At 33.6% G+C, this 72,089-nt stretch overlaps 2 non-coding genes and 2 pseudogenes across 2 annotated transcripts; 3 read left to right on the top strand and 1 right to left on the bottom strand.

The window, feature by feature from the left end:
• The first annotated feature begins 14,968 nt into the window (after positions 1 to 14,968).
• Positions 14,969 to 15,075, top strand: LOC123203786. Its single transcript, XR_006499367.1, has one exon. It is a non-coding gene; the product is annotated as a small nucleolar RNA R71 (small nucleolar RNA).
• A 10,165-nt stretch (positions 15,076 to 25,240) lies between these two features.
• LOC123203785 lies at positions 25,241 to 25,347 on the top strand. Its single transcript, XR_006499366.1, has one exon. It is a non-coding gene; the product is annotated as a small nucleolar RNA R71 (small nucleolar RNA).
• Positions 25,348 to 35,801: 10,454 nt separating this feature from the next.
• LOC123203422 lies at positions 35,802 to 51,602 on the bottom strand (annotated as a pseudogene).
• A 178-nt stretch (positions 51,603 to 51,780) lies between these two features.
• Positions 51,781 to 52,767, top strand: LOC123203421 (annotated as a pseudogene).
• Positions 52,768 to 72,089: the final 19,322 nt, after the last annotated feature.

Here is a 72,089-nt window from a genome sequence, read left to right as displayed (position 1 = left end):
TCATATAAGACAACCAATAATTGACACATGCTAACTTTCTAGCTTAGGGCTACATGAAGACATTCGACAAACTAGGAATCTATTAAGAATCCTCTACAAATATCTCCAATTTTGCATCTATAACTGTTTGAAATTAAACATGTCAAATTCTATAAATCAAAATACTATAAATTGACATACCTCGATGTTGTTTTGTGTATATAGAGATGAATATGATTTGAAGTTTGATAATTAATTTTTTCAACAACACAATTTATATTGTATTGTCTTTTTGGATTTTGTGTGCTTTTTTAAGTGTTTTGGGGTGGAAAGGTAGGAAAATTGTGTAATACTCTTGTTTTAAGAAGTGACAGTTTTGGGACATTTATATGTGCCCAACCACTAAGCTTACTGCCACTAAGGCAATTCGTTTTTAGGGACGAAACTTGACTTTTGCCACAAAATATTAATTTTAGGGATGAAATTTTAATTTCGCCCCCTAAAACTTATGATTCATCTTTAGAGACAATTTAATTTTCATCCTAGATTATAATTTTAGGGATGAAATTTTAATTTCATCCTAGAATGGTTTTTTTAGTAGACAAATTTTAGGGATGAAATGTGACTTTTTTCCCAAAATGTTACTTTTAAGGACAAATTTTTAATTTTGTCCTTTAAAGTTGAGGATTCATTTTTCAAAGTAATTTTAGTTTTGTCCCAGAATAATAATTTTAAGAACAAAGATTCAATTTTTTCCATCAAAGCTTAGCATTTAATTTTAAGAACATTTTTAATTTTGTCTCAAAATATTTGGCGATAATTTCAACTTCGTCCCAAAACAAATTAAATTAAAAATAGAGTTTGTCTCTCGACAACTCCGTGTAGGCTACCCGTTGCCTGTCTCTTTTATTCCTTCTCTATCTTTTTTTTAGTTCATAGTATAGGTGTCAAAGGAGTCAAATTGACCTAAGCTCTTTTATTTTAGCTTGGTCTAGGCAAACAGGACCTGTTATTGTTGCAAACCGTGTTAGGCCTGTAGGCTAGTCGACTTGTGCTACGAGCTTGACCTTTAGGCCCAATATTGTGCCACAAATAGTAAAAAATTAATAAATAAATAAAATAATAATTATAATATAAAAATTATAAATTTTTATAAGAAATGCAAATTTTAGACTTAAAAGAAAAAAAAATTGAGTTGTTTGGATCAATCTCACACATGTGAGACAACCAAAATTTAAGTTTCGTTGAAATATGATATTAAACATTTATTTATAGCACGTGAAAGAAGTGAATGATTGTACTCTTTTAGATTTAGGACACTTTGCAAGAGTGCAAAGTGTAAAAGTGTAAGCGCAAAAGTGTTCCAAATCTAAAATTACACAATCACCCACTTTCTTCATCCACTATAAATAAAGATTAAACAAAGTGTAAGTTTTAACCAAACTCAAGTTTTGAATCTCACATTGGTGAGATTGATCATGAGAACTCAACTCACCTATTATAAATAAGTTTGTATTTTTTCTAGTCACAATTCAATTTCCTAACATATTTTCTTTAATTAGAAAACATAATTTAAAAAAAATTATTTTTTACTAAAATTAATAGGCCAACTTGGTGAAGGCTTACGGGTTGACCCATTAACCGCCCAGCCTGACACAACCTTATATATATAGGGACATGTCCTGGGCCTTGTGATTTTTGCAAACTAGCCCAATATGAAGGGTTGTTATTATGTAGGCCTTGAGTCCAATAGGGCCTGTAAGCTCGGTAAGCCACGTTGAAGGCATCCCAACCTAACATAACCCATTGCCTTTTTTGTTATTTTTAAAGGTCAATCCCCTTTAAGTAACCCTTATTTCCAATCCTTACAGAAATAAAAAAATTTAAATCAATAACAATAACAAATCTTTTCTTACTAACCAAAAAAATAAAGATTACAAAATCTTTATCAAATTCTTTTAATATTATTGTCGTTCTTCTCAATGACCGACTTCGCCAATAAAACTTAAGCAGTCACTGAACTCAGCTTTGGTGGCATCCGCGACATAGGATGTGTGTCTTCTAATGCATGAGATGATGTATAGCAAAAAGAATCTAGTGACGTTGAGTGCATTGATTAGCTAATATCACCTAACATGCAACTTAAAACCTGATTAGACTAAATAATAAAATCCTCAACTTAAATATTAAGTCTAAGATTTAATTAGTGTCTTCTAATATGATGCCCTAATTAAGCTTCTATTTGTTAGAACCTTGTTCATCAAAGCAAAGTACATTTTTACCGGGTGAAAAACTAAGTGATGGTTATGTTGAGTCTAACTTAACTAATATACTTTGCTTGTTTGCTAAAGTGAAGACGAAGTATATTAGAGGCATGAGTAGGGAATGCATTTGTCGAAGTAGAGAGATATGTAGTATCCACCCTACTGATACTAAGAGTTATATTTGAGGTTGCATTATTTGTTAGGGTTACACCTGACTTGAGATCATGAGCTTTTAGTGATTAATTTAAAATTGACCTATTCAATTAATTTAAACTTATTCGCCAAAGTGAACGGGAGAATTAATGTGATGGGATCTCAGTCTACTAGGAAGTTCACTGGAACTTCTCAAGTTCAATAGTGGGAGCTACTGGCTTGAGGAAAATAGTGGAAACATTTTAATTATTAAATTCGTAATTAAACTGAATGTTAATTAATCAAGTAGAATTATTAATTCTTTGTTTGTAAATTGTAGAGCATTTAATCACCATGTTGAACTCTATGTATTGATCAATTCTTGAAAAAAAGAAATAGGCTCACTGGAAGTAACTTTACTAATTGGTATAAAAATCTGCAGATTATTCTATATCAAGACAAAAGATTATATATCCTTGAAGGTCATTGCCTTTTAGCTTGGTCTTGATACCACCAAAGAGCAAATGGATACTTTTAATAAATGTCTTGATGACTCTATAGAAGTTTAGTGCCTTATGCTAATTTTCATGTCACTTGAGCTTAAAGAAAACATAAGGAAATGGATATGCAATCCATACTTCCACACCTTCGAGAGCTATATGACACTCGTGCAAAGGCTGAATAATATGAGATGTCAAGTGCACTAATTGATTGTAAACTCTTTGAGGGAGAACAAGTTAGCCCTCATGTGGTTAAGATGATTGGCTACATTGAACATTGGCAAGCTTGGGCTTTAGCATAGGCAATAAGCTTACCATTAACCTAGTGTTGAAATCTCTCCCTAAATCATAGGCTTATTCCATTATGAATTTTAATTTAAATGAAAATGAGAAAACCTTTAGCATAGGCAAGTTGAACAAGAAGTACGAAAGATGGCTTCGACTAATTTACTTGTGGTTGAAACCGAAACATCAAAAGTCAAGGCTAAAGGCAAAGGCAAGACTAAGGTTAAGCTTAAGCCCAAAGCGAAGAAGCAACTTGATACTGCTACTTACCTTATAGGTTATATAGGGAAGGGAAAGGTTGTTTGCTTCTATTATATTAAGATAAGTTACTAAGGGAGATACTATAAGGCTTTTCTAGAAAACAAGAAGAAGAAGACAACCAAAACCTATACTTCAAGTATGTTTGTCATTGAGATAAACTATTATTCTTATTCATCCTAGGTTGTAGACACATGATGTGGTTCTCATATTTGTTTTGATATGTAAGGGTTGCAACAGAGTAGATTGCCTGACAAAGAAGAGGTTAACCTACGTGTTGGACATAGAGCACGTGTTGGTATATTAGTCACAAGTGTTTATTATCTTAGGTTGCTTATTGGGCTAGTTTTAGAATTAAAACATTGTTATTATATTCTTTCTACTTCTAAAAACTTAGTTTCTGTGTTTGTTCTAAACAAAGAGGTATATTCATTTTTTATTGTTGATAACATTATAACTATTAGCTTAAATAATATTCTCTATGAAACAACTAAATTGCATAATGGTTTATATATTCTAAAACTGGATAATGAAATTCTTAATATACAAAATAGTAAACAATTGAAATCGAATGATTTGAATGCCATATATCTATGACATTCTAGGCTAAGCCACATATGAATGAAACTTATATTAAGATTTCTTGAACAAAGAGTCTTACATTCATTTGACTTCTAGACATATGATGAATGTGAATCATGCTTATTGGGTAGGACGACCAAAACACTTTTCACTAGACATAGTGAAAAAATGATTGAATTGTTAAAGATTATTCACAATGATATATATGGGCTTATGATAATGCATAATAGATATGGGGAAGCCTACTTTGTCATATTTACTAATGACTTCAATAGATATAACTATGTTTTTTTGATAAAACACAAGTCTGAATGCTTTAATAATTCAAATATTTCAAGAATGAAGTAGAAAAGTAACTTGAGAAATAAATTAAAATCATTTAAAGTGATTGAGGGGGTAAATACCTAAATGCTGAATTCGGACAATACTTAAAAGAATATGGGATAGTATCTCAACTCACTCTTTTTGATATTTCATAATATAATGGTGTATCTAAATAGAGGAATAGAACTTTGATATAAATGGTTAGGTTCATAATGAGTTTCATTAATTTTCCTATATCTTTCTAGGGTCATGCCTTAGAAACTGTTGCCTTTACATTGAACTATGTCCTATCTAAATTTGTAAATAAAACTTCATACGAGTTGTAGACTAGGCAAATACCTAATCTAGAATACTTGAAGATTTGGTGTTATGAAGCTTATGTCAAAAAATTGACTTCAAATAAGCAAAGTGCTAAGCCCAAAAAATGTGTCTTTGTGGGATACTCGAAGGTTATTAAGGGATCCTACTTCTACTACACGGGGGAGCAAAAGGTTTTTGCTACTCATACCAGTGTGTTCCTTGAGAAAGAATTTATTCTTAAGAGAACTAGTGGAAGGAAGGTGAAACTCAATGAAGTGTTTGTACCACAAGATACCACAATTGTTATATAGGATGATATGCCATCATAGATGGTTGATCATGAAGAGAAAGTTACTTTACTTCAGGTGGAACAACCTCAATGCATACAAGAGCTACGTAGGTCTACATGAGTGTATCATGAGCCATAAAGATTTGGTTTACTCTTAACTCAATGCAGTCATGTAATGGTCATAAATGATGACAAACTTAAAACCTATGATAAGGCTTTTTTAAGTTCAGATTTTAATAAATGGTTAGATACCATGAAATCTAAAATAGACTACATATATTAAAACCAAGTATGGACTCTGGTGGATGCATCTTAAGAGGTAAAACCTATAGGGTGCAAATGGTTTTCAAAAAAAAAATTGACATAGAAAGTAATGTGCATACCTATAAAGCACGATTAACTGCCAAACGTTTTGCTTAGAAATATTGCATTGACTATTGGTACGTGCTGTCGTTGACACCCAAATTAAATCCTAAATTCCTGTAACAAAAATGTAGTAAAGGAAAGTAGGGATCGATCCCTCGAAGAGCCTTGATTAGTACGTCGTTACAAATAATCGAAACAAAGAAATAAAAGGGGGGTTTTGAACTGAATGCAAATTATAATGGAAAACAATAAATAAAAATTCAGAAAAGTAATCTAAAAGGAATAAATTGATTTAACAAACCTTGGTCTTCGGTCACATCCACCAATGGAACTACGATTGATCATCGAAACCAAAAATATCAAATTAATTAATTGAATATTCGTTGTGGTATTGAATTAACCTGTCATTCCTTACGATTAGTTAACCAAAAACATGTATTCCAATTAACCCTTATTGATTAATAATTCGGATACGATCTCGAATTTAATTAAACAATAGCATTACGAATTAGAAAGACCAACGAAGCAAGACAACACAAGCGTACGACGTTGCATTTAATCCAGTTGATTATTTTCCTAGGATTTAAAGTTTCTGACGCAGCAAACGATAAACCTAGTTGCCACTTCGATTAGGTGGATTGAACAATTACGGATTCAGCACCTAAACTAGCAATAGATTATATTAATTGATAAACTAATTGCGCATCTTAGAAATCAACCAACACAATCATGAAATATAATTCAGAAAGATAACCAATACTCAAATAATTAAAAGATGCTTTAAAGAACAAAAATAAATCTCACAATCATTGTAGTTCCATGGTTTCAGATCCCTTCAACCAAGATAAATTATTCAGCCACTGTAAACCATATTTTGCTCTCTAATTCTCCAAGTACAATGGTTGATAATTCTCAAATAAAAATAAGAGTATATATATTATCTTCCTACTAAAAATCTGGAAACTGAAATCAATCCTAATCTTCTAATCTAATCCAATCAAGCAAAGTGATACATAACTTCCCAAAAAGAAAGGAAAAGATATGTATCTTTAATATAAATCCTTCTTCCAAAAATATCATTCCTTATTTAGCTCAATTAATCCTCTTTTCCAGTTGGTGATTATCCTTTTCCTAGGAAGCAAATCTTAATATTTTCTGGACTCTTGCAGCTGATCTGGGCGTTTAGATCTGTTTTTCGGATTCTGCTCTCATCTTTCACGTGCCCACGCCTAGTCTGCATTACGAAATTTCCAGTTTAATATATCTGCTCCAGTTTTTCCTCTTTTTGGCCCTATTTATTCCAAAATTGCTCAAAGCTTCCTAAAAGCAAAAAGATAAGTAATCCTATTAGATTGCATCAAATTTCCACATAACACAAGGGAATTATAAATTAAAATAGTAACAATTAATGGCCTTATCAAATTCCCCCACACTTATCTTTTGCTCGTCCTCGAGTAAAACAAAAACAAAACAAAACAAACACAAAAAGGTTCCATCAATCTCTTTTCTCACGATACCAAAAAGCGTGCATACCTTAAAATTCAAACCATCTAAGATTCAAGCATCAACACACATCATTATGAAACTTTACAAGGAAATATGCACAAAGACAAATCAAGATAATCACATTCTAAAGCATGTATAAAGTTTTGGTGAATCTCCTCACGGTTATCACTCATATCACTCATGTGTTTAATGGTTCGGTGTTTCGCTCAAATTCTTCTAATGCAAACATTCAACCATAAGCTTGCTTATACACCAAATCTCCACCACTTAGATTATATACTTGCATAAATCAAAAGGACTTTATTTTAGGTTGTAATGGGGTTTTGGGTAAAGGTGAGGATTAATGGATACAAAAGGTTAAAACCATGAATATTGACAAAACATTTAAACACCTAAGGGGAACAAAAATGTAAAGCTAAAGCCACCACATTCACCATATTTCTTTGCTAATTGCTATTATCTTTCTCTTCTCTCTTTTTCAACTTCCTTTTTTTTTCTTTTTCTTTTCTGTCTTTTTTTTTTTTCTTTTTTTTTTTTCTTGAATAACTAAGAGAATTGGGTAGCAAAGATAACAACATAAGGCAATTTCAATAGCACTCTCCATGCCAACTTCTTTTCATCATCTCTTCTTATACAATTAAGTTCCCTTTTCCCCCACATTTAAATTTCTCAAGACAACAAATTCACCAAGCAACAAATTTTTGTTTAAATGCCTTGCTTATTTTCATGGTTGGGTGAGGATTTTTACTTGAAGGCTTGGGTTTGTAATATGGTTTTAGCACAAAGAATCAAGGGTTTTGTAAGGCTCAAGGGGCTAACTAAGGAAATTAAAATAGGTTGGCTTTTTAAGCTAAACGGTTCGAACAAGAATGCCTTTATCATTTCCATGCATGCATATTTCAATGTGATCTCGAAATGGTTCAAAGCAAGTTCTAGAGATATATTCACGTGGAAGAATATCACTCATCAAAGAAAACATAGATTGATATGAATGTTTCAATCTCTTTCGGCTCAAAACTCACGAGTTAAATAAATTCACCTCAACTTCAAACAAACTCGAGCACTCAATTATCAAAATTTGTCTAAATGCATACCCCTAATTAATCTAACAAATCAGTGTACAATGCTCTCCTATTGAATCGGCTAAATTCCAAGGCATGCATACAAATTAATTCATTCAAAGTGAGATTAATGGACTGTTTAGCTGACTAAAAACAGGGAGGGATACACTAGCTGCCATGAAAATCAAACTTTATCCAGCAAGGAGCAGCAACATAGACAAAACAAAGTAAAAAAAATTGAGGCATAACAGAATAAGCATATCGCACAAGAGGGCAGAAAAAAAAAACTGACAGAATACAAGAACAGAGCAGAAAAAAAAAATAGAATTGAAAGACAGAGAACTGAAAGACAGAGCAGTAAACAACAGAAAATAAAACACAAATACACCCTCCCCCACACTTAAACCAAACATTGTCCTCAATGTTGAAGCAAAATAGAATAATAATAAAACTGAAATTTAAAAGAAAAAGGAAGAAGAAACTTCTCTGGTTTTGTGGAGAAGGAAGAACAATTTGAATTATGGAGATGGTGGAGATGGCGGCGTGAATCCTTGCGAATTGAAAAAGGCGAGCAGATTACGCTCCATCCGGTCTAATTTTCGTTCACATCTCTGCAGTTGGGTCCCTATACTGTCGAATGAATGAGCATAGGAAGATGATGGAAGATCTCCTTGTGGTTGGGTACTGTTGGGAGCTGCTTCTGCTTGCGTTTTGGGCTGCCTATATGGCCTGGAATGAGGCGGTGCTGCTGGTCCAGGTGGCAGGAAGCTGAAACTACCATCTGCTTGTTGTCTTACAATCCCCATCCTGTCTAAACAAGTTATATCCAATGGTTCTACCTCACAAGCAGTATGCATGTTATGATTAGAAATATCTAATAAACCCAAGTTAACGGCTAATTGAGTAATATATGAACCAAGGATTAAGGGTTTATTCTTTTTCTGGACCACTGACTGGAATTGGGTGAGTAACCAAAAGCCTAAATTAACCTAAATGTTATGCTCCAGACACCATAAAAAATAAAACTCAACTTTGGAAATGGTACCTGCACTATCCCTCCTTCCAGAAAAATTAAAAGCTAAGAATCGTTGTAAATATTTGAACACGGGGCTTTTTAAATATGAACTCTTAGAAGCACTAGGATTATAAGGAGCAACATCAACTGACCATTCATGCCATAATTCAGTAGGATTAAAATCAGGATTGTAATCACAGTGGGATCGTACGTAGCGCTCACTCTTTTCATCCTCTTTTTTCAAAAACCCCAAAGCAATGTTAAAATCAGAAATTGAACATGAACATTCTTTCCCCATTATCCTAAACTCAACTATCCCCTTGGTAAACAAATGAAATTCCTCAGCAACATTAAACTGAAATGTTGTATAAAATTCACGGGTGAGCTCAATAAACGTAGGGCAGTCCACATATACATAATTTTGCCAATTCAATCTATTCACTAGCTCATCAATTTCATTACGAATTCCTAATTGCTCAAGAGTGTGAGTGTGAATATACTTACATGGGTAGATTTTGCGCTCACACATAGACCCATACCGTTGTTGGTCTTGTGCATCAATGAATGTATTGAAGCTGCCTAATTTGAGTTGTAGGCTGCTGGAGATTTCCAATTGCTTCCCTTTTTGAGTGCGCGAACGTGGACCCGAGCGGACGGAAGCCGTGGTGGTCGGTGGTGGCTGAGGTGACGGTGAAGGGAATGATGGTGGAGGCGTTTCATTCGTCGGAGACGGTGTGGACTGTGGCGGGCTATTGCTCGGTGAATCGTTGGAATCGGACAACAGCTCTGGTGTGGATGGTCTCCGATGGCCAGATTTTGCTGCTCGATGACGCTGAGAACGAGTTCGGACCATGGTGTTCGGAATGGAGGAAAGGGGGCTGCTAGGGTTACGTTTTAGGTGGAGAGGAATTTTGGAGGCATGTGTTTATTGATTATGTCTCTGGAAGCAATTAACCCAGCCCTTTTAATCACACAAATTCATATGGCCCCCTTGGTTTCAAGCAAATATCAAAGCCAAAAGTTGGACTTTTGACAGAAATACATAACCCAGCTCCAGATTACCAAACTGCAGATTCCTCCCCTCGTGAACATTTACAGAAGGCTAATTGAGACTGGCAGGAGGAAGAAGACGATTGAACAGTAACCTGAAAATAAAATAAAATAAACCCAATAAAAAAAATCATAAAATAATTGCTAATTAACTATCTAAACATACTAAAACCGAAATTTAAAACGAAAGATTGAACACATAAACCGAAATTAACGCAATTGTTGAGAAAATTAAAATTGAAACATTAATCAAAATTAAGCTTGGGTTGCCTCCCAAGTAGCGCCTTTGTTTACAGTCGTCGGCTCGACGTAATGCCTTCATCTATTCATCCATGTACATGGGATCTTTCAGCTCCACTTCGCCAACGTTTTCAGTCGGTACTCCTTCGTAAAACATTTTGAGTCTGTGGCCATTAACTTTAAATACTTTCGATGTCGTTAAGCTCTGAATCTCCACTGCACCATGAGGAAAAGCGTTAGTAACAACGAACGACCCAATCCAACGAGAACGTAATTTGCCTGGAAATAATCGAAGTCTTGAATGATAAAGGAGAACTTTTTGGCCAAGTGAAAATTCCTTTCTGGAAATCATTTTGTCATGGAAAGCTTTTGTTTTCTCCTTGTAAATTCTAGCATTCTCGTACGCGTCATTGCGAATTTCTTCTAATTCTTGCAGCTGTAATTTCCTATGTTCGCCACTCTCATCCAACAGCATATTGCAATGCTTGACAGCCCAATATGCTCTGTGTTCTAATTCAACTGGAAGATGACAGGCCTTACCGAATATTAACCTATACGGCGACATCCCAATTGGCGTTTTGTATGCTGTTCTGTATGCCCACAACGCATCTTCCAATCGCAAACTCCAATCCTTTCTGGTCGGACCAACTGTTTTCTCTATAATTGATTTAATTTCTCGATTCGAAACCTCAGCTTGTCCGCTAGTTTGTGGATGGTACGCCATAGCAATCTTGTGTGTTACACCATATTTTTTTAGCAACGCCTCTATTGTTCGGTTGCAAAAATGTTTCCCTTGATCGCTAATTAGAGCCTTCGGAATGCCGAACCTGCTGAATATGTTAGATTTAAGGAAACCTGAAACAACTTTAGAGTCATCAGTTCGGGTAGCTTTCGCTTCTACCCATTTCGAGACATAATCAACTGCCAATAAAATATAGACGTAACCAAACGAAGATGGAAAAGGCCCCATGAAATCAATACCCCAAACATCAAAAATTTCGCAAACTAAAATAGAAGTTTGAGGCATTTCATTTTTCTGCGAAATATTACCTGTTTTCTGACAGCGTTCACAAGATTTACAAAATAAGTACGTGTCTCGAAATAAAGTTGGCCAGAAAAATCCACAATCCAGAATTTTTCTTGCTGTCCGTTTTGCTCCAAAATGGCCTCCACAAGCATACGAATGGCAGAAGGTAATAATAGAAGAAATTTCAGTTTCAGGTACGCACCTTCTAATAATTTGATCAGCGCAACGTTTCCATAGATATGGATCGTCCCATACATGATACTTTGCATCATTTTTCAGTTTATCTCTTTGAGCCTTAGATAAATCAGTTGGCAGTGTGTTAGTAACTAAATAATTCACCATGTGTGCATACCAGGGCAGCCTGCAGCTTGCTGAAAATAATTGCTCATCAGGAAATTGCTCCTGCAGATCCTGCTTTGTTTTAACATGAACCAGACGGCTGAAATGGTCAGCAACACGATTTTCTTGTCCAGCTTTATCCTTGATCTCCAGGTCAAATTCACTCAGCAGCAGAACCCATCTTATAAGCCTTGGCTTTGCCTCTTTCTTTGTAATCAAGTACCTAAGAGCTGTATGATCAGAGTAAATAACCACTTTAGTACCCAATAAATAAGAATGGAATTTTTCTAATGCAAAAACAACAGCCAAGAGTTCTTTTTCAGTGGTCGAATAATTTTTTTGTGCATCATTTAAGATCATTGATGCATAATATATGGCATGTGGCACCCTTCCAACTCGCTGCCCCAACACGGTTCCTACGGCGTAATCACTTGCATCACACATTATTTCAAACGGGAGACTCCAATCTGGTGGCTGGATTATTGGTGCAGAAGTCAGCAGCTGTTTCAATTTGTCAAATGCCTTTTTACAGCTTTCATCAAACTCAAAAGCACCTCTTTCTGTAGCAGCTTACATAATGGCAACGTAATACGTGAAAATTCTTTAATAAAACGTCGGTAAAAACCTGCATGGCCAAGAAAAGAACGAACTTCCCGCACACTAACGGGGTAAGGTAAAGATTGAATAATATCAACTTTAGCCTTTTCTACCTCAATACCCCTAGCTGAAACTACATGCCCCAAAACTATACCTTGCTCAACCATAAAATGACATTTTTCAAAATTTAAAACAAGGTTAGTTTCAATGCATCTTTGTAACACAAGTGTGAGATTCTGCAAACAGTTATCAAATGAGTCTCCGTGAACAGTAAAATCGTCCATAAAATTTCGATAATGTGTTCAACATAATCTGAAAATATACTTACCATACACCTTTGAAAAGTAGCCGGCGCATTATAAGCTCCAAATGGGATTCGTCGATATGCAAAAGTTCCAAATGGACATGTGAAGGTTGTCTTCTCTTGATCTTCGGGAGCAATTGCAATATGAAAATATCCTGAAAAACCATCTAGAAAACTATAGTAAGCTCGGCCAGCCAACCTTTCCAACATTTGATCAATAAACGGCAACGAAAAGTGATCTTTACGGGTTACCGAATTTAATTTCCTATAATCTATACAGACCCGCCACCCATTCTGAACTCGAGTAGGCACCAATTCATCATTCTGATTTTTTACCACTATGATGCCGATCTTTTTCGGAATGACTTGAACAGGGCTGACCCATTCGCTGTTTGAAATAGGATAAATTACTCCAGCTTGAAGCAACTTCAAAATTTCCTTCTTTACCACTTCCATCATTGGCGGATTCAGCCTCCTTTGTGGCTGTCGAATTGGTTTAGCTCCTTCTTCAAGATGAATTCGATGCATGCACGTAGAGGGACTGATTCCTTTTATGTCGGCAATGGTCCATCCTATGGCTGTTTTATGCTTCTTCAAAATCTGTACCAATTTTTCCTCTTGCTGCTTAATTAACTTGCTGGAAATAATCACTGGTAATGTCTCCCCATCTCCAAGGTACACATATTTTAGGTGATTTGGAAGAGGTTTCAGCTCCAGCTCTGGTGCCTGCAAAACAGAAGGTATCAATTTTTCGTTAGATACTGGCAACTCAATATAAGATAAATTATCCGTATTTTTCAGCTCTCTGCACTCATTCATCGCTGCCACTGTATTCTGCACACCTGAAATTAATTTAGGTTCATCTCCTTCTTTCAAAATATTGTCCTGGTTAGCTGCTTCCAACTCATCTTCAGCATCAAAAATTTCTTGCGCTAAAGAATCAATTAAATCAACTGAATACACAGGAAAATCCACATCAGGATATTTCATAACATCATAAATATTAAATTGGACAGCTTCTCCATCAAATTCCATGGTCAGTGTGCCTTTATGAACATCAATTTTCGTTTTAGCAGTTTTCAGAAAAGGTCTTCCCAACAAAATAGGTGCAGATTGGTCATTATTTTCCATATCAAGAACATAAAAATCAGCTGGAAAAATTAATTTATCATTAACCTGAACAAGAACATCTTCAATTAATCCCTTCGATATGTATTCTATCTATCGGCCAACTGAATAACTACACCAGTTTGTTCTAAAGGACCCAGATTAAGAGCAGAATAAATGGAATATGACATTACATTAATGGATGCTCCTAAATCTAACATGGCCTTTTCAATTTTTGTTTCTCCTATGGTGCAAGGGATGCAAAACATACCTGGATCTTTGCATTTTTCAGGAAGACTCTTTCGAATTATGGCTGAAACATTTTCTCCTACCTTTATTTTTTCATACCTTTTGAGTTTTTGCTTTCTTTTCAATGTACACAGCTCTTTCAAAAATTTAGCATAGCGAGGCACTTGTTTTATTGCATCGAACAGTGGGATATTGACTTCACACTTCCGAAAGGTCTCATATAAATCCGCATTGCTTTCGCACTTCAGTTTTAAAGCTTCAGGAAAAGGAGGAACAGGTTTGTATTTGCTGAAAGGAGGATATTTACCTGTCGCTACCTTTTCGGAACGATTCTTTTCTACTACTGTTTCCTCTCTGTTTTCCACTTTTTGTGTTGGTACAGGTGGTACAGGTGGTTCTTTAATTGGCATCTCCAACTCTTTTCCACTTCTCAGCACTATGGCGCTAGCATTCTCCTTTGGGTTCACCACAGTTTGTGACGGTAGTTTACTTGAATTTTGTGCTTCCAGCCTACTGATTGCAGTAACCATCTGACTCATTTGATTCTCCAAATTTTGAATACTGGTTCTTGTTTCCTGCTGAAATTTCATAGTGTTAGTAGCCATAGTTTTAACAATATCTTCAAGAGATGTACCTGAACCAGAATTTTGGGTTGGTTGCTGCTGTCTAGGAACATAGGGCTGCTGATACGACTGAAAATTATTTGAAGGCTGATTCGTATTTGCATTCCCATAACGAAAATTAGGATGATCTCTCCAACCGGAATTGTAGGTATTCGAATATGGATTATAATTATGATTTCGCTGCTGCTGTCCTAAAAATCCGCCCACTGCATTAGCATGTTCAGAGCAGTCCTCCTGAAGTGTTGGGCACATATCAGTTGGATGTCCTCCTGCTGAACAGATTTCGCAAACTTTCGCTACCTCTGTTTTTCTTACAGCCATTTGACGTACAAGAGTAGTTAGATCATCAAGTCGGCTTTCAAGAGAAGATATATTTACCTCATTGACGCGCCGAGACGAATGGTCTAATCTATTTCCAAATTGTTGTGAATTCGACGCCATATTTGCAATTAAATTCCGGGCTGCTTCAGGTGTTTTGTCAGCCAATGCTCCACCACTTGCTGCATCAATCATATTTCTCTCATTCGATAGAAGTCCTTCGTAGAAATATTGAATAAGCAGCTGGTCACTAATTTGGTGATGTGGACAGCTTGCACAAAGTTTTTTAAAGCGCTCCCAATATTCGTATAAAGATTCTCCAGTATGCTGCCGAATGCTACAGATTTCTTTCCTTATGCTGGCTGCTCTTGATGCTGGAAAAAATTTCTGCAGAAATAATCTTTTCATCTCATGCCAAGTAGTGATACTTCCAGCGGGTAGATAATACAACCAATCTTGCGCATCATCTTTCAAAGAAAATGGAAAAGCCCTCATCTTGATTTGTTCTTCGGTTACTCCATTCGGTTTCATTCCGGTGCACACCACATGAAATTCTTTTAAATGTTTATGAGGATCTTCACCTGCAGAACCACGAAAAATAGGTAAAAGATGAATTAGTCCAGATTTTAATTCGAAGGTAGTATTAACATCTAAATTCGGAAAAGTAATGCAGTGTAGTTGTTGATTTAAATTTGGAGCAGTAAGCTCTCTTAAAGTCTGATTTTCAGCCATGTTTTCCTCTGTTTCGTGAACTGATTTGTGTGCTTGCAGTCTCCTTTTCGCTTCTTTTCTCAGCCCTTTTGCAGTCTTTTCAATTTCTGGATCAAACTGTAAACTAGCTTGTTTCAAAGATCGCGTAACGAACATACAAAGTAAAAACTCCCCGGCAACGGCGCCAAAATTTGGTACGTGCTGTCGTTGACACCCAAATTAAATCCTAAATTCCTGTAACAAAAATGTAGTAAAGGAAAGTAGGGATCGATCCCTCGAAGAGCCTTGATTAGTACGTCGTTACGAATAATCGAAACAAAGAAATAAAAGGGGGGTTTTGAACTGAATGCAAATTATAATGGAAAACAATAAATAAAAATTCAGAAAAGTAATCTAAAAGGAATAAATTGATTTAACAAACCTTTGTCTTCGGTCACATCCACCAATGGAACTACGATTGATCATCGAAACCAAAAATATCAAATTAATTAATTGAATATTCGTTGTGGTATTGAATTAACCTGTCATTCCTTACGATTAGTTAACCAAAAACATGTATTCCAATTAACCCTTATTGATTAATAATTCGGATACGATCTCGAATTTAATTAAACAATAGCATTACGAATTAGAAAGACCAACGAAGCAAGACAACACAAGCGTACGACGTTGCATTTAATCCAGTTGATTATTTTCCTAGGATTTAAAGTTTCTGACGCAGCAAACGATAAACCTAGTTGCCACTTCGATTAGGTGGATTGAACAATTACGGATTCAGCACCTAAACTAGCAATAGATTATATTAATTGATAAACTAATTGCGCATCTTAGAAATCAACCAACACAATCATGAAATATAATTCAGAAAGATAACCAATACTCAAATAATTAAAAGATGCTTTAAAGAACAAAAATAAATCTCACAATCATTGTAGTTCCATGGTTTCAGATCCCTTCAACCAAGATAAATTATTCAGCCACTGTAAACCATATTTTGCTTTCTAATTCTCCAAGTACAATGGTTGATAATTCTCAAATAAAAATAAGAGTATATATATTATCTTCCTACTAAAAATCTGGAAACTGAAATCAATCCTAATCTCCTAATCTCCTAATCCAATCAAGCAAAGTGATACATATCTTCCCAAAAAGAAAGGAAAAGATATGTATCTTTAATATAAATCCTTCTTCCAAAAATATCATTCCTTATTTAGCTCAATTAATCCTCTTTTCCAGCTGGTGATTATCCTTTTCCTAGGAAGCAAATCTTAATATTTTCTGGACTCTTGCAGCTGATCTGGGCGTTCAGATCTATTTTCCGGATTCTGCTCTCATCTTTCACGTGCCCACGCCTAGTCTGCATTACGAAATTTCCAGTTTAATATATCTGCTCCAGTTTTTCCTCTTTTTGGCCCTATTTATTCCAAAATTGCTCAAAGCTTCCTAAAAGCAAAAAGATAAGTAATCCTATTAGATTGCATCAAATTTCCACATAACACAAGGGAATTATAAATTAAAATAGTAACAATTAATGGCCTTATCAAATTCCCCCACACTTATCTTTTGCTCGTCCTCGAGTAAAACAAAAACAAAACAAAACAAACACAAAAAGGTTCCATCAATCTCTTTTCTCACGATACCAAAAAGCGTGCATACCTTAAAATTCAAACCATCCAAGATTCAAGCATCAACACACATCATTATCAAACTTTACAAGGAAATATGCACAAAGACAAATCAAGATAATCACATTCTAAAGCATGTATAAAGTTTTGGTGAATCTCCTCACGGTTATCACTCATATCACTCATGTGTTTAATGGTTCGGTGTTTCGCTCAAATTCTTCTAATGCAAACATTCAACCATAAGCTTGCTTATACACCAAATCTCCACCACTTAGATTATATACTTGCATAAATCAAAAGGACTTTATTTTAGGTTGTAATGGGGTTTTGGGTAAAGGTGAGGATTAATGGATACAAAAGGTTAAAACCATGAATATTGACAAAACATTTAAACACCTAAGGGGAACAAAAATGTAAAGCTAAAGCCACCACATTCACCATATTTCTTTGCTAATTGCTATTATCTTTCTCTTCTCTCTTTTTCAACTTCCTTTTTTTTTCTTTTTCTTTTCTGTCTTTTTTTTTTTTTTCTTTTTTTTTTTCTTGAATAACTAAGAGAATTGGGTAGCAAAGATAACAACATAAGGCAATTTCAATAGCACTCTCCATGCCAACTTCTTTTCATCATCTCTTCTTATACAATTAAGTTCCCTTTTCCCCCACATTTAAATTTCTCAAGACAACAAATTCACCAAGCAACAAATTTTTGTTTAAATGCCTTGCTTATTTTCATGGTTGGGTGAGGATTTTTACTTGAAGGCTTGGGTTTGTAATATGGTTTTAGCACAAAGAATCAAGGGTTTTGTAAGGCTCAAGGGGCTAACTAAGGAAATTAAAATAGGTTGGCTTTTTAAGCTAAACGGTTCGAACAAGAATGCCTTTATCATTTCCATGCATGCATATTTCAATGTGATCTCGAAATGGTTCAAAGCAAGTTCTAGAGATATATTCACGTGGAAGAATATCACTCATCAAAGAAAACATAGATTGATATGAATGTTTCAATCTCTTTCGGCTCAAAACTCACGAGTTAAATAAATTCACCTCAACTTCAAACAAACTCGAGCACTCAATTATCAAAATTTGTCTAAATGCATACCCCTAATTAATCTAACAAATCAGTGTACAATGCTCTCCTATTGAATCGGCTAAATTCCAAGGCATGCATACAAATTAATTCATTCAAAGTGAGATTAATGGACTGTTTAGCTGACTAAAAACAGGGAGGGATACACTAGCTGCCATGAAAATCAAACTTTATCCAGCAAGGAGCAGCAACATAGACAAAACAAAGTAAAAAAAATTGAGGCATAACAGAATAAGCATATCGCACAAGAGGGCAGAAAAAAAAAACTGACAGAATACAAGAACAGAGCAGAAAAAAAAAATAGAATTGAAAGACAGAGAACTGAAAGACAGAGCAGTAAACAACAGAAAATAAAACACAAATACACCCTCCCCCACACTTAAACCAAACATTGTCCTCAATGTTGAAGCAAAATAGAATAATAATAAAACTGAAATTTAAAAGAAAAAGGAAGAAGAAACTTCTCTGGTTTTGTGGAGAAGGAAGAACAATTTGAATTATGGAGATGGTGGAGATGGCGGCGTGAATCCTTGCGAATTGAAAAAGGCGAGCAGATTACGCTCCATCCGGTCTAATTTTCGTTCACATCTCTGCAGTTGGGTCCCTATACTGTCGAATGAATGAGCATAGGAAGATGATGGAAGATCTCCTTGTGGTTGGGTACTGTTGGGAGCTGCTTCTGCTTGCGTTTTGGGCTGCCTATATGGCCTGGAATGAGGCGGTGCTGCTGGTCCAGGTGGCAGGAAGCTGAAACTACCATCTGCTTGTTGTCTTACAATCCCCATCCTGTCTAAACAAGTTATATCCAATGGTTCTACCTCACAAGCAGTATGCATGTTATGATTAGAAATATCTAATAAACCCAAGTTAACGGCTAATTGAGTAATATATGAACCAAGGATTAAGGGTTTATTCTTTTTCTGGACCACTGACTGGAATTGGGTGAGTAACCAAAAGCCTAAATTAACCTAAATGTTATGCTCCAGACACCATAAAAAATAAAACTCAACTTTGGAAATGGTACCTGCACTATCCCTCCTTCCAGAAAAATTAAAAGCTAAGAATCGTTGTAAATATTTGAACACGGGGCTTTTTAAATATGAACTCTTAGAAGCACTAGGATTATAAGGAGCAACATCAACTGACCATTCATGCCATAATTCAGTAGGATTAAAATCAGGATTGTAATCACAGTGGGATCGTACGTAGCGCTCACTCTTTTCATCCTCTTTTTTCAAAAACCCCAAAGCAATGTTAAAATCAGAAATTGAACATGAACATTCTTTCCCCATTATCCTAAACTCAACTATCCCCTTGGTAAACAAATGAAATTCCTCAGCAACATTAAACTGAAATGTTGTATAAAATTCACGGGTGAGCTCAATAAACGTAGGGCAGTCCACATATACATAATTTTGCCAATTCAATCTATTCACTAGCTCATCAATTTCATTACGAATTCCTAATTGCTCAAGAGTGTGAGTGTGAATATACTTACATGGGTAGATTTTGCGCTCACACATAGACCCATACCGTTGTTGGTCTTGTGCATCAATGAATGTATTGAAGCTGCCTAATTTGAGTTGTAGGCTGCTGGAGATTTCCAATTGCTTCCCTTTTTGAGTGCGCGAACGTGGACCCGAGCGGACGGAAGCCGTGGTGGTCGGTGGTGGCTGAGGTGACGGTGAAGGGAATGATGGTGGAGGCGTTTCATTCGTCGGAGACGGTGTGGACTGTGGCGGGCTATTGCTCGGTGAATCGTTGGAATCGGACAACAGCTCTGGTGTGGATGGTCTCCGATGGCCAGATTTTGCTGCTCGATGACGCTGAGAACGAGTTCGGACCATGGTGTTCGGAATGGAGGAAAGGGGGCTGCTAGGGTTACGTTTTAGGTGGAGAGGAATTTTGGAGGCATGTGTTTATTGATTATGTCTCTGGAAGCAATTAACCCAGCCCTTTTAATCACACAAATTCATATGGCCCCCTTGGTTTCAAGCAAATATCAAAGCCAAAAGTTGGACTTTTGACAGAAATACATAACCCAGCTCCAGATTACCAAACTGCAGATTCCTCCCCTCGTGAACATTTACAGAAGGCTAATTGAGACTGGCAGGAGGAAGAAGACGATTGAACAGTAACCTGAAAATAAAATAAAATAAACCCAATAAAAAAAATCATAAAATAATTGCTAATTAACTATCTAAACATACTAAAACCGAAATTTAAAACGAAAGATTGAACACATAAACCGAAATTAACGCAATTGTTGAGAAAATTAAAATTGAAACATTAATCAAAATTAAGCTTGGGTTGCCTCCCAAGTAGCGCCTTTGTTTACAGTCGTCGGCTCGACGTAATGCCTTCATCTATTCATCCATGTACATGGGATCTTTCAGCTCCACTTCGCCAACGTTTTCAGTCGGTACTCCTTCGTAAAACATTTTGAGTCTGTGGCCATTAACTTTAAATACTTTCGATGTCGTTAAGCTCTGAATCTCCACTGCACCATGAGGAAAAGCGTTAGTAACAACGAACGACCCAATCCAACGAGAACGTAATTTGCCTGGAAATAATCGAAGTCTTGAATGATAAAGGAGAACTTTTTGGCCAAGTGAAAATTCCTTTCTGGAAATCATTTTGTCATGGAAAGCTTTTGTTTTCTCCTTGTAAATTCTAGCATTCTCGTACGCGTCATTGCGAATTTCTTCTAATTCTTGCAGCTGTAATTTCCTATGTTCGCCACTCTCATCCAACAGCATATTGCAATGCTTGACAGCCCAATATGCTCTGTGTTCTAATTCAACTGGAAGATGACAGGCCTTACCGAATATTAACCTATACGGCGACATCCCAATTGGCGTTTTGTATGCTGTTCTGTATGCCCACAACGCATCTTCCAATCGCAAACTCCAATCCTTTCTGGTCGGACCAACTGTTTTCTCTATAATTGATTTAATTTCTCGATTCGAAACCTCAGCTTGTCCGCTAGTTTGTGGATGGTACGCCATAGCAATCTTGTGTGTTACACCATATTTTTTTAGCAGCGCCTCTATTGTTCGGTTGCAAAAATGTTTCCCTTGATCGCTAATTAGAGCCTTCGGAATGCCGAACCTGCTGAATATGTTAGATTTAAGGAAACCTGAAACAACTTTAGAGTCATCAGTTCGGGTAGCTTTCGCTTCTACCCATTTCGAGACATAATCAACTGCCAATAAAATATAGACGTAACCAAACGAAGATGGAAAAGGCCCCATGAAATCAATACCCCAAACATCAAAAATTTCGCAAACTAAAATAGGAGTTTGAGGCATTTCATTTTTCTGCGAAATATTACCTGTTTTCTGACAGCGTTCACAAGATTTACAAAATAAGTACGTGTCTCGAAATAAAGTTGGCCAGAAAAATCCACAATCCAGAATTTTTCTTGCTGTCCGTTTTGCTCCAAAATGGCCTCCACAAGCATACGAATGGCAGAAGGTAATAATAGAAGAAATTTCAGTTTCAGGTACGCACCTTCTAATAATTTGATCAGCGCAACATTTCCATAGATATGGATCGTCCCATACATGATACTTTGCATCATTTTTCAGTTTATCTCTTTGAGCCTTAGATAAATCAGTTGGCAGTGTGTTAGTAACTAAATAATTCACCATGTGTGCGTACCAGGGCAGCCTGCAGCTTGCTGAAAATAATTGCTCATCAGGAAATTGCTCCTGCAGATCCTGCTTTGTTTTAACATGAACCAGACGGCTTAAATGGTCAGCAACACGATTTTCTTGTCCAGCTTTGTCCTTGATCTCCAGGTCAAATTCACTCAGCAGCAGAACCCATCTTATAAGCCTTGGCTTTGCCTCTTTCTTTGTAATCAAGTACCTAAGAGCTGCATGATCAGAGTAAATAACCACTTTAGTACCCAATAAATAAGAATGGAATTTTTCTAATGCAAAAACAACAGCCAAGAGTTCTTTTTCAGTGGTCGAATAATTTTTTTGTGCATCATTTAAGATCATTGATGCATAATATATGGCATGTGGCACCCTTCCAACTCGCTGCCCCAACACGGCTCCTACGGCGTAATCACTTGCATCACACATTATTTCAAACGGGAGACTCCAATCTGGTGGCTGGATTATTGGTGCAGAAGTCAGCAGCTGTTTCAATTTGTCAAATGCCTTTTTACAGCTTTCATCAAACTCAAAAGCACTTCTTTCTGCAACAGCTTACATAATGGCAATGCAATACGTGAAAATTCTTTAATAAAACGTCGGTAAAAACCTGCATGGCCAAGAAAAGAACGAACTTCCCGCACACTAGCGGGGTAAGGTAAAGATTGAATAATATCAACTTTAGCCTTATCTACCTCAATACCCCTAGCTGAAACTACATGCCCCAAAACTATACCTTGCTCAACCATAAAATGACATTTTTCAAAATTTAAAACAAGGTTAGTTTCAATGCATCTTTGTAACACAAGTGTGAGATTCTGCAAACAGTTATCAAATGAGTCTCTGTGAACAGTAAAATCGTCCATAAAAATTTCGATAATGTGTTCAACATAATCTGAAAATATACTTACCATACACCTTTGAAAAGTAGCCGGCGCATTATAAGCTCCAAATGGCATTCGTCGATATGCAAAAGTTCCAAATGGACATGTGAAGGTTGTCTTCTCTTGATCTTCGGGAGCAATTGCAATATGAAAATATCCTGAAAAACCATCTAGAAAACTATAGTAAGCTCGGCCAGCCAACCTTTCCAACATTTGATCAATAAACGGCAACGAAAAGTGATCTTTACGGGTTACCGAATTTAATTTCCTATAATCTATACAGACCCGCCACCCATTCTGAACTCGAGTAGGCACCAATTCATCATTCTGATTTTTTACCACTATGATGCCGATCTTTTTCGGAATGACTTGAACAGGGCTGACCCATTCGCTGTTTGAAATAGGATAAATTACTCCAGCTTGAAGCAACTTCAAAATTTCCTTCTTTACCACTTCCATCATTGGCGGATTCAGCCTCCTTTGTGGCTGTCGAATTGGTTTAGCTCCTTCTTCAAGATGAATTCGATGCATGCACGTAGAGGGACTGATTCCTTTTATGTCGGCAATGGTCCATCCTATGGCTGTTTTATGCTTCTTCAAAATCTGTACCAATTTTTCCTCTTGCTGCTTAATTAACTTGCTGGAAATAATCACTGGTAATGTCTCCCCATCTCCAAGGTACACATATTTTAGGTGATTTGGAAGAGGTTTCAGCTCCAGCTCTGGTGCCTGCAAAACAGAAGGTATCAATTTTTCGTTAGATACTGGCAACTCAATATAAGATAAATTATCCGTATTTTTCAGCTCTCTGCACTCATTCATCGCTGCCACTGTATTCTGCACACCTGAAATTAATTTAGGTTCATCTCCTTCTTTCAAAATATTGTCCTGGTTAGCTGCTTCCAACTCATCTTCAGCATCAAAAATTTCTTGCGCTAAAGAATCAATTAAATCAACTGAATACACAGGAAAATCCACATCAGGATATTTCATAACATCATAAATATTAAATTGGACAGCTTCTCCATCAAATTCCATGGTCAGTGTGCCTTTATGAACATCAATTTTCGTTTTAGCAGTTTTCAGAAAAGGTCTTCCCAACAAAATAGGTGCAGATTGGTCATTATTTTCCATATCAAGAACATAAAAATCAGCTGGAAAAATTAATTTATCATTAACCTGAACAAGAACATCTTCAATTAATCCCTTCGATATGTATTCGATCTATCGGCCAACTGAATAACTACACCAGTTTGTTCTAAAGGACCCAGATTAAGAGCAGAATAAATGGAATATGGCATTACATTAATGGATGCTCCTAAATCTAACATGGCCTTTTCAATTTTTGTTTCTCCTATGGTGCAAGGGATGCAAAACATACCTGGATCTTTGCATTTTTCAGGAAGACTCTTTCGAATTATGGCTGAAACATTTTCTCCTACCTTTATTTTTTCATACCTTTTGAGTTTTTGCTTTCTTTTCAATGTACACAGCTCTTTCAAAAATTTAGCATAGCGAGGCACTTGTTTTATTGCATCGAACAGTGGGATATTGACTTCACACTTCCGAAAGGTCTCATATAAATCCGCATTGCTTTCGCACTTCAGTTTTAAAGCTTCAGGAAAAGGAGGAACAGGTTTGTATTCGCTGAAAGGAGGATATTTACCTGTCGCTACCTTTTCGGAACGATTCTTTTCTACTACCGTTTCCTCTCTGTTTTCCACTTTTTGTGTTGGTACAGGTGGTACAGGTGGTTCTTTAATTGGCATCTCCAACTCTTTTCCACTTCTCAGCACTATGGCGCTAGCATTCTCCTTTGGGTTCACCACAGTTTGTGACGGTAGTTTACTTGAATTTTGTGCTTCCAGCCTACTGATTGCAGTAACCATCTGACTCATTTGATTCTCCAAATTTTGAATACTGGTTCTTGTTTCCTGCTGAAATTTCACAGTGTTAGTAGCCATAGTTTTAACAATATCTTCAAGAGATGTACCTGAACCAGAATTTTGGGTTGGTTGCTGCTGTCTAGGAACATAGGGCTGCTGATACGACTGAAAATTATTTGAAGGCTGATTCGTATTTGCATTCCCATAACGAAAATTAGGATGATCTCTCCAATCGGAATTGTAGGTATTCGAATATGGATTATAATTATGATTTCGCTGCTGCTGTCCTAAAAATCCGCCCACTGCATTAGCATGTTCAGAGCAGTCCTCCTGAAGTGTTGGGCACATATCAGTTGGATGTCCTCCTGCTGAACAGATTTCGCAAACTTTCGCTACCTCTGTTTTTCTTACAGCCATTTGACGTACAAGAGTAGTTAGATCATCAAGTCGGCTTTCAAGAGAAGATATATTTACCTCATTGACGCGCCGAGACGAATGGTCTAATCTATTTCCAAATTGTTGTGAATTCGACGCCATATTTGCAATTAAATTCCGGGCTGCTTCAAGTGTTTTGTCAGCCAATGCTCCACCACTTGCTGCATCAATCATATTTCTCTCATTCGATAGAAGTCCTTCGTAGAAATATTGAATAAGCAGCTGGTCACTAATTTGGTGATGTGGACAGCTTGCACAAAGTTTTTTAAAGCGCTCCCAATATTCGTATAAAGATTCTCCAGTATGCTGCCGAATGCCACAGATTTCTTTCCTTATGCTGGCTGCTCTTGATGCTGGAAAAAATTTCTGCAGAAATAATCTTTTCATCTCATGCCAAGTAGTGATACTTCCAGCGGGTAGATAATACAACCAATCTTGCGCATCATCTTTCAAAGAAAATGGAAAAGCCCTCATCTTGATTTGTTCTTCGGTTACTCCATTCGGTTTCATTCCGGTGCACACCACATGAAATTCTTTTAAATGTTTATGAGGATCTTCACCTGCAGAACCACGAAAAATAGGTAAAAGATGAATTAGTCCAGATTTTAATTCGAAGGTAGTATTAACATCTAAATTCGGAAAAGTAATGCAGTGTAGTTGTTGATTTAAATTTGGAGCAGTAAGCTCTCTTAAAGTCTGATTTTCAGCCATGTTTTCCTCTGTTTCGTGAACTGATTTGTGTGCTTGCAGTCTCCTTTTCGCTTCTTTTCTCAGCCCTTTTGCAGTCTTTTCAATTTCTGGATCAAACTGTAAACTAGCTTGTTTCAAAGATCGCGTAACGAACATACAAAGTAAAAACTCCCCGGCAACGGCGCCAAAATTTGGTACGTGCTGTCGTTGACACCCAAATTAAATCCTAAATTCCTGTAACAAAAATGTAGTAAAGGAAAGTAGGGATCGATCCCTCGAAGAGCCTTGATTAGTACGTCGTTACGAATAATCGAAACAAAGAAATAAAAGGGGGGTTTTGAACTGAATGCAAATTATAATGGAAAACAATAAATAAAAATTCAGAAAAGTAATCTAAAAGGAATAAATTGATTTAACAAACCTTTGTCTTCGGTCACATCCACCAATGGAACTACGATTGATCATCGAAACCAAAAATATCAAATTAATTAATTGAATATTCGTTGTGGTATTGAATTAACCTGTCATTCCTTACGATTAGTTAACCAAAAACATGTATTCCAATTAACCCTTATTGATTAATAATTCGGATACGATCTCGAATTTAATTAAACAATAGCATTACGAATTAGAAAGACCAACGAAGCAAGACAACACAAGCGTACGACGTTGCATTTAATCCAGTTGATTATTTTCCTAGGATTTAAAGTTTCTGACGCAGCAAACGATAAACCTAGTTGCCACTTCGATTAGGTGGATTGAACAATTACGGATTCAGCACCTAAACTAGCAATAGATTATATTAATTGATAAACTAATTGCGCATCTTAGAAATCAACCAACACAATCATGAAATATAATTCAGAAAGATAACCAATACTCAAATAATTAAAAGATGCTTTAAAGAACAAAAATAAATCTCACAATCATTGTAGTTCCATGGTTTCAGATCCCTTCAACCAAGATAAATTATTCAGCCACTGTAAACCATATTTTGCTCTCTAATTCTCCAAGTACAATGGTTGATAATTCTCAAATAAAAATAAGAGTATATATATTATCTTCCTACTAAAAATCTGGAAACTGAAATCAATCCTAATCTCCTAATCTCCTAATCCAATCAAGCAAAGTGATACATATCTTCCCAAAAAGAAAGGAAAAGATATGTATCTTTAATATAAATCCTTCTTCCAAAAATATCATTCCTTATTTAGCTCAATTAATCCTCTTTTCCAGCTGGTGATTATCCTTTTCCTAGGAAGCAAATCTTAATATTTTCTGGACTCTTGCAGCTAATCTGGGCGTTCAGATATGTTTTCCGGATTCTGCTCTCATCTTTCACGTGCCCACGCCTAGTCTGCATTACGAAATTTCCAGTTTAATATATCTGCTCCAGTTTTTCCTCTTTTTGGCCCTATTTATTCCAAAATTGCTCAAAGCTTCCTAAAAGCAAAAAGATAAGTAATCCTATTAGATTGCATCAAATTTCCACATAACACAAGGGAATTATAAATTAAAATAGTAACAATTAATGGCCTTATCAACTATGATGAAACCTTTTTGCTAGTTGCTATGCTTAAGACTATTAGGATTATGTGAGCTATAGTTGTATACTATGACTATGAAAATTTTTAAATGGATGTCAAAACTGCCTTCTTAAATGGAAACCTTATACAGGACGTCTATATGATGCAACCTGATGATTTTGTTCTTCCTGGATATACAAACAAAATATGTAAATTGGAAAAGTCCATTTATGGACTTAAGCAAACTTTAAGATGTTGAAATATTCATTTTGATGAAGTTGTTCGTGAGTTTGGATTCATCAAGAATGAAGATAAATTGTGTATGTACAAGATGGTTAGTGGGAGTGTGATTGCATTTCTAGTTTTGTATGTCAATAGCATCTTAATTATTAGAAATAACTTACAAACTTGTAATCATTAAAGACTTGGTTATCCAAGTGTTTCTCTATAAAAGACTTAAAAGAAACAACCTACATTCTTGGAATTAAAATTTATCGAGATAGAGAGCATAAACTTTGGGACTAAGTCAAAACACGTATATAGACAATGTATTGACTAGATTCAATATGGAATAGTTTAAAAAAGTTTTTTGCCCATATCCCATGGTGTATATGATGGATTTTGGTAACAAAATTAAATAATTTAGATCATGTTCATATCATATGCAATAATGGTAATATGAAATTTACATGTTGTTTAAAAAAATAAAATATAGAAGTATGACAAATACCTTGCACCTTGTAATTTAATTTGCAGTTAGGATGCTTGAATCACTAAAATAAGTGATCTCTTGGCTTGCATCCTTCAAGGCAAAGCAATGGTGTTCTTGGCTAAAGAAAGAAGAAAAGGGAAAAACTCTTTTTTTTTCTTCCATTCTTCTCTCTCATTTTTATGCATAAACTTGATATTTATCAAGTGAAAACATGTGTTATTTTTCTATTAGTTTGTAACTAAGAGTAAATAATAATTTTTACACATGTTGAATAATTTGTGCCCAAAATTATTCATTTAACTTTCTAAACATTTTAAAATTTGTAAAATGACTACATTACCCCTTTTCAAATCTTATTCAAAAAACACTATTTTTACCCTCGAAAAGTGCTAGCTAACCTTGGATAAATATTTTCATCTTCATAACACAATTTTCTTTCTTGAATAATGGGTGTGACCTTCAAAGTTCATAATGACAAAGCCGTCGGCCTTATATCAGACAATACGTTTTGTTATATTACTATATAACTTAAAACTATCGTTAAATAATATACATCACAATGAAGTACAAGCTTCATATAATGCCAAATGAACATTTCTTACTCATACCATGTATTCCAATCTCTCTATCGTTACATTCGACTAAACTTGGATTCATGGAATGTCAAAATCTAATATTTAATCACTTTGAATATCAAGCAATATATCAGAACATGTCATATCGAAACTCTTTTCATGTGGACTTTTATATGCACTAGCCAGTGCCTTAAATTTTCTTGTTTCTCGATATTTACACAAGAACTTGAGAGCAGTCGAGTCAACGGATCCCTATATGATCATTACCTATCTTCTTGCTTAAGCAATGTATGATCAAATCGACTTTTGAACGAGACATTATTAGCCCTGTGGTATACACCATATGAACAATGCGTCCCAAAATGAAGTACGACCATGATATCTCAAGTCAAAGGATCTATATACTAGTATGATTTACAATGTATCATTAACTATATATCAATGCCATGTGATCATCATTTAATAGTCACGTTCAATAAATAATATAATATAATAATCTTTAATCAATTCTCAAACCATCAAACGGTTCTATTGTTTCCCCATGTGTACATCCACCATACCTAATATCATCTAATGATATATTATGGTGATATAACACACGTCTACTATGCAATACTATTGCCCAAACAGATTACTTATATAAGGAACAATTTGATGACGTTTATTAAAACTTATCAGGACCTCTCACATGTCATATGTATGTAGCTAATATGGATGTAATATATAATTATAACATATATATAAAAGTGACATAGTAAACATGCGAAGTATGACATAACTATTCTTTTATTTACAAATATATATGTAAGATATATAGCCCTGAAACTGACAAAACAATTGGTTTCTAGGGCATACTCTAATAGTATATATTTCAAAAGAGATGTGTCCATGTGTATAATCTAAGAAAGATAAGATGAGTAGAATCCCATATGCTTCGACTATAGGATTAATCATGTACGCCATGTTATGTACGAGGATTGATGTCTCATACCCCTTGAACATTTGTAGTATATATCAATTTGATCCAGGTAAAAAACCCTAGATAGTTATCAAGAACATCTTAAAGTATTTGAGAATGACTAAGGATGTATTCTTGGTTTATGGAAGGAAATTTGAACTCACTATAATAGACTACATGGATGCCAGTTTTCAAGCTAATCAACATGACTACAAATCCCAATAAAAGTTTGTTTTTTGTTTGAAAGGTGGTGTAGTTAGTTGGAAAAGCTCCAAGCAAAGTACAGTGATTGATTCTATAATAGAGTCTAAGTACATTGACCTTTTAGGAGCAACAAAAAAGGTTATATGGATCAAGACGTTTATAACTAAACTTGGAGTAATTTTGAGTATAGCTGAGCTAATTAAACTATATTGTTTAAGCTTTATTGTGCAACAATAGAGCAATTGCTCAAGCAATGGAGTCGAGGTCTCATCAGAGATCCAAACACATACTTAAACAATATCACCTGATCTGAGAGATTGTCCAATGAGGTGTTGTACAATAGCAAGGATTGATATATATGACAATTTGGCCAACTCACTAACAAGGCCTTTATCACAACAAAAACATTATATACATGTAGTCGATCTCGGTATTAGGTGTATAATTGATTGGCTATAGTGTAAATAAGAGATTGTTAGGGTTGGTGCCTTAGAGCCAATCAAATTTGGCATTTGTGAACGTAATTTTATATTAATAATTAATAAAAGATTTATTATTATTCAATTTATATGTCGTCTATTTATATGATTGTGCGAATAACATGCCCTTAGAATAGTAAAACTGTGATGAGAGGATTAGATGACTAATTATGGAAACTTTATGTATACTTTTAGTAGTTATTCTAGAAACGTCTGTAATTTCAACATAACAATGAACAAGGGCACATGTAATTATGATAAGATTATCATAGTGTTGAACGATCCCACTAAAAGTGGTGATAGTTCTCACATGTCGAAACTGTTGTAGACAGCTTGGTGTAACATATAGGTGCACATTATAGATATGTTTATCAAATTGACCCGACCAGAAGATGTTTATATAGATGGTTGCTCTAGTATTTATAGAATAAATCTTTTAAACACTACGAGTGCATGTGACCCTTGACTTGAGGTCGTTAGACTGTCTCATGTAAGGATTGGTACAGTTTGACTTTACCTAATGTGTCGCTATAATAGGGGTAACTATAAATATAGTAATTAGTCATATTGTAAGATACATGGAGGCTATAGTTGATTGATAAAAGATTCGTCACTTTTGATTGTAGAGGAAGATATCTCACATGAGAATACTGAATAACATTCATAACTACTTGAATTTATGGCCATAGTATGATGAGGTTATAACCTAATTCATGTTAATCATTAATGTGTATCAATTCATATCGAAGAACCACTGAGATAGATATATTTCTATGTCTTAGCCTTGACAGATATTGGTTGACAAAATAATTGAATTACACGTAACTGTGATATTGTAAAAGCTTAAGATATGTCCACTAGCACTCTGTCTTCCGGGTGGCTATGATGTTTTGCTAGAGGCCAATATTGGTTTGTGTCTAAATTTAATCTAAATTTAGGCACATTGGTTCGATAAAGGACTTATAGGTCACATGCGTATAGGGGTTGAACCTAGATAAAAAGAATTATTTGATGATAATTATGATGTTTAAGGAAAAAAAGAATCTTGTTGATTGTGCTTTGACCAAGGAAAACCTTGGTGTGCATGGTGCCAATTGACACCATGCAAATTATAAAAGGCATGGCACGATTGGACAAATTTTTTGTCCAACCGTGCAAGGCCAAAATGCATGTCTGGTATCACACTTGTTTGCCCATGTATGCCTTGACAGCATGTCAGGCGAAACACTTGTGTGCCCTTCGTGGTTGTTATGAAACATGCCAGTTGTGCATGTGTGTTGAGGGTATTGGGTCTGGATGAAATCCTTGTTGTACTTGAACATCTACACATATTTAAAGCACATTAAAATTAAAGAACAATAATAATACATATACAACAGAAGCCCTAGCCGTAGGTTTTCTAATTTTCTCTCCTTCTTGTGAACACAAATAATCTAGTAAAGAAGCCCTAACAGCCTTCTCCCTGAATTGCCTCTTACGTGTTCGTGCTTCGCATAGATACTAAGGCACTCCCTCTCGAGGGTTGGATAATATTCAGTCTCAAGCCACGTGAAGATTTGGAGGAGTCACCAACACAAGTATAAAATCTAAAAAACCCTATGTATATTTGGTATGTTCATGATTATATGTCTAAAATGGATATCTTTGTTAGAGCTTTTGGGATTTTTTATTTTTAAATTTTTAATTCCATTGCATTGCTCGTTACCGGCCCCCTAAAAACCCTATAGTTGTAACAAAATAGAAATGATGTTATTTCATCTATGCTTATTGGTAAGGTTGGATTTGAACCGAGTCAACTCGAGCTATTCGTCAGATTTTCTAATTAAAATTTTTAATACAAAGCGACGTCATTTTGATCAATATATAATAAAACGACGTCATTTTGATAATGAAAAATGAACCAAACCTAATTCGAGCTGGCTTTAGCCGAGCTCGGTCGAGCTCAAGCTAACTATATATGAATCGAGCCGAGCTCGAGCTCGGCTCAGTTCGAATCTAGCCCTACTTATTGGTTTGGTAATGCCACTGGCATCATAAGATTTTACCCACATGAGTAAAAAATATGTGAGTATTATGTCATTGTTAGTGAGAGATTTTGTCCTAAAGATTTGTGATAAAATGGGATTTTTAAATTGTTAGTATAGCTCTTTAGAATGGTACCTTCTTTTGCAGTTCTTTATTTTCTTACTAGAGGATTTGCTCTAGATTCCCTTTATGAATGAGATTTCCCTTAAGTCAACTCAATGAAATCAGAGACTTCTTTATTTATAGGAACCTTTAAACTCATTTCTAATTGGTTTTCTAGATTATGAAACTCTTTGACACATAAACCAGAAAGGTCTTCTCCCATAAGTTGTCTGCATAAATCAAAGCAAAGCGTTGTGTACGCCATCAAATACTTCTGATGATTAGTTGTGTAGCAAATGTTGTTGGAACTTTAATAAATGAAAACATAGTTGCTTGGTAATGTAAGCAGAGAGCTCTGTCTACATTTCATCACATAATTAAGAATGAAAAATCCTAAATTCACTATACAAACAGGGACGAAAAAGATTTTTATTCTCAAATATGATCTTTTGAGACAAAATAAAGTTGTTTAGGATGAAATATAATTCGTTTATGGACAAAAAAATTCGTTTTTAAATATATATCTTTTTATGATGAAACACTATTTTAATCACAATGATTAGGTATAAAGGATGGTTTCCTCTTTTGTAGGTATTATCCTTTATAACACACTTTTTTAATGATTTACTCTTTCATCTCAATTAATATTTTAAAATAAATTTTTAAATTTTTAAGACGAAATTATTTTATGCCTTTAATAAAATTTGTTATAGCGAAGAAAATGGAAGGTTACCGAGACTTTGGTTTAGTGGCCGAAGGAGGGATAATGTCAGTCATGGACACAGGATAAATTCTAGTCATATTTGCAGGCTACGACAACCAATGAAACGAGTAAGATCTTCCAATGAAGGTTTCCGTAGAAGGTTGACCAATATATATTATTTTAACAACCTGAATTCTGAAGAAATAACAAATATCGTCCATGTATAAAGACGAACAATAATCAAGAGGATCAAGATAGCTTGCTTTATGGGTTTAAAACTTTAAATTACATATTTTTTTATGGGTTTAACTTTAATCGTGAGAGAGCAACAAAGAAGAATGCAGGTTTGATTATTCTGATGCTTGATAATGCCAACGTAAATTTCGAAGTGAGGTTGAGTGATGATTGTGCGCAGTGTGATGAATTGCGGACTATCACATTGGAGGATTTAGAGGCTGGTTTGAGGGCTTCAATCCGATGCATGGATGTTTGGGATCAGTAAGTACAGCTAAGTTGATTGAATGTTTACACTAATTATCTTAAAAAATAATGACACTAGACATACTTATTTTAAATATATAAATATATATATATTTAATATATATTATTATATAATTAAATAATATTAAATTAAAAATTAATATTAAATTATATGATAATATACATAAATATATATTTATTTATATATTTAATATAAATACACATAACATTATTTTTTTAAAAATATACTGATTTTTCATTTAGAATTAGGTATAATTTGGTTGGATTGTCGTAGCACCACACAAACCTAGAATAAAAAGAAAGTAACCCCTATAAAATATTTTTCTAATTGGAATCAAAAATAAAAAATATAATAAAATTATGTTCATAATTTTAAATTAAATTTCAGACACAGTTTTCGATTTTGATAAAATAATTTTTGATGGTTCTAATTAAACAAATATTATTTTATTTGTTTAAACTAAATTTCTTAAGTCAAAGCTAGGTGGACAGATCCTTAATTATTTTATTTCTATTAGTTTATTCCTTCTTTAATCTTTTAAAGAAAAATAATAAAAAAAACATGACAACATAATCTAAGCAAATAATTCCAAATTAAAATAATAAAAGAAAAATTAAAGGGGTTTACGCATTGAGAAAAAAATTCTTTGATACATGGAATTATTTAATATATAGCGTATACTAAAAGAATAAATACCTATTTTGTAATTATTAGTTTAAAAGATATATTTTTTGAAAACTTATTATTAAAGTTTAGAAATAAATTTTGGTCGAGCTGAGCACAACATGAAACTCATCTTGAGTTAGTCCAGGTCCAAATTAAAAGCTAAACGGGGTGGTGGAATCTAGAGCAGCAAGAAATGTATCTACAATGGAAGAGGGCAATAGAGAGATCATGGTGTCCACTGAACCTATCAATTGCAAAAGTGTATCAATGCTGTATTTATATGTCATAGCTATTTCTTCTTTATTATTTTCGGAATGAACAACTTTTAATTTAGAAGTCAAATTATTCTCTGAATCAAATGTTCAAAAATCCGAATTTTAATCTGAAACACAATTTTCTACTGTAGACACAGACTATCTAGAAGATGATCACAAGACGGGGACTAATTATTCTTTATTAATGGTGATGCCTGTTAAATAAATATTTATTATATTACTTTATGTGTATATTAGTTTTACTTATTTTATAGGATTAAGAACCCTAGTATGATTTAGATTTCTGATCATATTAGAATTTAAATTCATACTTATATTCATACTCATATTAAGACTATTTTATAATATTATAAATTATATATCATTTGATCAATAATATATATATAAAATAAAATTATGTGAATTGATTTTAGACACACAAATATGTATATGTTTATATATATTATCATGTGATTGTGTGACTTTGAATTAAAAATAAAATAACTTTTAATCATATAATGACATATATGAGTATGTATATATTTTATATCCAAAATAAGTACATATAATATATATATATATATATATATATATATTTGTCTCTTCAACCCCGCCCCCCCCCCCCCCCCCACAGATTACTTTTTTTTTTTTTTTTTAATGGCTATTTCCACCTAGGTTTTCGGGTTTCTTGGCAAATTTTTGGTCCCTCCATATATTTTTCTCTTACCCTTGACACCCCAAGATTTGAAATATTGTCGGTGCACACCCTGATCTCTTCTTCTAGTTGCTCCTTTCGGATGACCTCTAGACACGATTGAAGAATCTCAAATTGGAGTTGTAAAACTAAATGAATATCATTAATCAAATGATGTATAATTTATAATATTACAAAAGAGTCTGAATATGAATATGAATCTAAATTGTATGAGGATTCCTAATCCTATAAAATAAGTAAAACTAATATATATATAAAGCAATAAAATAAATATTTTATTTAAGATTCCCTCACAATTACATCGGTAGTGCACAAAGCTACAATTGATTACACAAGGAGATAAAACATTCACGAAACAGTCTCTTGATAAATATATCGATAAGCTGAGATATGATAGAAACATGTTCGAGTCAAATAGCCCCACGAGCAACTAACTCATGAATGAAATATAGATTAATGTCAATATGCCAAATGCGAGCATGAAACACCAGATTGGTAGCTATGTGCAAAGCGGACTAGTTGTCACACAACAAAAGTGGAGATGAATGTAGTAGAATACCAAGCTCTCGTAAAAGATAGCAAAACCACCTAACATCAATAATCACATGTGAGGGCACGGTACTCAGACTCGACACTAGAACGGGACACAACATCTTGTTTCTTTGTAGTCTAACAAACAAGGTTACGTCCAAGAAAAAAGCAACCACCAGTGATGGAGCGGTGTGTGACTAATTTGAGCTGAAAAGGCTGTAGTAGGACTTATAATAAGTTTTCTTGGAGGTGTGCGCTTCAAAAGAGGCCTACCTGTGCCTTCCAGAATAAGGGGCTTGCCCGTGCCAACTAGGGAACTTCTTCTTTTACTGTGTGTTGACATTAGGAGTCGTGCAAACACCCCTATAAAAGCAATACATCGTACCAGCTTGGAAACTTCACATATGCATCGCCCTGACAAGCTCTGGCTAAAATTAACTTAATGAAATCCTCCACAGGGCTGCTGGTCACATGGACCTAAAATGAAAATGCATTATGTGCAAGGACTTGAATTCTTATATTCTAAATGCACGATTAGACTAATGAAATTTACTTTTCTTTCTTCTTTCCATTGCATCTCGGCGCCCTCTTCGAGCTTGAATTTGCCTCTGATCATTTCGCTTTCAACCCATCCGTGAGTGAGTTGCAATGGCTATTCCAAGTCAATTCAAATCTCAAAGTGTAGTAAAGTTTACAAGGGCTGCTTTTGCTGCCTGGAAAAAAGCAATATTCACGAATTAACAATATTCATTTCTAGTGATCTTTATCAGTGTCGAGTTACTTTGATACATCATTATCTGATTTGCATGATAATTACCGCTTCCGAAGACATTTATGGTTTCATTGACAAACCTACATTCCTCTTCCTTGACAACATCTGCAGCAACGATTATAACGTGCCTTGCACCCATGTATCTTGCATTCTCACTGATGCTTCGGAGTCGGTGATCTCTCCGTGCAACACACACAGGGTTCGCCCTCCTCTTTGCATACTCGTACGCAATTTGCTGCAATCAGAACTAGCTCTTCCAAAAAATTATAGCGATTGCTCTATTTTTATGAGGAAAATGAATTAATTGCACAACTAAATTAACGTCGTTCCAAAGTAACCAGTATGAAATGTCAGCAATGTACTACACAAATCTAAAATAAAAACTAATGTGTTACAATTAATAACCACCGCCAAGCATAAACTCTCTTAATGTGGTAGCTCTCGTAATTGCTTTTGGTGGTTACAAGTTTATGGCACGTGGAGGCGCGTGCGATGCTGTCTCGACACGTGAAGGAGCGTATGAGCTTATTTTGACGCATGATAGCGCGTGAACACCTATTTTCAGCGCATCTTGGCACGTGAACTTGTTTTCTGGTTCTTGGAAGTTGTGTAGTACTCGGATATGTATATGAGATGTGTTCCATGGGTCTTACAGTGCATAATGACATGAAATATCTTATTCCGACTCCCAAAAACACACATTGGTGTTTTGAAATACATGTTTCTACTTCATGCAAGTTTGTTGACTAGAGACTATCACATTGCATGTCGAAACTATCAATACTCTATTGAATTCTCTCAATTGGAAAAGAGATGATATTCATGCATGAATATGAGCCCCGTAATCAATGATCTTATTTGAGACAAGAATTTGAAACTTTTTGGAATTGAGTGAATTCATTACAGCTTGCTATAAAACGATGCTTAGTAATATACGAGAGAATATCCACTACTTTAACGTTACTCCCAAATTAATGTAATACGAGGTATTTGACCTAACACAAATGTAATAGAAACTTTATCATGGATTAAGTGACTTAATGATTAATACGGGTTGATGAAATGGTCCTAGTCAAAATAGATGATGCATTCGTTGTATCATATATATTAGTTAAATGTGAGAATTCTGAGATTAGTAGAATTTAGTAAAATTCTCATCCAAAATTAATATTTGGCGCAATTAGATTAAAATTTAAAATATCGAACATTTGTGTCATGGAAGATGATTGAGAACATAGTGAACTTTCGATTCTGTGTCTTATGTGAGATATTTTAAAATTTTAATGCATAATTGCAACAATTGATGTGTATTTGATTGCATTGATAGCGTTGTGTATGATACATAGTCTTTGTGATCTAGTTAACCATAACATCTTAGAAAATGATGGTTGATTTGAATGAGAATGATACTGAATAGAGAGAATTACAATGTGTGGCATTTGAAATGCATAATATCATAAATGAGCAAAAAGCTTTGGAAACCGTAGATCAGGTTAAGATAGAGTTGTGGTTGACTAAGGGATAGAAACTCAATAAGTGTTTTACACAAACGTGTTGTGGATGCACATCATGCATGTAAGAAGCAAGACTTATTTTGTGTGATATCTTGATTAGTTTCATGAATAACGATTTGGTGTATGAGTATCAGTAATGTTCAACTACATATGCCATACGTATGGTTTTAGTTGAAAAGTTTGGAGGAACTACAGTCCCCAAATAAAGACAATTGATTGTTGAATTTGATTGAATGACAAATTTGATTATGAAACTAAAGTTAGTTACGCATAACCTGATACATGAACAGTAGGTTCATTTAGAAAAGCGATCGCTTCCCGATAGTGGGAGCGTATAAAGGTACATATGACCCACAATAAGGAAAGAAGGATTTTTGTTAGTTGTTCTAGCCATATAAAATTAGAGGACAAGAGTCTTTGAGGTAGCTGAACTTGGCACTTGTGCATACGTTACAGAATCAAGTTTTAAAAATGAGTGGCTCAAGTCCTAATACAGGAAGGAGATCATTTAATACTCAAAGAATAAGAACAAGGAATCAAAATGAGAGAGTGGAAAAAGTACTAGAAGAAGAGACAAAAACAAGATAAATAGTTGCAATAGAAGCAACAAGAATTATATTTCCTATGAATGAACGGAGCTGAAAATAATAGTCTTGTTCAACATAAAGTGATGAAACTTTATTTTCTAATACTATAATATTAACTGAGTATTATCTTATGTGGATTATGGACTCAGAAGCCACCGACCAAGTAGTTCATGATAGAAGATCTTTAGTAGATTTTTGTCAAATTCTAAATAAAGTGGATTGGATGTATGTAGGCAACAACACAAAGGTTGTAGTAAGAGGAATAGACACGAGCAAATGAGTTTTGCAAGGTGGCGAATCCTAAACCTACACGAAATCCAATATGCTCCAAATATTCAACAAATCTTGGTCAAAGTACTTGTTTTTCTTAAACTAAAATATAATTTGAATTTCCTTAGGTGTTTTATTGAAATACGATAGAATTGACTTCTATAGTTTTGGTTTGTTGGTTGAATGGTTGTATGGTGTTTGTCACCTTACATTTTGATAATATTAAGTTTTTCATTATTTACTTCTCCTATATGTATGGATATGAATGCAAATATATGACATGCTACATTAGGACATGTTGGGCAAGATAGGTTAAATAAATTGGCCTATAAAAGTTTATTAGGAACTTTCATATAAATAGAACTGTTCACATGTAAGCATTGCTTAGCTGGAAAAATTCTAGAAAACCATTTGACAAAGCTATATGAGTTTGACTTCCTTTATAATTTAAATACTTAGGTATATGTTTTCCTATGAATGTAAATTTGAGAATGTATCTCATATTTCATTACTAATGATGATAAAAATGCTCGATTCGGTCTTGTCTACTTGATCTCTCATAAGTCAGAAGCAGTGGACTGCTTTAGACACTATATATAATTGAGGTTGAGAATTAATTAGACAAAATAGATAAGAGTTTTATGAACTCACTAAGATCTTGAGCATTTGTCCAAAAGGTTCAAGAAACTAAGTAATGAAAAAGAAATAGTATGGCAAATAGTAATTTCAAAACTTCGTAACAAACTAGTGTAACGGAGAAGAGTAATTGAACTCTATTGGAAATGGTTAAGTCAATGAAGACGCAAGCAAAACATCAAGTCACTTTGTGATGATATGATATTTATTACTGCTTGTATACTTAACCAATTGCCTAATAATCCAGTTGTTTCCACTCCTTATGAGTTATGGTCAAATAGAAAATCTGAGTTAATTGATTGCAACCTTAGTAGTTAGCAATGTCTATCCATAGCTTTTCCTATAAGTTTGAACAATTGGGATTGAGAAGAAATAAATATATCTTTATCAGACACACTGAGCATTCCAAAGGGTATGTGTTCATTAGGGAGGATTCCGTTGGAAGATTAACTGAACTTGTATTAGAGATACTACATTCATAGAGGATATTTTTCTTAATAGGGATGATATTAATAAAAAGTTTCATCTGAATGAGATGAGAAAAAGAATGAGGATCGGTATATCTAAGGGACCATTAGTTGAGTCCTAAGATATAAGACTTATACTTGTTCTAAATTGTGGGAGCAAATGCAATTAAGCTCTAGCCTATTTCAGATAGTAGGAGTAATAATCCTCAATTGTTTGCTTCATTCATCTCAACCTAATGGGAGCATTGAGATTTAAACTTTAATCTATTTCGGATAGTGGGAGCGTTAATTCTCAATTACATTGGAGTGAATATCCAAAAGTATTCAAGTGACGTTTTAAAGTGAAAACGAGGTTTTCACAACCACTCCCCAAGATGATGAAGAACTTGAAATAATTGTCTCATCCTTTATAAGAAAATTTTGAAATGCATTGGAAGAAGAGATGAAATACAAAGAAAACAAACAAATTCCAAGTTTTGGTCGACTTATCGCCAGATCAAAAATTTATTAAGAATGAATGGGTTTCCTGAATTAGTCGTAAGACAGATGACTCAATAAATAAATATAATTTCGTTTAATAGTGAAAAATTATACCCAATGAGTAGGTATAGATTGTGTCGAAAGATATTTTCGTTATTTATAAGATTTACTTCAATATGTTTGATTCTAGCTAGAGTAACACATTTGAATTTAGAACTACACCAGATGAATGTTAAGACAATTTTCCTTAGTGGAAAACTTGACAAAGAAATTTGCGTGAAAAGGTCTAAAACACAGAGTATGCAAGCTTTAAAGACGTTAAATGACCTAAAATTGTCATCCAGATGCTAGTACTTGAAATTTCATAAGTGTTAATACCTTATGACTTTGAAATGGTTAATCAAGACCATCATGTCTATGTGACAAAGTTTGATGATAAATTTGTAATTCTATCAATATGTGTGATAATATATAGATAGATAGAAATGATTTGAAGTAAGTGATAATCATCAAAGGATGGTTGTCCATACTTTTGACTTGCAGGATATGGGAAAACAGATTACATATTGTGAATTTATATTTAGAGAAATTGTTCAAAGAAACTTTTGACTCTATCATAAGAGCGTAATATTCAAAAAATTCTAGAACAATCTAATATGGTATACTGTGAACCCATTGATATTCCTGTGTTAAATGACAAATTATTGAGCCAAAAAAGATATGTCCCAAAACTTAAGATGGAAGCAGAGAAATGTCAAAGGTTACCAATTAAGATGCCATCAGATGTATTATGTATGTTATGGTGCGTATATGCCCATATATTTATTTTTGTTATTGGACTGGTTAGTCGATATAAGTAAATGTTGAAAAAAGCACTGCAAAGGCTATATATAGAAAGTTGATTTTTTAAAAGGCTCTGTGGATGATTGATTATGTGATTAAGGATCGAACTTGCGTTTGATTAGCTATTGAGATGCCAGTTGGAGAAAGAGTTTAGACCAAAGCAAATTAAATTACGGTTATGTTTTCTTACTCCAAAATGGCCTATATCTTGGAGCGATAAAAAACAGAGATGCATAGTCTTATCCACATTGGAAGCCTAGTATATAGCCTATTCAGTAAATGTGTAAGAAACTGTTTGATTAAGAAGATTTTCTTCGTGAATCTGAGTAAACTAAATTCTTGGGTTTTTACTGCATACATATCGTTTTTAGCTCAACAAGATTGTAATGTCACATAAGTTAGAGATTGGCTCACTCACACGACTAATCGCCTTTGGCGCTGAGAGAGCGAGCAAAGATAAGACATTATTCTTGAAAAATGTGATGTTGAGAAAACATACCAATAGGAGACAAATTTCTTGAGAAAAGAATTATCGAAGTTGAAATGTCGCCTTGATGATTGATCAAGATGAGGTCATGAATAGATACATTTGAAAATGACTGATTTGGATTTCCTACATCCAAATAACTTGTTAATGCCATATGTGAGTTCTTAATATAGATAAATACCTGCAAGTGTGAAGATGGTTAAGAACTCAGGTTAGGCGCTGGGTGTAGTGACTGAACTAAGATCTGTACAGTGTTGTGAATGACATTTGAGAAAATACACACTGTAGCACATAATTCATACCATGTGAGCATAAGTAAGACGATCAGTTAAAGTAGTGAAAGGATGAATCCCTACTCCCTCACTGTGTGAGACTTTATAAGGATTACCTCATATTAGTACCCTTTGACTCTTTACTGTTGTTTGATATTTACTCTTAGTGTTGCTATCTTAACTTAGAACTTATGACCACGCATGATTCGGTCTATGTAACATGACTAGAAAAGCAGCCAAGGTTAAATTGAGAATTTCGAGTAGAAAAAGAAGACTTACATGTTATGTGTCTATTGGCCAGTCGATCATGTCACTTATATAGAGATTGGACTTGATCATGAATACATAGAAAAATAACACAATGATAAATGAGGGATTAAAAAGAGCTAGTGTTATTGAATAAGTCTAGGGTGCTGCGAGCCTAACACTTTATTTTTGTTTTATTCAGGTTTAAGCGGCTATGCTATTCTTAACAGATGCATAGTATTTAGCTCCCAAGTGCAGGTTGCTTACGAGGTCACATGACACATTTGCAAGTATGAAACGTACTGCTATATAGGATTTTTGTGGCTAAGTATTTAGTTCGGGTCTTCCGTCATGTGTGAGTGAGAGATATTGGATACGGGTCCACCTATGACGGGTCGATTCAATCCGGTTTAATATAACTGCCAAAGGCAGTTATGAGAAGGAATTGGAGGGCAGTTGGAGGGCAATTGGACATATATAAATTGTCCAAACTGCCTCCTCATTAATAATGCATTTTTATCAGAAAAAAGGATCTCTCCTTTCTTCTCTTGCCAATGCAATGCACAATAGATCCTGTCTCCCAAATGAAAATCAGTACGTTGGCAAATGGTGTCATGGAAATAGACTAATGTCAACACCTCGCGCAGTATTTAAAGACGCATCATCGAAAATCGAAAACGGGTACGTAAATCCTTTTTTACAGATTTCACAGAATTTGATCCTGACATGTTTAATTATTTCTAACAAAATTTTTCCAGTTGGTGACAAACATGTTTTGGATGGTGTCTTGACAAAGATCTGGATGATGTTCACCATCGTCCAAATCCAGACAATGTTCATTCACAAAGATGCCATCGAGATCGACATTTGGGGTGGTGTTCGTCACCGATTTAGACAACATTTGTCTAGAACTCGATCATCCAAAATGTTGTTTGATTTAATTTGGATGGTGTTCATTGAATCCAGATGGCTGGCCAAAGAGGAGGTCATTGGTGGTTAGAAAAGGAAAAAAAAAACTTAGATTTGGAAAAAAATATTATTTTTTAAAGTATAAAAACTTTAATAAAAGTGAAATAGTTAATTTTTAAAATACAGAGAAAAAATATAGTGAGAATTTTAATTGAAAAAGAACCGTGAATGAATAGTTAAAAAGTGCTTGAAAATGGGAGGGTAGGAGTATGAGATTTGACTATGCCTATAGTGGGAACACGTCTTTCGGCGAAAGAAGTGCGTTAAGATTCGGGTTGGCTTCATTGATTTGGGCTGGTTTTATTTTTTTTATTAAACCAAAAACGGTGAGTTTTGGATATATGAGGAAAGCTTCTTCGCAACAGCATCGTCTGTCTCCAAGAGGTTTTTTCCTTGTGTTGGTTGAACATTCTGGACTTCTTATCAACAAAAAGATATTTTCTCTCTCTTTACTCTTTGCTTCTCACTCCAAAAATGGGAAGAAACTTATGAACTCCGGCGTTAAGGTCTAAAGGTTAACAATGATTGTTGTAACAGATTAAATGGTGAGATTAGATGTATTATTTTTTCCTGTTTTTCTGTTCTATATTTAATCTCTGTATAAATAGAGACAATCTGTAATTTTTCGTATGAATGAAAAAGTGAGGTATTATTTTTGTCACTATTTGTTCTTCAATTGTTGGTGTCCTGTGACTAACGTCATATAATGGGAAGCTCTTTTACCTCTAGTTGAAACAAAATTCTTGTTGCAAAAATATGAGCAGAGGTTGAGTAAAAATTGTCTATGCATTTGATGTGGTTGGTGGAACCGCAAATATTGCAAACAGGGTGCCTAAGTACATGTTCAGTGTTGTTCTAGATAGTACTAGTGATACAAATGGAGGTGTCATGTCCTATCTTGTAAGTTGGCCAAATCACTATTTCTCATCTATGGTGTGGTGCAAATTCAATTTTTCATCGTTATTTATTAAAAATTTAAATACTTATAAATTTGTTAAATTTTATAGTTATTATTAAAGATAAAATTGTAATTTATAAAAATATTTAAAAATAAAAATTTATCATATTTTTAACCCCAAGTTTAAAAATAACAATTTTTCTCTATCTAAGGTTTGAAAAATCAACTTTTCCTCTCAGGTGTTTTCAAGGATGTTGTTGGCAGTTGGAGACGACGACGTTCTCTTTCCCTCTTGGCTTTTTCATCAACCCTCTTCCATTTCTGACTAATCTCCATCGATAAGAGCTAGAGATGAAGGTGTTTCTTCGTCTTTTGATGAAGACAACGATTCATCTTCATTTGAGATGAAGACGATACATTGTTGTTGTCTTTCAAATGATGATGACATGTTGTCTTCTTCTTCAACAAAGATGAATCACCTATTCATCTGGAGACAATCTATTCCCCTTTGTTGGCCAGTTTTGTCGACTAATGATGGTTAGAAATGAAACACCACTAAGAGAGAAGCTGAGAGGGAGAGAGAACGTTGTTGTCACCGTCGCCTCTGGCTGTCGACAATGTTTGGAAAAACCCTAGGGGGAAGATGAAGTTTTTCAAACTTTGGGTGGGGGCAATTTGTTAGTTTTCAAACTTAGGGGCTGGAAATGTGATAAATTTTTAATTTTTTAAAAATATTTTTGTTAAATGAAAATTTTATCTCTAACATTAATAATAAACTTTAATAGACGGATAAAAATTTAGATTTTCAATAGTTAGTATGTCACCAAACCTTGGGTGGGAAATAGTCATTTGGGTTTGCGAGTTCTATAAATTCTGGTTTATTAACCCCTACATCTTCCAACAACCTCAAAAGTTTGTAGGTCTAGGGACTTAAAATTTTGGTTAGGGTAGAGGCAGAGGAAAAATCCATCTAAACCCAAAATAATCTGTAAAGTTTGTGGGAAGAATGGTCACATTGCTTTTCAATGCTACCATACGTTTGATATAACCTATGTTGGCAACATACCTCCTCTTTAACCTTTTAAAACCTGCTTGAACACACACACAATCCCTTCCCTCAGGTCAACATGCTAAGTAGGATAACTCAGTCATAATCACCTAAGACTACCTTTTCATACCCCACTCATCCTTATACTGACTATTCCCAAAATCCAAACCAATTCACCTATCCTCTAGTACAAACACCACCAAACTCGCACAACTTCTACTACAAACCTTCCAAACAATCGTCCACTGAAACTCCTCAAAACTTGCTTCAGACTTTTGCACCACAGTTTTACTTGGCTTACCAGTCTACATCTATTGCACAACTTCAAAGTCCTAAACCTAGCCAGCTTATAGCCGAACCAAACTCTATCAATGACCCTAGCTGGTATATGGATTCTGGGGCCATTTGATCATATTGCTTCCAGTCAAGCACAACTTGATGCCAAGTCAAATTATGTAGGGCAACAACTTCAAGTAGGCAGTAAGAAATGTCTCACTGTATTTCACACAAGTTCACTTTTTCTGGCTCCCTTTTTTTCTTACACTTACTTTGTGTACCAAAAATCACTAAAAATTTGCTGAGTACATCTAAACTTACTTTTGACAACAATGTAATTGTTGAATTTAAGTCTAATTATTGTCTTGTTGATCTTATTCTAATTTGATTTGATTCTTATTTGCTATATATTATTTTTCCTTTTTTATAGGAGTATGATTCTATTTCATATAACATTATAATACTGTATATTATACTTTATTTCTTCAATAATATTGATTTGAGTTTACAACTCAATCTATAATTTTTCAAATTCTAACAATAGTTGTTGTAATGAGAGGTATTCATGGACTGGGTTGGGCTAGGCCTTAGGCCCACATAGTGATAGATCTTCAGATCGAGCTGACCCATGTAATTTTTAGGGCTCAAGGCCTGACCCATTTAAAAAAACTTTAATTAAAAATTTAAAAATAAATTATTTTTTAATTACTAAAACGTAGAATTGTATCTCAAATATTTTATTTATAATCTCTCATTTGTAGTAAAAAATATTTTATTCTAATTGTTTTGTAATGATAAAATTGAAATAAAAATGAAATTATAAATATAGAGAATTATTGTTTACAAATTCAGATAGTTTTTTAAAGAGAGTTGATGAGAGAAAATAATATTAAAAATATAATTAAAAAATTTGTAAATAAAATTAGAAAACTGAGGAGATTTGGGTTGTTGATATAAAAGGAAATAAATAAACTAAAGAACAGGGCTAGTAGCTGCTGAACGACTTCTACTTGTGTGGCAGAAGTTGTTCTGACTTCTGCAGCAGGTAGAACTGCATAAGGCAGTTGGCTTATGTTCCATTTAATTTTTTTTTTAAATATTTAAATGACAATAGGCCAGGCCAACACCTAGGCCCATAGCCTGACCCAAAAGACCCATAGTCAGGCCTTATTTATGAGCTTCAGGCAGAGTCTTCATTTGGTTTGTCTTAATTGACATGTTTAATTATAATAGATCAACCGATGAAATTAAATGTGTCAGTTTTTTAGTTTTTTAGTTTTTTTTTAGTTTTTTATAAATAGAGACAATCTATAATTTTTTGTATAAATGAAAAGGCGAGGTATTATTCCTTTCAGTGTGCAAGTAAGACGAGAAAATTAACGATAAAAGCTTTAGAGCTTGAGAACAAACTAAGGTTATAAAATTAACTTGCCTCTACATACCTAAAGAAGCTCCAGTGATAATGACTACTTTTTCTTCCATATCCTCACCGTATAAACTGTTATTAGAGAGTTTATAATCACGGAGCTCGCTGAAGGCACCTCCAAATTCAGAAAAGTGTTATAGCAATCATCAGAAACCCAGAAAGGCTCACAAATATTTGCGGGCAAGTTTGAAGGTTTTATATGTATAAAGAGAGAAACCAAAAGCGATGAGAACTAAAGAGAGCGCTTGAGCTTTGGCCTATACTGCTAGACTATCAACACCAACGTGATGACATGCATGTCAGTTCCCGTACGTGTCGCTTTTAAAGCATTGTTTGCTAATATCATATGAGTAATACTATGTGTACTCATTTTAGGTACATAAATATGTACCACTCATATTTGTCATCATATGATTCAGTGTTGTTTTATCTTTAATTCAAAATCACTTAATCATATGATGAAACGTATGAGTGTATACATATTTGTGTATCTAAAATGAGCATGCATAGTTTTATTTATATCATATAGGCCAAAAGATTTATTTCTACTCAAGGTTTAGTCCATACTCAAACTCTCACTCATTAAATTTTAAAACCTAAATCTCTATCATTCTATTAAAATTCTCTATTAGGATTAAAGGTAAAAATGTCATTTAACTAAAAATATTAAAAAACTAAAATTTTATCTTATTTCTCCCACTTAGTTTAAAAAATTAATAATTTCCACTCATTCAAAGTGTAAAAAGTGACAATTTTTCCACTAGGATTTTTTTCTCCTTCTTCTTTGATTATTTTCATTCTGATTGTCAACCAACCTTCCCACGTCTCTCTTCTCTTGCCAAAGCCCGAAGATCGACAAACATTTTCTTTGGACAAAGACTATTCGTCTTTGTTAGGTAAAAAGATTAAGACAATGTGGGAAGGCTAATTGACAACTAGAATGGAGATGTTCGTTGGACAAGGAGAAAAAACCCTAAATGAGAAACGATCACTTTTTAAATTCTTGAAGGGGGAAAACTATTAATTTTTTAAACTAAAGAGAAAAATGTGATAAAGTTTTATTTTATTTTAATTTTTTAACTAAATAATATTTTTATTTTTAACTATAACAAAAAATTTAAAAAAAAGAATAACTATTTGAGTTTTTGAAACTTAATATGCAAAAGTTTAAGAATGAACCAACACTTGGATGGGAGTGAATCTTTTGACCTATCATATAAGATGATTAGGATAAAATAATTAATATACTAAGTTTATTATTTATGCATCCATGTGTTTACTTCGAGCTTTGGACTATACATGTGATTAAGTCTTTTTTTTTTTTAAATAGGTTTTTAGTGGTTTTATTAAGAGTGATAACTGTCTCAAGTTTCTTGTGGTAGGATGAAAATGCCCTTTAGTAATCATTAAAGTTTCTTTGATAAAAAATTTTGAAAATAAAATAAAATTATAAAGAAAAAGTTTCCCTTAAGCCCATAGGCAAGCCATGCCACTCTAGTTTGATTGAAATTGGACCATTAAAACAAATGAAACCCAAAAGTAAACCCAACACAACTTATTCTTATATGTCCAAAGGAGTTTACAAAGAATTGGGATAGATTCAATCTAAATCGAGATTCAATAAAGGTCTTATTAAGCTCAATTTGAATAAAGAAGGAGATAACTCAAGCTTGAATCAAGTTTAATAAGTTAATAATTTGTGTAGCTCCAACTTAGTTTGATATGCAAGATTGTAACTTGAACTTGGCATGACTATTGTTGGTTTGTGGATACAATCTGAGCATAGCTGAAAATTGAACTCAAGTTAGATCAAATGGGCAGTAGCTCAAAGTCGTGGTTGAATTAGATTCATTTGAGCAGATTTTTCATTTATGGTTGTTTCTTTGATCTAACATTTTGGAGTTTTATAAGGGATTCTTGTAATGGTCCAATACTGAAAACAAATTACCTTATCAGAAGATCGAAGTCCATATAAGGGGTAGTTGCCTTGGTCCAATGCTTCAAATTATTAATAATAGATCAAAGACCATATGCCAGAAATCATATTCACACGTTGTCCCTCTAACTTTCATTTCCTCCTCCTGTAATGTCTCTGTTTTCTGCCCCTTTAAATTTTCAAACTGGGTCTATTCTCTCAGAAACTAGTAATTTTTGTTTAGAATGTACCTAAGACAAAATTGAAAAAACTAATTTGCTCAAACTTGCATTGGCCATGTAAAGGAATTAGAGACGAAAAATAAAAGAGTTTGCAACAAATAAATTCACCCATGGTCCATGGAGACATGAAATGAAGTTCATTGAAGTAGCATCAACAAGAGGTCCGGCTTGAATGCATATTTGGAAATTTTGTGATTACTGTATCTTCTTTCTGGTCATCCATTAGGACTCAATGAAAAGTGTGACTTCAAAGGCACATATTTGAAAAGAATCATATATAGCTGCAATTGCATCCTTGCAATTCTAAGAAAAAATTGTGTTGTTGAAAAAGAGTATCAATCTAAACAAAAGGATTTTACCTGCTTCCCTGTCGAATCAAGTTTTGTGTCTCTAAGTAGTTGGAAAAGCTGGAGCAAGAGTAAGGTGAATCATGATTCAAATTTGAAGAAGGCCAAAACACTTACTAGCAAGCAAGGTTTAGTGTATTTTTAAATTTTCATTTATGAATTTATAAAATATAAATACTTATTATTTTATTAAAATTTTTTGATTGGTTGAAAATAAAATCTTTATTTAAAAAAATTCAAATTTTATTCTATTTTTTCCATTTAATTTTCAAAAACAAACATCTTCTAGTTCCAGTCAGTCCCACCCATCTGCTCTTCCGCCCATATCTCCCGGAGACAGACTCAAATTCTGATTGTTAGCCTTTTCACCGTTCTCCCGACGCCCTTCGCCGGCCGCTCTTTTCTGTCCAGCATCTCGTGTCCTAAATCCGTCAATTGCAGTTCGCCTGTTCTCCTTTCACCTTTTTTTTTTTTTGCGTTTTGAAACCTGGTCTGCTTGTACAACAACACAACCCGCCATCTCCGGTGCTCCGTCAGCCACCTCACCAACGCCAGACACCACCGACGCTCCACCATCTCCTTCCGCCGTTTTGCGCGTTCGTCTTCTGGGTTTTAGGTGTTGTGGTTTTCATCTGTGTTGCGGGTTTGTGTGGATTTGAGTGGTTTTCTTTGTGTTGTGGATGTTGGTTCGTGGATTTTGCATACTCTTTTGAAGCATTGTTTGTCTGGAAATTGACTGATTTCGGCAGTTGCTTCTGCTGGGGCTGGTTGATGGTGTGCACCAGGTGTTTGTGTATATGCTTGGGTGAGGTGGACGAGGTAGGCTAAGCAAGGCCAGCGGTTTTTACAGAAATTAATTCAGAAATGGAGTTCTGAAAATTCCACCATTAACAATAAATGATTTCACCAGCTCTGTTTTCCTCAATTGTGTTGCTTATGAGCAATGTTACTGTTGCTGCACAAAACACATCACCATTTATGCGACCTTAATGGGTTGTCTCATCAACACGGCTGGTGATGCAGGGTTCATGAGTGGTGATGTCACCACTTATGTTTTCCCGAAGTCAGCCAACGCAATGGTGAGAAGACGAAGTCGTCTAGTTGGATAGAGGGAAAAAATCTACGAAAAGTGAACTTTTTAACTTTTTGGGTAAAGTAAATTATTAATTTTTCAATTAAGAAAAAAATAAAATAAAATATTAATTATTTTTAATATTTTATTTTGTTAAATAGTAATTTTATTTTTAATTTTAATAATGAATTTTAATAAAAAAATAGTTATTTGAGTTTTTAAAATTCCGTAAGTGAGAGTTTGATTATACACTTAATCTTGGATAAAAATAAGTCTTTCTGGCCATCGAAGAAATTAGAATGCAACATATTATATTGTTATTAAAGGTCACATATGAATAGCTGTACAGTATGACCACTTTGTCATCACTGAAAAGGAAGTTTAGGGCAATATCCTGCAGCTCAATGAAGTGTTGCTTTCCCACCAAACATCAATGTATATGACAGAAAACTTGAGTAAGCGGAAATCAAATGAACATAAAACAAATTTGTAGCAATCCTCTTAAATAATCAAGCAGGCTGGTTTCAGCTAAGGAAACTTTCTAATTAGTTATAATTTCAGTAGGATATCTTTTAAAGAATACTGGATAACATAAACTTTTAAAATTAATACATACTATACTTGTGTTCGCACCTTCAAAATCATCACAAATGTCCCTGATGCCCTCTTTTCACTCCTTGGCCTCATTATAAATCTAATGGAAACAGAGATGGCCACAATAGAAAATGTTTCAATTTTATAAAACCCGTAGTGTTCCCTACATGTTTGTTTTTCATAGGCTACTCTTAGATTGGAAATCGATGGGTTGCAGTATAGCACTTACTACCCAAGAAAGGTTTATGGATATTGTATCCTTTGGAAGCATAACAAATATCTGTGTCAAAAATGGAAATTCCACCATTCACCATCCTCACTATACTTGCTTTCATTTTCAACATACATCATCGTAGTATCTTTAATAGGTTCATCAATTTGAATTTCTTTGCCCTACCTGGTTTGGCTATACACACTAGTACTAATAGTTGTAGGAGTAGAACTTGAAGTACCCAAAGAAGGGATATTCACAAATGCAAGCAAAATTTCACTTGTGGGAAATGATAAACTTTGTGGTGGAGTACCAGAACTACTTTTACCTATATGCTCAACAAAAGTTTCTAAAAGGCATATTGATAGAAAAGTAGTCATCTCAATAATTATAGCTGCCACAGCTGCAATTTTGCTGATGCTTTCTTTCGTTATATATTACAAAATAGAATCTTTACAGAAAATTTCCATCACATCTTCGATTAATAGCCGATTATGTTTGTCTTACTTTGACATTGTAAAATCTACTGATTAACTTTCTAATGAAAATTTGATTGGTATGGGTAGTTTTGGTTCTGTCTACAAAGGTACTTTTCCTAGTCATGAAAAAATTGTTACAATTAAGGTGTTCAAAGTTCAACATCAAGGAACCTTAGAGAGTTTCTTTGATGAATGCAATGCTTTGAAAAACATACGACATCGTAACATCCTCAAGATCATTGTTGTTTGCTCAAGTGTAGATTATAAAGATAACGACTTTAAAGCTCTTGTTTTTGCGTTCATGTGTAATGGAAGTTTGGACAAATGGTTGCACCCAATTCCTAATGAACAACTTATTGAAATCAAGAAATTGAGTTTTATGCAAAGACTGAATGTAGCAATTGATATTGCTTCTGCTTTTTGAGTATCTGTATTACTATTGTGAGACTCCAATTGTGCATTGTGACCTAAAACCAAATAGTGTGCTACTTGATGAAGATATGACAGCCCATGTTGGTGACTTTAGATCAGCAAAGTTCCTTTCTGAATAATTGGATAGTGTTTTTCAAAATCATAATATATTTGCTAATCTAAGAGGTTCTATTGGGTATATCCCTCCAGGTATTTTTTTTTTCAAATTTTTGTTTTAATTTTAAATCATAATTACTGTTTCTCTATCCATGTCACTGAGTCAAAAGTTCACCAAATTAATAATATCTAGAAAACATTATTTTAACCATAAATTAAATATATATTTTATCTTAAAACTATATATTTTCTAATGTTTTGTCCGTATAATTACCTAAAGTTGACAAGAGTTTAAGGATTAACGTTGACCTTCAAAAACCTTTTAGGAGTAAGAACTCAAATTTCCATTAGTATACTTAGAAAATTTTAACATTAATAAAATATTTTTAACCTTTCAAATTTTCCATTGGTGCAAGATTTATCCCTTATAGGTCCTAAGCATGTTGCCTCTCTTATATAACAAGGTATGGTAGACTCTTGTGAGATGGACGATAATGAGCAAGAAGTCAACTTACTCAAGGGCGGGTTGTTGGACTAGAGAAGAGATCTTTAGTCATTGGAAAAAATGAAGGAGATTGAAGAGCAACAATTTGGGGTCATGGACTAACTACAAAGACTAATCTTGTTGCCTATAAGCAGTGTTTGTTGAAAGGAGAGGATGAGTTAAACTGGTTGCATCTTCAATTGAATGACTTGGGTATGGAAGTTTAGGCCAAGAGGGAGCATACCAAAAATTTGAATGCCAAGGTAAGTCGTTCAAGAACACTTTACTAAAGTTCATTCAACAGAACACCAAGTTGACAATAAGAGTGGCTTTTACAAAAAGCTAAAGTTGATGGTATGGTTAGCCATCTTGTCAATTATGTCTTTTATGCTATCAGGAGGAGTTATGTTTAGCATGTGAGCGAATGGAGGTAGGTTCAAGGTATTAAGGACACTAACAACGCTAAATGAGCTAAAGAACATTGTGTGGGACTTGAACAATTTGGGCAAGTAAGCTATTGGAAATACAACCAATTAATGTGACTAACTTCCACAACCATATCACTATCATGGAACTTGTATATAAAAAATTTCTAAGACATGAGACTTCAGTGACAATCCTACACATACCTATAAATCATATAAAATTTCTTAGTAATTATGACGTATTGATGGTTGAATATCCTAAATTATCCTAGTTTCCTTTTTGAGGTTGATTAAACATGTAAATATCAAACGAGCATTTACTTTCATGATACTCGGATAACACTTACCCTTTATATTCTATGACTCCAATCACTCCACATGAATTTAATCTATTTTTAGTATCAAGGTTCTAGGTTTAATGAATACATGCACTAACTTTGTACCTACCTTTCAATACTCTACCTAAGCTTACTAACATGTGCAAAGTTGGGCCCTAAACTTGTTACAAGCAGAAGATACAATTTATTAAGTCAAACATCAATGATATTATTAAATGTAAAATAAAAGGTACTATAGGTGTATAGAGACTGTCAGATCTCTCTTAGTTCTCAGAATAAAGAAAATTAGTCACTTATGCTAGTAACAAAAACACAATAGCAATTATAAGAAAAAATTGTAACTCAAAGACAGAAAATAAAGAATCTCATTATCGTTGGCATATGCGTTATGAGTTACTGGTTGTCGCCTCTAGTTGTATTGTTAACATGCACTGGACTTGCGTTCCTGGTGCTGTACGGAATGCAGAGAGTGATGTTTGTGTCGCTTGACAACTATTTCATTGTTGAAGGCTGTATGAACGTGTAACGCCGAAAGCTCTTCGTCTACTTCTTTAGTGAGGCTTTTATAGTATCTCCTCTTAATATGGAAGTAGGAATTTTAAATTCTGTCCAAATTTGCTCAACGCCAGATCTGCTACTTCCTTATTTGATTTTGATGTTGACTACTTGGATTATGTTTCCTATTCTTGCTGCTTGCATATTTGTCTTTTCTAATGCAATCAAGATTTTCTTTTCTACTTTTTTCCGTTTTCTCTTTCAAAAAAAAAAAAAAGTGAGCAAACAGTAAAATATCTATAAAACTTATAATATTTTATTTATAATGTTAATTTTTTTAAACCTAAAATGTAGAAAATAATGACTTTTAGACATGAAAAATAGGCTTAATTTCTATGTGCAACAAATTACCCCAAACTTAAACCTTTGCTTGTCCTCAAGCAAAATTTGACGCAAGTAATTCAAGCAACTTGTAAAATTTAGTTTGAAAAGTAATTTCTTGAAAGGAATCATATCCTCTAGTATACGATCTCATCTTGGTTGTTAGCTCAACAAACTCAATTGAACCTACGAACTTTCTTTACACAACCTCCATTTCCAAGCCCATTGCACCTCATATTAAGCATATATACACTTAGTCCCCTATCTTGACCTTCATGTGCTATTGCAATTAGATCCCATAGGCAAGACCGAACTTCCTATCTCCACTAATGGAGGTTTCATATCTTAAGGAATCAATAGATCTTTTGTTTGGTTGTAATGTGGCCTAAGGGTATTGCCTTATGAATGAAACGGATAGACATTTCTTTATTCAAACACATAGGTATCCTCTCTAATGGTGGAATTCAAGCACCAGTATATATGGCTTAGGTCTAAGGATCTTTTTCTTCTTCTTTTCCTTGTTTTCAAGGCCTTTTTTTATTCCTGCTCTAGTTGGGGGAAGTATCATATATATATATATATATATATATATATATATATATCTCAAACCTCCCCCAAATTTTTTTTTTTGTATCTCGCGATATTATTTGTACTTGAGCCTTTCTTCATTTTTTTCTTGTTCTACTTCCTCGAATATAAGATTTGGATACAATGCCTTTCTTCATTCCTTGATTGGTCATCTATGCGACCAGGGTATAGCTTGTCAAAACAAAGCTGAGTGGGTAAATGTGGGTTATGAAAGAAATATCTACATAACCTCTTCATGTGCAGTTTTGTGGCTCAAAAGGGCTATCAATTGATTATGTAAATATAAGGACAGTGATGGACTATGTGCTTTTTCTTTTAGGCTATGAAAGAATTCAGTGTCTGTATCATTTCCCTTTTAATATAAGACCTATGATTTTTCCTCGAAAGGTCACCCAGTCGAGTTTTAAGATTGGTAACATACTGAGCAAGTTACTTGGGCATATATAAGCTTTCTATAAGTAAACATACATGTTCTTGATAGTCAGCCGCATGTAGGCGATCCTTAAGGGAAATTGTCAATTTTGCTTCCTTCTTTGCCAATCTCTAACACTTTTAAACCCTTGACCTCTTAAGTGAAAAGAAAAGTTATGAACATGCTCTTGGTCATTCTTATATCCTTGGTCCAAGGTTCCTTTACCCCATGTACGTAAAAACCACCTTTTATAACGGTATGCAACTAAAACATGGCTAGTGCAATTGATGCACATCCATATGTGATTGTAGTCATTTGTCTTTTGTATACGTGTCTAAAGTTGCATGCATATGATCCTATTATTACAAAAATTATGTTGAAAATAAAAAGAATGTGGAAAAATGTAAAAAAAAAAATCTTAAAAACCATTTCATATAAAAAATTTAAAAATATGCCCTCCCTTACATTTAAAATTGGACAACATGGTCATTAGACTAAAAATAAAAATGATTAGGCAAAAAAATTCCCTGAATATATGCCTTGTAAAGGTTGTGTTGATTTGGATAATTCATTTTATGATCAGACTTATCAGATTTGAAGTTTGTAGTGTATCACTGTCCAATGGAAATTTAGTTCACATGCAAATATTGTTTGAAGACAGGATTTTTTTACAAAAGGAAATTCCAATCAAAGTATAAGATAGACGATCAACACAAGGCATATGCAAGTAATACTTATTGCATCCATTGAGTACACAAAAATTTAGTACAATGAGTAACAAAATAATAATAATAATAAAAAAACAGAGCAACAAAAACAAAAGATATCGACAATTATGTAGGTCTAACATCCAAACATAACAAAGTTAATTCACAATCATTTATTCAAAAACTACCCCCTGTGCCTATCAAACTATATACCAATCTAAAAGTCATCATATTCTTTCTCTTCTCCCTTGAGAATGCCTATGTTATGGACACACACATATTGCTAATCTTGATAAGCTAGGCCTATATTAGGTGTTGTCCCACAATGAAGACTTCGACCTATATCTTGAGTGCTTGGATTTCTTCCTCTAGTATGTGTGCATACATTGGTAGGTTAGACGAAATAGAGGGCTCTTTAATTCTTTGATGCTTGGGGTCGATGTTTGCAATTTCTTCCTTGTCCATTTTTTTTGGCCATTCAGATATAGAGGTAGTCAGATTTTTCCGCAATGCTATGAATATGAAACTGTCATCCTTATGTCATTTACAAATGCCCATGTTCTTGAGCATCTCTAGAGTGAGGAACATATCCCTTGGTTATGTTAGAAGCTTGGTTTGGTTGATGCAATCATTCTTTACACAAAGACGATTATCACACCACCGCAAAGGATTATAGGTTTCTTGTTTTTCTTGTCTAATGCAACCTGCACAAGACGTGTGCAAAGAAACATTCTAATGTTGAATGGTATCCTGCCAATGATGTAACTCAGAATGAATAGGTCAAATTTTGAGATGACAATGTTGCTACTAGCCTGAGCGTAAAAGTAGCGGGAGATAAAGTGGTGAAGGATTCGATGAATAGGGTTTTTAAACATAGATAACTTATCTAAAGAGTTATTTTTGAATTCGAACCTAATGAGTTGGTTCCAAAGAAACAGGTAGTCTAAAATGGGTATATCGACAAGAGTGTGTCCAACTTTGACGAACCCATATAGGTCCTTCACTTAGATTATTGTCATGCTTTGATCATGATTTTAGAGTTGGAAATGAATAAGCTGGTGGTTCATGTCATAACTAAAACAGCTTGGGAACTCAAGGGTGAGTGACTTGTAATTAGGGAGACTCATATAAGCAAACCTATCAAGTTTTCAATCAAAAAGTATTTCTGATATTTCATCATGGACATTGAGGTACCAGAGCTCCTTAAAATCTAAGTGAAGGCTTTATAATGGGTTCCCTAAGTTCATATAATGAAACTCCTGAATCAGGTTATCAAATTTGACCGTAATGGTCGTTATTGGGATGGTTGGGTCTAGATTAGTTAAACTAGGGATTGACGTGGATGTGGTAGACCTAGTCATTCTTCCTTTAGGTGTTAAATCTATGTTAGAGGATAAATGTCTCTTAGGAGCAGTGCATTAATTGATCAAGGTGTTTTGGGTATGTAGAGGATAATGGAGAAGTAATCGTGGATGTGTTTATATAAAGGTCATATCAGGAGGAAAAAGTTTTGAAGCGAGTGAAGATAAAACACTACAATTTTAGAGTGTGTAAACAACGTAATGATTACAGTGGACACATAATTCTTTGATGATAAATAATTTCTTTTCCCACCTGCCTATTAACCTGCCTAAAACACTCATAATTACCAATTACTCCTACCCTCGCCACAGCTAATCGCCTTTTCTTGGCCTAATTGTGTTTAATTTCAAATGGCTCGATATTCTCCTTAGTTTTGTAGTTTAGCTAGTTATTCTAACAGGTAAACAGTGATTAATGCAAATAATTTAAGTACATCAAAACAAACATCACCATAGATATGCAAATACTTTTGGAAGAAGTAGTATTATAATAACTATATGATGTAAGTGATGTTTTAGATGTACGTCCCTGAGATGTTTGATGAGTTCTATTTTTGACCAAAGGATGTTCCTAATTGATTTATGGTTAGCTATTATCGATGTGAATTTGAATTATGATATGAAAGGAGACAAATGAAAGGAAAATTTTAATCATTAAAGTAAAAAATTAAAAGGATATATATATATATAATGTAAGTTGCCTCTTGATAGTGCTTGTTTTAGGTCTTTTAGCTCGATCCTTGTATATGCCTAGGTTGGAGTGGGTACAAATAGTAAAAGTGATGTGCCCATTATGACTAGATCACTGATTAGGTAAACCTTAAGCATTGTCTGTTAACTTTGAAATAGCCTATATTTGCATTCCATAAATCTATTGCTCTATATGGGTATACTTTTGTTACCATGGATGCAAACCATCGTGACTTTAATTTCTTTGAAAAAGTCTTAGTCTTGAATTGAATAGTAGCATGAGGTCACTTTCATTGAACTTTTTCTTTACTATGTACTTATCTTACCATTTCTTAGTCTGTTCTTTGTAAATGTGTACATTCTCATATGCATCAAGGTAAAATTCTTCCAACTCATTTACCTATAATAGTTTTTTTTTTCTTTGGCCTTTTTGATGTCAAAGTTTAGGAATTTAGTGGCATAGTATGCTTTATGTTCCAATTCGACTAGTAGGTGACATGTTTCCCTATATAAGCTGATAAGGAGATGTTTTTATTAGAGTTTTCTATATAGCTTAGTATGCCTAAAGTGCATCATCAAGTCATATACTCTAGTCTATTTTTGATGTTTTCACTGTCTGTCCATTATCAACTTTATTTCTCTATTTGATATTTCTACTTTTCCACTTGTATATGGATTGTAGGGTGTTGTAACCTTGTGTGTCACATTGTAATTCTTTAGGATTCTTTCCATTAGATAGTTGTAGAAATGCAAACCTCTATCACTTATCATAACTCTTGGTGTATTGAAACAAGCGAAAATATTTTTCTTTAGGAATTTGACCACTACTACTACATCATTAGTAGGGCTTGCTATGGTCTTTACCCATGTAAATACATAATCAACTACGATTAGGATACTGAAAAGGGTCCTATGAAGTCAATTCCCTAAACATCAAAAAGTTCAATTTTCAGTAATGTAATAAGCGACATATCATCCCTCCTTGATATATTTATGGTCTGTTGGCATTGGTCACAACTACTCACAAATCTTCTAGTGTCTTGGAATAGTGTTGGCCAATAAAAATTGCATTGTAAAATTGTTACTACTATCCTAAAGGCACTGAAGTGGCTTCTAGTTTCCAATGAGTGGTACTGGGTCAACATACTATTCGCTTCTTCTTATGGTACATATCATTGTATTAGTCCATTAAAACACCACTTATATAATAGTAGTCCTTCTTAGAAATAATTCCTTATGTCATGCAACAACTTTTTCTTTTGATGAAAGTTTAGATTTGGTAGAACCACTCTGCATACAAGATAATTGACTATATATGCATAACATGGAATTAATGTTCCACTTGGCTATTTGTAGTAGTTGTTCATTGGGAAGCGCATAGTTAATGGGCAGTTCTTTGTCTGCTCTCTACACTTATCCTTTTCTAATCATGATAGGTTGCTTGGAACTACATTTTCTACTTTTTTTTATCTCATATTTCTAAGTCGAATTCCTATAGAAGTAGTATCCATCAAATTAGGAATGGTTTTGCGTCTCTTTTGTTGAGTAGATATTTGATTGCTGCGTGGTCTGTATACATGATCATTTTGGATTCCACAAAGTATGATTTAAACTTGTCAAATGTGAACACTATTGCCAATAATTCTTTTTCTATGGTTGCATAATTGATATGTGTTTCATTTAATGTGTCTTTTGTATAGTAGATTGCATAAGGCTTATTGTCTTATCTTTTTCTGAGTACTACTTCTACAACATAGTTACTTGAATTGCACATGATCTCAAATGGTAGGCTCCAATCAAATGGTTGCATAATTGGTGTTGAAACCAATGCCTCTTTTAACCTGTAAAATGCATTAGCACAATTAATATTAAAATCAAAGCATGCATCCTCTAAAAGGTTTGATAAAAGGTTTTGTAATTTTTGAAAAATCTTTGATGAATCTTGTGTATAAGCTAGTGAGACTGAGGAAGATCTTGACTTTTTTTACGTTCGTTGGTGGCAGCAACTCCTCAATGACTTCTATTTTGGCTCTATCAACTACTATCTCTTTCTGAGATACCATGTCTCATAATACGATTCCTTCTCTGACCATGAAGTAGTATTTTTCCTAATTCAACACAAGATTCACTTGCTCATAGCTTTGTAATACTTTGAAAAGGTTAGCCAGACAATTGTCAAATGTACTCCCATAGACTGAAAAATCGCCCATAAAGACTTCTATTATACTTTTAAAAAAATAAGAGAATATAGTCATTATGCATCATTGAAATTTAATGAGTGCATTATAAAGACCAAAAGACATTCTCCTACATGCGAATGTTCCATTTAGGCACATGAATGTGGTCTCTTCCTGGGCATTTGGATGGATAAGGATTTAAAAAAACCTTGAATATCCATCTAGGTTGTAGAAATATAAGTAATTGGCTAGTCTCTCTAATTGCGTTGTTTAGTTTTTTATAATTTATGCTTAGTCACCACCTCGTGACTATTCTAGTCAATATTAATTCATTATTTTCATTCTAGACTATTATCATCACCCTTTTATTAGGTACTACACATACTTGGCTTACCCAATTATTGTCAGATATAGGCATATGAACTATACACCTAACAATTTAATGACTTCCTTGTGTATTACTTTCTTTAGGTTAAGGTTGAGTTTTCTTTGGTTTTCTATGGTTGGCTTATGACTATCTAACATATGTATGCAATGGATATGAAAAGGCTTTTTTTTTTTTAAAAGTCATGAATGTTTTATCCTATTATTTTTCTGTGTGTTCATAGCAAACATACCAATTTTTTTCTCTTGTTTAGAATTCATGTCAGCATTGATAATAATAGGATAAGTGGAATCAAGTCTAAGATACACGTATCTCAGTTTTACAAGTAATAGTTTAAGTTATGTCTGTGATGTATCCTTTATTAGAGATGTTGTGTGCCCTTGTTTACTTGCTCTATCAATTGTATGTCCTCGTATTTATAGCATGATACGGATTCTATTGGTTTAGTTGCTTCTAAATGTTATATATAAGCTGTTATCTTTGCATCCTCATGATTGCTATAACTATTGTGGACAAGGCAGGACTCTAGAGCATTTTCTAGGTACTTTTCTTTGGATATCTCACGTATTTCCCAATCACATCTATCATAGTGCATGAATTCACAATATAAGGCTATTTAGTTAGTTTAAGAACATTGAATTTTACCTTCTCTTGTCCTATATTAAAGGTTAATTTTTCGTTATTCATATCTATTAGTGCTCTTGCTGTTACTAGAAATGGTCGTCCAAGGATTATAAGGGTCAAATTTTTCAGTTATATTGGTATGTTTTCTAGTACTATTAATGTTTTATTATTATTGAATTCGAATATTAATCAGAGATCCATATCATAAATCAACCAAGAATTGCACAAGATCGGTATAATAAACCATACATAAATCAACACACCAAATTTTCTTAGTTCGGATTCAAAAGATTAGAACCCTATATCCAAGGCAGCGTAATCATCTAGCAAATCCACTAATAAGTAAAAATATAGTATAACTTACAAATTCAGAAGCCAATATAATATTACAGATGCAAACGGAACTGAATCCAACCTTGCCAACTCAAATCTTTACTAAAACCGATCACCAGAACGACTATATACACTAACTCAAGAGTTTAGACAACTAGATTGAAAAAAAACTAGTAGATTTATGCATTTCCTAGTAGCCTTAGTAAAGAAAATATGAAGAACCAGAGAGAAATATATGCCCAAAGCACCCTGTTTTTTTTCCTTTTAAAACAACCAACGAATGCCTTTCGTTCTCTCTATTTCTCAATACAAACTAATGGTTTATATCTATTAGTTAAAAGACTTAACCAAGCAAAGACTAAACTACCCCTGGACATTAACTACAACCCAAACTTTGCTCAAACGTTTTCTCTTAATTACAAAACTGCCATTAGTTTTTTAAGTCACAGATTCATAAAACTCTACCTTGACAAAAAAACTAACATATCTAAGGATTCTTTTACAAACCATAACACATTTACACTAGACAGATTTTGAGAAAATTCAAGGCATCCTTAAACTTACTAAATGACATAGGCTTTGTTAAGATGTTACTTGGATTGACATTTGTTAAGATTTTCTTCACATTAACTTTATTAGCAGCCAACACATCTTCGATGAAATACAACCTTACATCAATGTGTTTAGTCCTTTCATGAAATGCAAAATTTCTGGACAAGTGAATAGCATTATGTGAATCACTGAAATAATTCAGCCCCAACTCAGAAATAATTCCCTTTAGCTATAGTGCTTCTTTAATTGCTTTAGTTAATGTTATGTATTCAACCTCAGTTGTTGAAAGTGCCATAATATGTTGCAAATTACACTTCTAGCTTACAACATTTCTACCAAAGATGAAAATATAACCAATGAGGGATCTCCTTTTATCAAGATCAGCTACAAAATTTGAATCACAAAATCCTTTCATAGAAAATAAGTTAGTAGCATCAGTAGTATAACACAAGTCAAAATCAGATGTACCATTCAAAGACCTTAATAACCATTTTGTTGCATTCCAATGTTCTTTACTTGGATTACTCATAAATCTGCCAACAAGACTAATTGTGTATGCTATATCAAGTCTAGTACCTATCATTGCATATATTAGACTTTCTACCATATTAGAATATGGTACATTCTTCATGAAATCAAATTCATCAGAAGACAAAAATCCAGCAGATTTTAATTTAAAATGAGCACCCATAGAAACATTCACACACTTTGCATTGATCATATGATATAATTCAAGTACTTTTCTAATATAAGCAGATTGAAATAAAGTCAAACATTGTTTCAGTTTATCCCTACTTATATTCATATCTAGTATTCTCTTAGCAGGACCTAAGTCCTTCATTTCAAATTTAGAATTCAACATACATTTCAAATCAAGTAAAACATTCATAACCTTAGAAGCTATAAGCATGTCATTCACATAAATCAACAAATATACAAAAAGGTCATTTTCAATTTTCTTAAAATAAACACAGTGATCATAAATGCATTTACAAATTCCAATTGAAAGAACAAAATCATCAAATCTTTTATACCATTGTCTAGATGACCGTTTAAGACCATATAAAGATTTATGAAGTAAACAAACTTTATTTTCATTACCAGGTTTCATAAACCCTTCTGACTGTTTCATGTATATTTGTTCTTCCAATTTTCCATGTAAAAAGGCAGTAATAACATCCATTTGTTCTAATTCTAAATCAAACAGAACAATAGCAGATAACATTGATCTAATAGATGTATGCTTTATCACAGGAGAGAATATTTCATTATAATCAATGTCTTCTCTTTGTGAGAAGCCTTTATCAACAACTCTTGCTTTAAATCTTTCTTTTTCAACACTAGGTATACCAAGTTTTCTTTTGAAAAACCACTTACATCCAATCACCTTTTTACTTTTGGGTCTATCTACAAGTGACTATACGTAATTTTTCTGTAAAGAAGCCATCTCAGTCTCCATAGCTTTTATCCAATTATCCCTATATTTGCTTTTACACACTTGCTTGAAATTAATAGGTTTATCCATTTCCATTACATCACCTATCTGTAATGCATATGAAATAAGATATGCATATGCATACCTAGAAGGTAATAAAATTTCACTTCTAACCCTATCTCTAGCAAGTTGATAAATAGACAAATTAGGACTACTATCAGATTGAGGACTTTCTTCCTGACTCGGTAGTGGTGGTTGCTGATTCAAGTCTTAGATTTTGTACTTTGAAGCATGAATTGAATCCAAACCTAATTCAAGTTCACCACTAGACTCTTGAGACTGCCTATAAAAATTAGACTATGGTGTCTCCACCTCAATTTGAACCTGTCCTGACTGATTACTAACAAACAAGTCTTTATAAAATTTTGATACATTAAAGTCTACATCCTTACTTATCACACATTTTTTATCATTAATCAACCACAATTTATATCCGTTTATACCTATAGGATACCCCAAAAAACTAGCTCTTAAAGCCCTAGGATTTAATTTCTATACAAGACATCCAAAGGGTCTCAAATGGCTTAATGATGGTAGTTTTTTATTCCAAAGTTTCATAGGTATTTTAAAATTCAATGCAGATGAAGGTGATCTATTAATCAGATAACATGCAGTGGCAACTGCCTCTACCCAAAATCGTTTGCTTAAACCTGAATCTACCATTATACATATAACTTTATCCATAATGGTTCTATTCATTCTTTCAGCTAACCCATTTTGTTGAGCTGTTTCAGTATATGTTCTATGCCTAAGTGTTCCTGCTTTCTTACAAAAATCTAAAAAGAGTTTATTACAAAATTCCAACGTATTATCTATTCTTAAAACCTTTATTTTTTTGTTAGTTTGATTCTCAACAAGTATTTTCCATTCTTTAAAACAATCAAAGGCTTGATCCTTATATTTTAAAAAATACACCCATACCCTCATAGAGTAATCATCAACAAAGGTTATAAAGTAATGAGAATTAGACAAAGAACAGATCCCCACAAATTAGAGTGTGTATACTCTAACACATCCTTAATTCTTTGAGTAGCAGAGACAAATCTAAGTTTATGTGACTTACCTAGGACAAAATTTTCACAGAAATATAAATTACTAATCTTGTCAAGATTAATCAATTTCTGTTTACAAAGTTCATGCAATCCAACAATACTTATGTGCCCAAGTTTTTTATGCCACAAAACAGTTTCATCAGATTTAGGATTAAAATTCATAGAATCTGACATAATAGAACCTTCCAAGATATACAACCCCTGATTCAGTTTTCCTTTCGTAACCACTAAAGACCCTCTTATTACCTTAAGAATACTATTTTCAAATTTAAAAGCATATCCATTTGAATCTAACGAACCTAAACAGATTAAATTCTTCCTTAGTTTAGGTACCAACCTCACATTTTCAAGAATTTTAATAAAACCATCATGCATTTTGAACTTGACACTACCAACAGTAATAACATCACATGACTTATCATTTCCCATTAATACTTTACCTCAATTCAAGTATTTAATGTCAGTTAACCAATCTTTCCTAGATGTCATATGGAAAGTGTAGCCTAAATCCATAACCTATTCTTCACTAAACATTCTCTCTGTTAATGTAAGAACCTCAGCACTCTCATACCCTTCTAGGAAATTTGTTGTGTCATAGTTTTCATAATTTGTTATTATTATTATATATTTTCTTTTTCTCAGACAATTCTTCTTAAAATGACCCTCTTTGTAACATTGCCAACAAGTTTTTTTATTCTTAGATTTGGATCTATAGGTTTTCCTATTTTTCTAATTATTCCTCTTTTTAGTCTTAACTCTAACTTGATGCCCTTCATTGATTGCCTTCCTTTCAAATTTAATTTCTAAATCTTTAGATTTTAAGGTACCCAATACATCATCTAAAGATAAAGACTCCGTACCATATTTTATTGTAGCTTTAACATCTTTAAAAGAATCAGGTAAAGAGATTAAGATGATTATTACTCGATTTTCATCAAATATTTTCTTTTCTATGTTAACCAAACTAATGACAATTTTATTAAATTCATCTAAATTATCATCAAGAGATTTAGTAGAATCCATTTTAGAACCAAAAAAATTATTCCTTCAAGTAGATTTTATTAGTTAAGGACCTAGTTATATACAATAACTCTAATTTCAACCAAATCTTTAAAACAATGTTTTCATTATTAACCTGTCTTAAGACATTATTAGATAAATGTAACATAAGAAGACTATATACAATTTCTAAAATTTCAAATTTCATATCGGGATTCATATTTTTAGAGAGAGTAGATTCATCACCCAGTGCCTTAGCACATTTTTTATGAATAAGAACAACAAGCATTTTCTTTCTCCACATATTAAAATCACTTCTTATGAAATCTCTCAATATCTATTTTTGTTTGAGCTATTGTTGTTCAAGTGTTTTATTTATTCATTCAAAAGAAGAACAAAGCAAGCTAATTTTTTATTTCTTTAAGCCACAATGACAAAATATCAAACACACGAACAATATAGTCACAATCGGCAAACAAAGAACAAATAGCAAACTAAATAATTTTTCAACTCTTTGAAGAGGCAACAACAGAATGTAAAAAACAATAAGATAAACAAATCTTTACTCAAAAACACTCCAAACAATTTTCCTCAAACAAGAATAACAATATCCAATTCAAGAGTACTCTGATACCACTTGTTAATGTTTTATTATTACCAAGTTTGAATATTAGTTAGAGATCCAGATCATAAATTAACCAAGAATTGCACAAGATCAATATAATAAACCATACATAAATCAACACACCAAATTTACTTGGTTCGGGTTTAAAAGACTAGAACCCTACATCCAAGGCAAATGAATCCTCTAGCAAATCCACTAATTAGTAAGAATATAGTACAACTTACAAATTAAGAAGCCAATCTAGCATTACAAATGCAAACGAAACTGAATCCATCCTTGCCGACTCAAATCTTCACTAAGCCCGAGCACCAGAGCGACCATATATACTAACTCAAGAGTTTAGAAAGCTAGATTGAAAGAAAACCAGTGGATTTATGCATTTCCTAGCAGCCTTAGTAGAGAAAATATGAAGAACCAGAGAGAAATATATGCCTAAAAGCACCATAATTTTTTTCCTTTTAAAACAACCGATGAATGCCTTTCTTTCTCTCTATTTCTCAATAAACCAACTAATGGTTTATATCCATTAGTTAAAAGACTTAACCAAGCAAAGACTAAACTGCCCTTGGACATTAACTACAGGCCAAACTTTAATCAAACTTTTTTCTCCTAATTACAAGACTACCATTAATTTTTTAAGTCACAGATTCACAAGTACTCTACTCAAATATTTGACTAATTTGTCTATTAGTTGTAAAGTGACCAATGTAGGTTTGAGTGCTTCTATACCAAACCTTTTGTAAATTGAAATTGGTAAAAGATTGATGCTTGCTCCAAGTTTGCATAATGCTTTATTTTAAGACTCATTTCCTACCTTGCATGGTATGGAAAAACTCCTTGGATCTTTTAATTAGAGTAGTTACTTGTTTAGGAGAATTGTGCTACAATCCTCTAAGAGTGATATTGTCTCAAATTCTTTTAGCTTTCATTTATTCGAAAGAATATCTTTTAAATTTTTTTTGTATGTAGTCATTTATGTGATTGCTTCAAGGAATGATATATTCAAATGTGTTTTCTTGAATATTTCTAGGAATTTACCGAAATATTAGTTTAGTTTTGCCTTGTGATACCTCTAAGGAGAAGGTAGAGCAATATGGTATTTATTTTGGATGAACACATTTTCTTCCTGCTCTTTAGTTGCTTGGATAACATTAGTTGTGTTACTTTAAACTGATGTTTTGCATGCTTGTCAGAGGATTCTTTTGGTTTTCAGGATGCAATTCATTCTAACTGTTTTGGTTTTGGACTCTTATACTTGTTTCCACTTTTGGTCATTATTGTTTTGTATTATTCTTTTAGATTTATTAGTTGGCTTAATAGCTTTTCTGGATCTCTTGAATTTGATGAAAAAGCTCGCTAGCTAAGTTGTAATTTAAGCATTCGATTATGTATGACTAGTTGTTCTATTTTTTTCCTTAAACTGTTTGATAACTTCTTCTTGTGCTTCAATCTTTTGTTTTTGTGCTTGTATAAAGCTTTTCATCATCAATTCTAAACTTGACTTCTATTCTTTAGGAGATGGATGCAAAGGTTAACGTGCCAAATTTCTAGGTTGAAATCCTAATGGTGAAGGTCAATAGTTTTAGCTTAAAATTATTGGTATTGACTGGTGGTTTGACAACACTTGAGGTGGTATCTCTAGTGGACGAGATTGCATAATCTTGCAATGCTCATGGTTGGTTTGCCATCTCTACCACATTAGTATCAGGTACAATCTTCGGCTCCTCAAGCTTGACTTCTTGTTCTTGCTTGCTCTTTCTCAAATTTTGGATGGTTCTCTTGATTTTAGGATCAAAATCTAGTCTTTTTATCACCCTTAATTTGGTCAACACCAACTTAAACCTACAAAAGAGATCAAGAGTGATGACCTCTCAAAAAAGTATGCTAGTAAAAAAAAAAAAAAAAAGAAGAAAAAGAATTCTTTAGTCTAATAAGATCACAAATACTATTAGTATCAATTTTAATACCAATCCCCAACAACGGTGCCAAAAACTTGTTGCATCTCGCTCACAAGTGCACAAGTCATCAAGTAATATAATAGATAGTGATACCACATGGATTGAAAAACTAACTATTTATTTGTTTTGAGACCTTTATTAGCTAAGAAGACCAAGTGAAACAAGATTCTAATAGGAACATGTGACTATAACTAATTCTAATAGCTAAGCTATTAGGATTACGACCAATTAATGTAACTAATTCCACAACTATATCATTGTCATTGAATTAGTATATAAAAAATTTCTAGGACATAAGACTTCATCAATAATCTTACATAAACATGTGGATCGTATAAAATTCCTATAGTAACCACGATGTATTAATGGTTAGATATCCTAAATTATCCTAATTTCCCTTTTGAGGCTAACTAAGCATGTAAATATCAAACAAGCATATATTTTTATGATACTCAAATAACACTTACCCCTTACATTTTATGACTTCAAAGACTTTGTAAGGATTTTATTTATTTCTAGTATCAAAGTTCCAGATTTAATGAATGATTGCATTAACTTCGTACCTACCTTTTAATTATCTACATAAACCTAGTGACGTGCAAAATTTAGCCCTAAACTCGTTACAAGAGTAGGATACCATTCATTAATTCAAACATCAATGATATTACTAAATATAAAATAAAGGTACTACAAATTTAGGGGGGACTATCAAATCCCTATTAGTTTCTAGAATAAAAAAAATTAGCCACTCATGCTAGTAACAGAAACACAATAGCAATTATAAGAAAATAAATGTAACTCAGATAGAAAATAAAGAGTTGTATTATTGCCGGTATATGCACTTTGATTTACTAGTTGTCGCCTCTTGTTGTATTGCTAACACACACTGGACTTATATTCGTGATGGCATACAGAATGCAGGGAATGATTGTTGTCACTAGAGAACTATTTCATTTTTGAAGCTTGTATCAACGTTTAACGCCAAAAGCTCCCTGTCTATTTTTTTAAAAAAAGAAGATGATATTCAATCCGAAATTTCATACTCTAATCAAAATCGAAAACAAAGACAAAATTACAAATTTCACGACCAATAGTAAGTACTAACCTTGAAACTTATTTTCGAGATGAATTTGACTGAAAAATGAAGAAAAACCACATATTTGAATCAAAACCGTAGGAAAGGTAGAAGCGGTAGGTGTTTGAAAAATGAGTAATTTGGTAGAACATAATTTCTTGACTCTGTCTGGACAATTCATTAAAAAAAAAAAATGGTTAATATCGTTTAGGTGCACTGAAAACAGATCATTTTAATTAATTTCCCTAAAACTTTTTGTAAATTTGAGCTCCCTACTTGAATTCTTGTCAATATGAAGTACACATAATGTATACTTCCAATGCCTGGAATACATAGTTTTAAGATAAAACATTTGTTTAATGTAAATTCAGGTTTATACATGTTGTGTAGATAATATCTTTGGAATACATGATTATGAAATTGGAATGGCAAGCTCAAACACATCATTATGAAAAAATAAATTAATATCTAAAAGCATGTAGCCGGTAGAACCTTTTTCTACTAGAACCCTTTTTACTTGTTTTTATAAATGTGTCTTCTCAAATTAGATCACATCAACTTCAAAACAAGCAACGAAGAATAATAAAACATGCATTATGAAATCATCACAAAATAAATAATATTATATGTATAAATAAATTTTATTAATATATTCATACAATTTAATTTGATAACATATGATTGAGTAATATCATAATTTTATTTTTATAAAATAAAGGTTCAATAAAATGAAAAGGAAAGCCCAGAAATAAAACAACAAACAACTGTTTAATCATAGACACATACTTTAATGTACACGTCACAAAGTATTAAATAGTGCACCAATATTTGTCCTTGGACTTGAGGAATGAATCTCTTACGGCTTTTAGATTATTGAGCACATCGTTCACCGCCATTCACTCGCATGGAGATGTTGTGGAACATATGAGTACAATTCTCATCATTGAAACCAACAGTTGTTCCATTTTCTTTATATTATTCCTCTGAGATTCAGAACTTCTTATAATGGTTTCTTCTATTTTATAATCATCATTTTCTTCCCCAAAGAGCAACGATCAGCCAACAATGTTCATAACATGATTTGGAAAAGCCACTGAGATGAATTTATGAATGTTTAAATCATCTTTAAACATATCATCTGTCGGTCTTTTACCTGCAAACATCTCTAGCAATAGTATACCACAACTGTATATGTGTCCGAGCTTGGAAGCATGGTCATCCATGTACTCTACAATTAATTCGAGAAAGTGGTCAGTAAGATATTAACATAAAAATTGAAAAAACCCTAGGAATGGAGTCAAACTCAAATAATACTCTTGTACTATATTAAAAAAAATTGATATTTAAAGCTGAATATTCAAGCAGAAAGAAATTTACAGTGTTTACTGTTATATCGATAATAATAATATACCCAAGCATTATTTATAATTAATTGGATAATAATTATTGACCGCGAGTCTCTTGCAATCTTTCAACCATTCACCCAGGCATGCGAATTGACATTTTACTCTGTTTGCGAGAACTCTAAAAGGAGTAGATCTCTACAGATTTGACAATATGATTTTCTTATTATCCTCCATGTTGACAAGGGAAAGTTATATTTTCCTTCATAATTGGAGCAATGTTTTGATTTATTGTGTTTTAATTCCATTAGAATATGAATAAATAATAAAAATCATATTTACATTAGTAACTCTTAAATATTCCTATTTGAAGGCAATTTCTCCTTTCTGTACTATAAATATGAAAAGACCAATATGATAAGAGAGATACCCATATACATCCGCATGGAGAAGTAGATACAAGAAGACTTGTTTTCCTACTTCCTTTTCAGGATATCTTTTAACATTAGCTTAAAATTACATCGTGGACGTATGTTTTTGTTGCACTTAGAAATTAACCCATTTTTTGTGTCTAAAAGTCATTATTTTATGTATTTTAGACAAAAGTAAATTAAAATTATAAATAAAATACTATGTTTTTATAAGAGAAAAAGGGAAAAAGCAAGATAGAGAATGCAAAATTAAGGAAAAAGATGGATGGGTTTCCTGATCGTATTAGAAAGATGGATACACAAGCAGTAATAATAGGAAACATAATCTAATTAATCAACGTCAAAAGTGAATCAAGAAGTAACGGATCGAGCATTGAGCAAATATGGACAAAATCTAGTTCTTACTTTCGCATTAAGAGGAGACACAATAAAAGCTTCACTAAAGAAATAGACAGGGAGCTTTTGGCGTTAAACGTTGATACAATATTCAAAAATGAAATAGTTCTCTAGTGACAACAATCATTCCCTGCATTCTGTATGCCATCACGAATATAAGTCCAGTGTGTGTTAGCAATACAACAAGAGGCGACAACTAGTAAATCAAAGTGCATATACCGGCAATAATACAACTCTTTATTTTCTATCTGAGTTACATTTATTTTCTTATAATTGCTATTGTGTTTCTGTTACTAGCATGAGTGGCAAATTTTTTTTATTCTAGAAACTAATAGGGATTTGATAGTCCCCCCTAAATTTGTAGTACCTTTATTTTATATTTAGTAATATCATTGATGTTTGAATTAATGAATGGTATCCTACTCTTGTAACGAGTTTAGGGCTAAATTTTGCACATGTCACTAGGTTTATGTAGATAATTAAAAGGTAGGTACGAAGTTAATGCAATCATTCATTAAATCTGGAACTTTGATA

Source organism: Mangifera indica, chromosome 19, assembly GCF_011075055.1.
Source record: "Mangifera indica cultivar Alphonso chromosome 19, CATAS_Mindica_2.1, whole genome shotgun sequence".
In the NCBI taxonomy this organism is placed as follows: domain Eukaryota; kingdom Viridiplantae; phylum Streptophyta; class Magnoliopsida; order Sapindales; family Anacardiaceae; genus Mangifera; species Mangifera indica.
This window is presented reverse-complemented; position numbering and strand designations above follow the sequence as displayed.